General features: G+C 45.4%; 2 protein-coding genes across 6 annotated transcripts in view; both read left to right on the top strand.

Annotated features, from left to right (window-relative positions):
* The window catches only part of LOC135260752 (WW domain-containing adapter protein with coiled-coil-like), a 23,873-nt gene extending 11,272 nt beyond the window's left edge, over positions 1-12,601 (top strand). The window contains exons 7-13 of one of the 3 annotated variants that reach the window (XM_064346274.1): positions 3,609-3,884; positions 6,878-7,000; positions 8,437-8,588; positions 9,170-9,279; positions 9,957-10,191; positions 10,627-10,754; positions 11,148-12,601. In XM_064346274.1, the coding sequence (XP_064202344.1) occupies positions 3,609-3,884; positions 6,878-7,000; positions 8,437-8,588; positions 9,170-9,279; positions 9,957-10,191; positions 10,627-10,754; positions 11,148-11,217 (1,094 nt within the window). In that variant the 3' untranslated portion in view covers positions 11,218-12,601. Of the gene's footprint in view, positions 1-3,608; positions 3,885-6,877; positions 7,001-8,436; positions 8,589-9,169; positions 9,280-9,953; positions 10,192-10,626; positions 10,755-11,147 lie in introns of all 3 variants that reach the window. The other 2 variants (XM_064346273.1, XM_064346275.1) reach the window with 2 other exon arrangements.
* A 4,508-nt stretch (positions 12,602-17,109) lies between these two features.
* On the top strand, positions 17,110-21,957 carry LOC135260753 (BMP and activin membrane-bound inhibitor homolog). 3 transcript variants are annotated; one of them, XM_064346277.1, is made up of 3 exons: positions 17,110-17,609; positions 18,980-19,261; positions 20,988-21,957. In XM_064346277.1, the coding sequence occupies exons 1-3, from the start codon at positions 17,534-17,536 to the stop codon at positions 21,386-21,388; spliced, it is 759 nt and encodes a 252-aa protein (XP_064202347.1). In that variant the 5' UTR covers positions 17,110-17,533; the 3' UTR covers positions 21,389-21,957. The 3 variants fall into 3 exon arrangements, with proteins under 3 accessions (XP_064202347.1, XP_064202346.1, XP_064202348.1); XM_064346276.1 differs by lacking the exon at positions 17,110-17,609 and adding an exon at positions 18,157-18,262; XM_064346278.1 differs by lacking the exon at positions 17,110-17,609 and adding an exon at positions 18,472-18,633.
* The last annotated feature ends 49,517 nt before the right edge of the window (positions 21,958-71,474 follow it).

Raw genomic sequence — 71,474 nt, 5'->3', positions numbered from 1 at the left:
GTGTCCCTGCTCCCCCCCCCCCCCCCAAATTTACTCCTGTGTGTCTGCTCATACCTGCGGTGCTTTCACTGGTAAACTCATCAATGACTGCTGAAGACGGTTCCTGTGTCCCTGTATGAAACGTTTTATCATGGTCTGTTCCCCTGGTGTAGCGCCTTTTTTATGTGTAGCTAATCGGCTAGCTGAGCGAGGGTACTGAAGCTGTCTGCTAGTCACTGAAGTAACGCATCACGCTGTATACCCGTGCTGCAGAAGAATTAAAAATACGTTCCACGTTTTCTGAGCAGCTGAGGCGTGAAAGGGTCGAACAGAGTATTTATAGAGCTAATCAGGGGGAATAACCAGAGAAGCCAAAAACGGATATGGAGAACTGTTGCTAGAACACCAGCCAGCACTTCTCTAAAGCCATGTCTATGGGATGGTGCGCCCCTCCTCCACATGGGCTATCACAGGGGAGTGTGAACGTGTTTACAGAGCGCTGCCGGGCCGTCTGGCCTTCCCCTGCTCTCAGTAGGGCAGTTAAGGCAGTTTGTCGCCGTTACCTCCCCTCACCTGGCTCTGCAGGGCCAGGGCTGGGTGCCTCTGGGATTAAAAACGCCCTTTCTGAGCGTGCTCAGAAGGCTTTCTCCCAGATGAGGCGAGGGGGCAGGGGGTGAGGGGGCGGGGTGGAGACCATGCCCGGCAGGCTTCTGTGTCTCCCTGCTGAGTGAGGGAGGTGAACGGATCTCCAGAGAGCTCCAGCGCTGGTGCCGCCTCTGAAGCTGAGGTCTGCTGACTGGAGTGCGATATTCCTGAGGCTAACACTCACGGTTTCCCTATTTTATAAGCCGGGCTGGATAGCAGAGCCTGCTAAGTGATCGTGAATTAGTGTAATCAATTTAAGCCTCTTGTTTCTGAAGCGTATCTCTCGATTGTAGAATACATCTCCTCAGATAATCCCCTCTGAATCATTTTAAATTGGCTGCAGTTGAATTGAAGTATGTATTTATCGTTTCGGTATTTGCTTGGAGGTCTTGTACAGCATGTAAAAACCAGTAAACATCAGGGCACAGTAAATACCGGCGTGCCCTTGGATTTGCCTGAAGCAGAAAAATCTCTTCTCTCATTAACTTTTAATTGATTTCATCTTTTTGAAGTCAAAAGGACATCAGCAAACGTTGCGTTACGTTTGCCTAACCCGGGCAAGATGACCTGAGCTTCAGGGATCCTCTCCTCTGCTCTGTAAACAGACACCGTTTATTTCTACGTAAGCAGCCGATATGTATGGAAGCACGTCTGAGGTTCGGTGAGGAGTTTTCAGTGTCGTTAAGTAACTCTGTAGGCTGCGGTGCTTAATGGTTGTAGGAACAGTGCTCACTTTGAAGAAAGCGGGCCCTGCGTTTTTTTATGTCTGTGTATTTTCATTCCTTTGCGAGGTGCTTTTGACAGTGTCAGCGGTGGTGTCGGTTTGAAAGCTCACCCTGGGAGGTGAGACAGGAGAGCAGAGCCGTGGGTGGTGATGCCCAGAGAATATAAAAGCGTTCTCTGAGGTGAGGGCGCAGTCGCTGCTATTTCTGCTCTCAGCCTCGCCCACCGCGGCCCTCGCGGTGCTAAGAGAGGGAAACGAAGGTGCCTAAGCAACAAAAGCTAGTGTACCACTGCTGCTGGTGCCGGGGGGTGTCGGGCTCCAGTCCTGGAGGGAGCCTGCAGGTTTTGTGTTTTTCTTTTCAGTCGGGAGCCAGTCAAAGCCAAGGAGTGTGAGCACTTGAGCCTATCAGTGACTTGAAGTGGTTGAGTGCCAAAAGCCACAAAAACCAGTAGATGCTGTTGTCCCCCAGGGCTGGATTTTGATATCTCTAATTTAATTGTCCATACAAGATTGTCTGAAATATGTTTCGCGTGGAGTTTGTTTGAAATTGTTAGCTCAGTTTTATTTTTAGTCAGGTAGGTTTGCTATTCGATTTAAAATGGGTTAGCTGTATGCATGTACTGTTATTTACATTCATTGGTTTGTAAAACTAGTTGTCTTGCAGCTGCATCAGTAGGTTGTGATGTTCATCCTGTCAGGTTATGAAAATTATTGAGACAAACTGCAACATAATTTTTTTTAAATGTCAGGATTAGGCAGGTGGAACTAGTTATATACAGTGTGCATATGATTATATCCCCAGCAAACATTGTGCCAAGACTGTTTTTGAGTGAGTACGTGGAGGTATGCTCCATTGCTGACTGTGACATGTCATGACTTTGAAACAGGTGGCTTTTAGCCAGCTAACGAACCAAAGCCATGCATTACATTTGGGAATATTTAACAGCTATCTTTTAGCTTTGGCACTCAATGTGCTTGATCCAGGTGACAGCTGGGGGTTATGGGAAATGTAGTCTTATGTCCCGACACCAGAATGTAGCTAATGTCATGTAGTAATTCACTAAGGACTCCCACAGCCTGGCTGGGTCATTCAGAGTGTGGATCTGCTCTCTGATGGGAGCTGATCTGTGGGTTGGCAGTAGCCCTCAGGCGCTGAAACGGTGGAATTATAAATGCGACTTAAAGCCCTGGAGCGCTTGGCTTTTGATCTCCCGCTGTAGGGTATAGCTGAGGTCCACACCTGCGCTGTACCTGGGAAAGAAGCATTGAGAAGCATACAGTTAAGGATTCGCATCTTGGGCCCGCTGCCCGTGCCGTTTGTGGGTCTGGCTCAGATTTCGGGGCCTCTGTGCCCGTGAAGGGTACGGGAAAGCTGACCCCGCAGTGTGCGCACTCAGAAAGCGTAATGGCCCGTTCAGGGGGAGAAGACATGCCGCTCTGTTTCCACAGCCTTTCAGAGCGCGGGTCACCTGACATCACGCTGTGCTCACTCTCACTGAGTGCTGCGATGAACAGTTTACCTGTACTGTCCCTTTAAAAAGTGGGCTTGTGTTGAAGCGCGTGTGATGGGTTTACCTGTAAGGGGTTGGCTTTTAGTTTCCCTGAGCTGACCTTCAGAAAACTATTTTATCTATCTATTTCTGTTTATTTCTTGGGTGGAAGATTGCTGTTGGTGTGTCCGTAGACCTCTGATTGCTGTTGGTGTGTCAGTAGACCTTTGATTGCTGTTGGTGTGCTGTTTGTGTGTCAGTAGACCTCTGATTGCTGTTTGTGTCAGTAGACCTCTGATTGCTGTTGGTGTGCTGTTTGTGTGTCAGTAGACCTCTGATTGCTGTTGGTGTGCTGTTTGTGTGTCAGTAGACCTCTGATTGCTGTTGGTGTGTCAGTAGACCTCTGATTGCTGTTGGTGTGCTGTTTGTGTGTCAGTAGACCTCTGATTGCTGTTGGTGTGCTGTTTGTGTGTCAGTAGACCTCTGATTGCTGTTGGTGTGCTGTTGGTGTGTCAGTAGACCTCTGATTGCTGTTTGTGTGTCAGTATACCTCTGATTGCTGTTGGTGTGTCAGTAGACCTCTGATTGCTGTTTAGGTGCTGTTTGTGTACAAGTAGGGGAGGCAGTCTTCTCTGTGTCAGTCCAGTATAATGGCTCTGTGTGTTAATGGCTATTAGAGAACACGTTATTACAAACAGCAGTGCATCAACACATCGATAACACTTACAGATCAGAGTCAACAAAATGTTCTCTCCGTGTTCCTTTCCCAGAATGCACTCCGGCAGACAAGCCAACAGCCCATTCCTGCACCTCCCAGCCGTTGTCGTCCTCATCATCGTCGTCGTCTTCGTCGTCCGCGGCGACGGGGCTGAACCCCTGCGGGACGCCGAGCTCGGCCGCCCCCACCGTGCCCGTGTCCCCCGTGCTCCAGTCGCCGGCCCCGCCCCTCCTGCAGGACCCCACCCTCCTGAGACAGCTCCTCCCGGCGCTGCAGGCCACCCTGCAGCTGAACAACGCCAGCGTGGACATGTCCAAGATCAACGAGCGTGAGTGACGCCTGCCTTTACCCTGCTGGGTCGGGACAAAAGGAAAAAGCTCCTTCGAGTGGAGCGTCCCGGCTTCAAGGGAATCTGCTGGGTAGAAAATAGTTTCACGTCAGCAGTAGGAGGAAAGTGTGCTCCGTGTCACAGGGGTAGCTTTTTCATAGTTGAGCTGAGAAAAAATAAAAATTGAAAAATGATTTAGTCCAGCCAGGCCCCTTGATGGGTGTGGCAACTGTGCAGTTGCCATGGATGCCGGACACTCATTGGACAGTAGCTTGAGGGAGCCTGCAGGTTTCACATATGCCTAAGACTTCAATACCCAGCATGCTGCAGGGCTTGTGCTGACGCCCTGATTGGACTTTGAGGAATAAATTAGGCCGCAGCTCCTCTCCCTGCCTGTGGCCCTGTACCCTGCTCCCCTGTGCAGAGCTGCTCCCTCTGCTCGCTCCTGTCCTCTGTCTGCGGCCTTCCTCCGAAGCCCTGAGCCTCCGTCACTCTCGCTGTTGCGATTTCACCCCCCCCCCCCCGCCCCGCCCCCTTCATCTCCTTCTTCGTGTGTGTCTTCTCTCTCTCACGCTGAGCATGGTGCACAGTTCACCCTGGTGTCAGCTGGAAGGTTCTAGGTTCATTCGGTGCATTGGGCAGCTTATCTTCTGTAGGTGCTCGTGTACACCAGGTTCCCTCAGGTCGTGTCTTCAAAAAAAACCTTCAAAGTGCAAGGTGTTTTAATTTTTCATGTGCAGCAGTGTCAGTGTTGTGGAAAGGTCTTGGATTTTGCCACAGGGTGCTTGTCTTGGCCTCGTTCCATGCACAACCCCCCCGTTCTCCATCACCGCCTGTAGATAAAACAAATATAAGTTTTTTTTTGTTTATGGCAAATCTTCGGAATACACATCAGTGTGAGGGTTTTGGGGGTTTTTTAATAAAAGTTGCATTAGCTACTTTTGGATCGTTTGTTTATAAATGGCATCCGTGAAGCCCTGTGAAGTTGCCCTTGAGGGGCATTGAATGTTGCCCTGGAAACCGTATAGGGGCCCTGTGTGTAGAATGGCAAAGCTGCCTTTGCACGCGGGCAGTTTCTCTGAAAACCCCTGCCGCTTTGACTTTCTCTTTAAACGTATTCACGTTTCTCTTTAAACCCTTATAGAGATTTTTTGCTCAAAGGTGTCTTTGCCTGCAGTTGGCTAAAGTTCAGTGAGAACTGCAGAACTGTCACCACTGCTCATACAAGGCTGAAAGCTTGAGTCGCACTTCAGAAGCAGCCATTCTGGCTCAAGTGCGACAGATAGCCATTAAAATGCACCAGTTACTAGAGAAACTGGAAATGCACTCCCCCTGCCCTGGAGCCTTGTCTCTGCCCTGAGGGCCTTCTGCAGCATAGGGGTGAGGCAGGGATCATAAAATAGTGATGACTAGTCATTTCATGTTACTCTGAGAGGAGCTCTACCAATCACGGAATAGATTGGAAACGACACCAGAACAAAGGCGATGGTGATTGGTGGATACTTTCTGGCTTCTTCCTGGTAATTCTCTAAGGGATCCCATAGCGGCCTTATCCTCGTTTTGTTATCTCTGGGATTACTCCGGCTCGTCTGGTGTCTGCAAGCCTTGCGCCAGTGGACTGGAGTGTGTTAGTATGATTATGGTGCTGACGTATGCGGAGATAGTTTTATTTGGAGAGATGGCTGTCTTCAGGGCCTGGGAGAATGGCTGATGGTGTAGCTCTGATGTTGGCTGCGGGCTCTCTCTAGACCAGGAAAGCTGGGGCTCCTGAGTGTAAATAAGAGGCTTTATGGCAACGCTCTCCGAGAGTTCCTCTCAGTACGTTAGCCGCTCGTTCCAGCCTCCCATAAAAACGCCAGCAGAAAGGATCGGTCGCTCGCAACAGCGGACACTTTTGGTGTCCGTCTGAACATTTCCTGTCAGACTGGCTCAGTCCCACCTGTTTGACTGAGTCCTCCCAAGTTGGACCGTGATAATTACTCTGTCGTCATTTGCAGTCATTCGTTATTAGGTTGGCACGTTTAGCTGGCGTCTGTGTTTTAGGGTAAAATACAGCTACCCTCCGACTCGGAGGTATGTTCATCATGCGTGAGAACATCTGTTAAGTGAATGTAGTGCAGTGGGTTCAGAGCCGTGAGGTTTGACCCTCACCGGGTTTTGTGTGAGCAGCCTGTCCAGAGCCAGTGAATCAAGTATTTAGCAGTGGCTTGGAGCCAACGGCTTTACCTGTAGATTAATGGCGTGAATGGCCTTAGTACAGAGAGACACACACACACACACACACAGAAGCTTGCTTGCTCTCTGGTCAGTGGCTGGGGCAGCCCTGGCAGAAGTGGGGCAGTGTTGAGTCTCCTGCTGATCTCAGACACGGTGGAGCAGATCTGCCAGGGCTGGAGTGCCCTGCCCATCTACCGCCCTCCCACCTGTCAATCATCCCTACACTGAGAAAAGGGGGCACAGGGTTTCAGAATGCAGATGGTATTGTTTGTGCGTGCATCAGAACAAATAACTATGGAACACCTTTAACCAGTTGGATGCTAGTGAATTACTGGGTGGCCATTTTACCCCAGACGTGTCTTCATTAGTATTTGGGGCAAATTCGTGTTTTATATGATTTTACATTTTGTTTCATAACATGTTTATATGAAAATTTGTATGTTCTGCAATTTTGTTAGAATCTAGATCTTGATTTCCTATTTATATTTGCACGAGATTGTGCTTTCGTGCACGTTTGTAAACATCTGCGTGTGTGTGTATCTGTGCGCTTCTGTGTGTGTGTGCATATCTGTGTGTGCGTTCATGTATGTGCACATCTGCATGTGCGTGTTTGTGTGCATGTGCACGTGTGTGTGTGTGCGTGCGTGTGTTTTATGCGTGTATCTGTGTGCTGTATTGTGGCTGTAACTGTCAGACTGCCTCTGACCCTGCAAACTGGAGCCTCCCTCACGTATCTGTTTCTCTCTCTCTCTGTTTTGTCTTTGCCCTCTCTGTAGTTCTCACGGCTGCGGTCACACAAGCTTCACTGCAGTCTATGCTTCATAAGATCCTCACTGCCGGCCCGTCTGCTTTCAACATCACTGCCCTGCTTTCCCAAGCTGCTCAGCTGTCTGCTCCAGGTACGGCCAAGCAGAGCGTCTGCGAAACGTCCCCTTAGTCTCGTATTCAGGCTTCAGCCGAGTTCTCCAGGTACAGCTAAACACCACTCAGCGCGTCTGCAACACATCCCCTTACACTCATATTAGAGCCTCAGCCATGTTCTCCAGGTACAGCCCCAGTCTATTCAAGTGTCTGCAACAACATGCATTCAGTTTTATATTCAAGCCTCAGCCATGTTCTCCAGGTACAGCCCCAGTCTATTCAAGTGTCTGCAACAACATGCATTCAGTTTTATATTCAAGCCTCAGCCATGTTCTCCAGGTACAGCCCCAGTCTATTCAAGTGTCTGCAACAACATGCATTCAGTTTTATATTCAAGCCTCAGCCATGTTCTCCAGGTACAGCCCCAGTCTATTCAAGTGTCTGCAACAACATGCATTCAGTTTTATATTCAAGCTTCAGCCATGTTCTCCAGGTACAGCCGAACACCCCTCAGAGCGTCTGCGAAACTTACCTTCAGCTTCACATGTTAGCTGCTTGTTTGAGTCAACTAAGCAGGTGAATTTTCAGCTTTGCTGGTTTTAATGAGCTGGTACACGCTGCTAACGTGTAAACTGTTATGTACATGTTAGCAGTGTGCATTATGATTCAGGTCATGGGTTGGACTGATTCCTGGCTCCCAGTAACATGGGCTCCAGGGCTTTACTGAACTCACTGGGAGACTTGTCTCCTCGCTGTTCCTGTGATAAGAAGGCAGGAAGGAGAGTTTTAAGTGATCAGTCGCTGCTTTGGATCAGTGGTTTGTTGCAGTCCTCTAAGTTCGTGGTTTTGAATGCGCGTATTATGAGCTGATATTTCTAACTGATCCGTGAACTCGATACTGCAGCTGTTATGAGTCTCGTTCTCGTCAAACCGATTACACCTGCTTACCCTGTTCTGTTAGTTAAGCAAGTCTTTAGTCTAGGCCAGGGCTGCCCAACCCTGTACCTTCCTGTAGGTTTTCACTCCAACCATAATTTGCCACACCTGATTTTACCAATTGGCAGGTCAGAAAGGTCGCTAGCAGTTCAGTAAGGTGTGCTTTTTGTTAGGGTTGGTGTGAAAACCTACAGGACGGTTGATCTCCAGAAACAGGGTTGGGAAACCCTGCTTTTGCTGTTGAATTAGGTGTGCTTCATTTGGGTTGAGTGAAAACCTACAGGACGGGAGATCTCCAGGAACAGGGCTGGGCAGCCGTGGTCTCGGCTGATGGGAGTTCGGGCCATGGAGGAGTAGTTTTGAAGTGTGTCCCTTGCTGGGCCTGGAAAGCTGTGTGGTTAGGGTGTGCTGTCTGTGGCAGTGCTGGTGATCATGTGACCGCCTTGTAGTGTTGGAGTCTTTCTCATTGCCATTTTCTGTTTCCTCCAAATGGAAAAAAAAAAACAAATGACATGAAATGAACCTGAAAACCCCACAGCCCAGCAGTCCAGTCAGTCCCCGATGTCATTAACGTCAGATGCCTCGTCGCCCAGATCCTACGTGTCCCCCAGAATAAGCACGCCGCAGACCAACGCCGCCGCGTCCCAGAAGTCCCTGGTCAACACGCCGCCCGTGTCCTCGCAGCCCAAGGTAAGGGCTCCACTTCCCGTACGTCAGTGTTTCTCCTAACTGTGCGTTGGGAACCACAATGGCTTGCGTGAGGTGTGTCCCGGGTCTGTAGTGCGCTAGGCTAGGCTAGTATGTGCATTTGCTGGGTGACTGAAATGTACGTAATTTAAAAATTTGAAACCGATATTAACAAGTATTCTTAATTTGGATCTCGATAATGAAAAGGTAAAGAAGCTGTGTGTGTGTGTGTGTGAGATACATCGGTTTACTGCTGGGGTCTTAAAGCTCTGGAGGCTTTATGTGTCAGGGCTTGAGCAGTAAATACAAGTCTCTGATTGGCTGAAGTCTCCACACGCCTTGTTTTCTGGGCCTTAATTGGCTGCTGATTTAGAGTGAAGCACAGAAACCTGCAGATACAGTGCCCTCCAGGGCTGGAGTGGGGGAGACCTGCTTTACTGTGTTCCATAGATTTACTGTGCTGTCTGTGACGCTGTCAGTTTAGGCACCTCTGTGCTGAAATAGATTTGGGGGGGTTTCGCGCTGAGTGACCCTGGTTCTGGCAACCCCTCCCATTCCCCCCCCCCCCCCCCCCCCCCCCACAGGGTAGCACACCGGCAGGGAAAGCAGGACCACACCCACAGTCTGTATCCCAGCAACCGGTGGCTGCAGAGAGAGCGCACGAGCACGACTCTCCCCGGCTGCAGAGGCAAAGGTAAGGCGCCGCATCCCTCTTCCTCCTCCTCTCCACCTTTCTGCTCCTCTGGTCGCAGACGGGCCGGTTTTCCCTTGTCCACACGGGCCTCCGCCTGCATCTCCTGATCTGGCGCAGTGTAGTCAGAGTACACCTCTTAAGTCTTCATGAAAACAACATTGATAAAAAAGGATGCTGAAGGTTCTGCTGCGTTCTGTTTGATTTATTGTGTTGTAGAGCCATCTTCTGGCTGTATGAGGAACTGCATGTTGTATACGCGAATACAGGTTAATTCCTGTAGAACAGGGGTTTTGCGGTCCTTGGATTCAGCAGTACCTGTTTATTCTTATTTCATTTCATCACTGAAGTGCATTAGTCAGTAATTAGCAAAAGAGTTTACAAGTCTTGCTTCAAAGGCCAAAATTGGCCGTTCACTTGCAGTTGGCCGTTCACTTGCTGTTTGCAATGTGATTACAATATATTGCACTCACATTGCGAATTGCAGGACTGAGATCCCTGATCCAGTGGTTTCTGGTAATTGAGAGATGCTCATTTTCAGAGGGATTTGCACACCTGGCATTACACATGATCCACTCACAGGCTGGGCGTTTGCTGCAGGTGCAGGAGGTGAGACATTGGGGATAACGTTCCGCGTGGTTCTAATGGGTTCTGCGGGTGACGCCTTCTCCCTCCAGCAGCAGCCAGGGGAGCCCCTCGCCCGGCCCCAACCACAGCGCCGGCAGCAGCGGGAACAGCACCTCCGCGTCTGGCTCGGCCACGCCCGGCGCCTCCTCCCGGCCGGCGTGCGCGTACACGCCCGGGGGGGCCCCCGCCCGGCCGTCCTGCACCCTCACGCCCACGCTCGCCTCCCACTTCAACGAGAACCTCATCAAGCACGTGCAGGGCTGGCCCGCCGAGCACATGGAGAAGCAGGTACCCGCTAGTGCTGTTAGCCTTGCGCCACTTAGCCTAGCGCTGTTAGCCTAGCATCACTTAGCCTAGCATTGCTTAGCCTAGCGTCACTTAGCCTAGCTCTGTTAGCCAAGCCTCGCTTAGCCTAGCGTCATTAGCCGTTAAGTCGTTCTGTAGTAATGTCCTGCCATGTTGCTATGCTAACAGTGCGACCAAATTCGATGTCTCACTGGTTTGCACATTGATTCCACTACAAAATGTCACGGAATACTGAAGGTGAAGAACATTTTAAGTAACATCTCAAAAAACCTCAACAGTCACCAAAGCTTGACCCTGTATTGAACCGCAAAAATGTGAAACTAGTTTTTCGTCCCATGCCTTTTTTTTATTTATGGATTTGTTTTTTATTTAAGTGCGTGCGGGAGCCCTGACCTAACGCTCTGTCGCGCCTCACAGGCCTCCAGGTTACGCGAGGACGCCCACAACATGGGGAGCCTCTACATGTCTGAGATCTGCACCGAGCTGAAGAACCTGCGGTCCTTAGTGCGCGTGTGTGAGATCCAGGCCACGCTGCGGGAGCAGAGGTGAGCAGGCCCCTACCCGCCCTCGTTTTAGGATAGATCACTGAAATTAAGTGTGCAAAATTAAAGTGTGCAAGTTGTAAAATTTTACATTGCATTACAGGCATTTAGCAGACACTCTTATGACGGGAGGTGACTTACACAACTTTTACATAGCATTTTACATTGTATCCATTTATACAGCTGGATATATACTGAAGCAATGCAGGTTAAGTACCTTGCTCAAAGGTACAACGGCAGTGTCCTGTGCAGGAATCGAACCTGCGACCTTTCGGTTACAAGCCCAGTTCCTTACCCACTGTGCTACACTGCCGCCCTAAAAGAGCACAGAAATCAGTTTGAGTACAAAATGGCAGCCCTCAGATTTACGGACCTCCCCTCCCCTCCCCTCCACAGGATACTGTTTCTGAGACAGCAGATTAAAGAGCTGGACCGGCTGAAGAACCAGAACTCCTTCATGGTGTGAGGGGGGGGCGAGGCCGGGGGAGGCTGACTGCACACGGTCGGAACGTGCGGACCGCCGTTCCGTGCCCAGTCTTAACACTTTCGAGCCGCCGTCGGAGCAGGCTTTGGACCGTTGGGCCGGGGCGGACCAGGGCGAGGGCGGAGGGCGAGGGCAGAGGTGGTGACCGAGCCTTGCGTGAATTTCGGTGGGGAGAGAAAAAGAAAGGAAGAAAGGAAGGAGGAGGCCCTCTGAGTGTAGATTTCCTGTAGATGTATCCATGTTGTAAATACCTTTTTGTAGAGCGTCGGAGCCTGTGAGAGCCGCGCCTATCCGAGAGCTCCGACACCCAAACTAATCAGCGCCCGTACCGGTCGAGTACGTTAGCCCCCGTCCACTTTAACTCACCCAGACCTTAGCTTACGCCAGCGGACTGGTGTGTGTGTGTGTGTGTGTGTGTGTGTGTGTGTGTGTGTGTGCGTGTGTGTGTGCGTGCGTGCGTTTCTGTTTGTGTGTGTGTGTGCCTGTGCACGTGTGTGTTTGTGCGCACGCGTGCACACGTGCGTGTGTTTCTGTTTGTGTGTGTGTGTGCGCACGCGTGTGTGTGTGTGTGTGTGCACGACTGCGTGTGTGTGTACGCTCGTGTGCTTGCGTTGGAGCAGCAGGGACATGGGCTGAGGTTTCAGGAACAGCCCGTGATCCTTACCCAGCAGTGGGCTAATTGAGAGGGCTTGGGGGGACCCCCCTTGTGTCCCCCCCCCTCTCCCTGCCTTTCCAACAGTCCCGGGAGTCTGTCTCGGCGATGCTGTGTTTCCATAGAGATGTCTCCAGTGCCTGGGTGGCCCCTGATTGGCCCCCACAGCAGCGTTGGACAGAACGCTTCTCCACCCCCAGCACACACAGCCCCCCATCCTTTAACCCTGTTAAACTGCCTGTTTGTTTATCGTCTTTCTGGCAAAAACTTAATTCCTTCCCTACCAACACAAACACCATTTCACAGCTCAACTTTAAAACAATAAAGAATTTAAATGAAAATCAAACCTGCTTTACTTGGTGGTTTTCAGAACACACTGGGCCCAGCCGAGGACTTCATTCCTGTGTACAGTTGATCAATAAGGTTCAAAAAGAAAAAAATACTAAACTATCTTTTTTAAAGAAAAATTGCAGTGAATACTAGTATATCAGAACTCTGTTGTATTACATGAATTATTGCTACACGGTTTTTTTCCCCTTTCACACCATGTAACGAACAGAAAGGCAAAAAAAAATTAAAAAAAAAAAAAAAAAAATTAATGACGGCGCGACCGGAAACGACGGCGACGGAGCCCAGTCCTCCACCAACCGGACCTGGGGGTCACACAAGGTCTAATGTGAACTGTGTATATTGTAATAAAGATGCTGAACTAAATCTCTAGAGCCCTGCTCATTTTCATTTGCATTCATGCAATCCCTGTTATACACAAACATTGAATAGCGTCAGTGTAGTACATCTAGATTTCATTTTCGCCGTGTAATCGGGGACTGGTTTAAAATCCAGGGCACCAGGCGTGAGGAGTCCGGGCAGTCGGTGACATCGATCATTCAATTTCATGTCGAAAAGAAAACCGTTAGTACTACTGGCCTTGAGGGGTCCAGATTTGAGTGTCTAGGTAAGGGATCCTACTCCTGTCGTGGCGGGCTGCAATCTCTGCTGGTGTTCAGTGTTTTTCGGCTCTTAGTTTGTGTCTGGCGACACGCCTTCTTTCCGCGAAACCCGCAGACCTCCTGGACTGGAGTTTGAGACCACTAATTTAGGACGTAGAATAAATCAGTGGTGCCTATTACTGTGAAATTTTAAAAAAGAGTCGTAATTAAGGACCTGTTGAAAATATCTAAGTGGCTTTGGGTTTGATGTTGCGTCATTTGCTTTCTTGGTGTTTTTTTTTTTTTTTTGTCGTTTTTGCAGGCTCAACTCGTTGCTCTTTCCAAAATCCTGAAAATCCTGCTTGATCTGCAACGTGTCCTCATCCACATTCAAAGGGAAATGCCCTTGACATCTTGGGAAGTAATAAAAACAAACTGAACTCGAACGTAATGGATTTATTTGCATCGTAATTTGCTTAGGAAATGCGATCGTGCGCGGAGGCTCGAATTGTTTTTTCTGTACAGTCTGGAGAAAAAAAAGCCGCTTTAATTTTACTGTGGATTCCGCCGCGGTTTTGATTTTCCTGTGCATTCCGGTGTTACTGATTTGTCTCTAGAACTCTCTCAGTCTCAGTTCTGCTGATAGCGTTTGGTAACAGTCTTTAGTTCTTGTAAATATGTCAAAAGGACACAACTGCTTTTAATAGCATTTCTTAGTTTGTTATTGGTGTCCTGTTAGTAGCCTATATTTAATGCCATTTTCATTCTTTAGTGTAAAAGTTCTGGACAGTGCATGTCCCGTTGGTTTTCAGTGCGTTTCAGCACTTGAGTGCCTAGGCTATAGCGCAAATCAGCAATTCACTCGTCTCTGCACGTCTTTTTCTAAAGTCTGCTGCTGGTTGAAAAGACACCGTTAAAAAAAACTATTCCAGGACAGCTTCAGATCTGATTTGTCCATATGCAATGCATTTATTTTTACTTGAAGCTAAACATTAACATTTAACGAACTTCGGAAATGATCTTCATTAGATTTCTATGCAGTCGGTGCTGGAGAGAAACCCATTAGTAGTTCTTATGGTAAGATATCGCCACCAGGAGGTGGCATTGGACTTCTGGAGTCCAATCGGAGGAATATTCCGACACCTTGGATCTTATACCAAATGATACATGGCAAAACTTTGACTTTAAGATTATCTCGATCTGTAAATTATCTGTTTTGTAACGATGCTTTTTTTCTGCAACCCTCACCCATGTATGAGAGAGAAACCTCCATAAACTCCACCCCTCCCACACAGACCAACAAAAAAGGTAAGAGCTTCTACTTGTTTTGCTGTAAGATACAACAGGCCAGTTGTGATTACTTTTTAATTTAAATGAATCAGACCAAGTATTGGTGCTTAAACAGAGTTGTATCACTGAGGCTGTTTTTGTCTAATCCAGGCCTGAATTACTCATTAAAACCACAGCCTCAGGTCTGTTTTGCCTGGGCTGTGTGAAATGACAGGGTAGCAGGCTTTAATCTAGTGTATGACAGAGTTGACAGAGTCGTATATCTACAGGAAGAAGGTGATCTGTGCTATCAGGTCATTGGGGAGGATTTTGAGAGGGGGTCCATAAAGCTGATGGCAAAGGAATAAAGTTGTACTGAGACCTTTTGTGTGCCCTGATTAACCCTTTGAACTGCAGGTTTTTTTTAATGTTTCTTTTTGTTGTTGTTGTTGTTGTTGTTGTTCTAGAACTCCACTGCTTTCAACTGCAAGTACTGATTGTTACATCAGCATTGGAATGTTCAGTTAAGAACATTCTAATCAAATGTATGTGCCCTTACAGTTCAACGGGTTCATTTCACCCAGTCATTTTTTTTTTAAACCTATAAAGTCCATGGCCTTTATACAGGCAGGGATAAATGATTATCACCAGCAATGTGACCTAAAATTTGTTACCAGCTCGATGGGTGTACTGATCTCAGATGGTGAGAGAGGTGTTCAGGTGGTGACGAGTGGGCGTTGGAATGTTTCTTCCAGGTAGTCAGTCAGGCCGGCTTCTTCCTGAAACTGGGCCTGAGGTCAACGCCTCTCCCCTGCCCTGTCTCAAGTGAGACGCCATCGATTTGCATCCCAAATGACCAGTTGTTCTCACCAGGGGGCCGAGGGGGGGTGGAGGACAGGGTCTGTACTGACAGGCCAGCAGCCTGGGAAAGAGCCTGGAGAAAAAAGGTTGGGTTAGGCAGGGCCTATCCCCCCACCCCCCACCCCCCACCCACATACACACCCACACACCCCCGGCCAGTCTCCCCTGTTCTCACCTCCCTCAAAAGCCTGGACCCAGTTGGGACCCAGGTGCGAATGGGGCCATCAAAAACAACCACGGCTACGCATCACAAAGGAGGAAAGACTGCCCAAAACACACTCGCCGCTAACTGCATAGCCGAAACGGTCTGTCACAGGAACACAGAGGCCTAACGGCAGCATTAAGGACAGGCCCCGGAAAGCACACTGTACTCGCTGCAAACTCTGTAAGGCTGGGAGAAGGCTGCCATAGGTTTATGGTCAATCCAAGTTTTTCTGTGTATGCAAACAACCCATTGCTGCAACGGTACGTGTGTGTGTGTGTTGTAAATAATATCATTACATTACATTATCAAATACGTGAGTACATATGCACACACACCAATATTTTACCATCTTTATTCAACATAGAATTGATTTTATGGTCCATTCTCTGTTCCTGCAAAGAGACCAGACAATCCCGCGAAGGAGGATTGTAATTTCAGCAGGCAAGAATGTCCTGTTTGTGCAATAGGAAACTGGCAAGCAGAGGCCTTCTCGTGTCTGTCCGATTGCCTTTGATAACGGAGAGGGGGCGAGGGAGGGGGTGAGGCAGACAATCTGCGATTCACAATCATGAAGTCATGCGTCTGCAGCAGTGCTGTACCCGCGTCAACTCTGTACAATTCAAATACGTTGAATTATTATCAGTTGTCTAAATATATTGTGGTCAAATGTTAGCTTTGCAGTTATACAGCCTATAAGATACAGGGCCTGTTTTCCGTTAATGTGAAGTGGGTGCCGTGGATGCCCCCCCCCCCCCCAACACTTACCACACACACAAACACACACATACACACACAAACTGTAAAGAGTTGAGATTCCCAGATGAAAAGCACCCTATGGCTACAAAACAGAGAGGCCCGTTCATACATTTCCTAAGGCTATTTCCACGCCTCGAGACAGTGCTTCAGATCTCAGCCTATCAGAGAGTCAATCGGGTTAGGTTTTGATATCGATCAGCCCGCTCTGCGTTTCGCTCGGAATTGTTTTGGGGATAATTGAGCGTCGGCCTGGCGGTGTCGTCTCGGTGGCGCCGTGCGCTCTTCTCCGGACTGCTGAGTTCACAAAACGCCCGTCCTGCACCACCGGGGCAACGTCCATTTGGCATAAACGCGCGAACAGGGGAGAACGAAGATTTTCTACATGCTGTTTTATAATACCGAGGAAACTGTTCACCGTTCGCCACACGTTCTAAAGCCAGTTGGCGAGTAATTTAGGATTAACCAGAAATGTCACAAAGTACACCCACACCCATGAAGAACGAAAGACACGTAGTTCATTATAAATCGAAAACGTGTCGGTATTAATACTAAACATTGCAGTTTAAAATGTAGCATATTTTGTCCATTATAGATGATCACGTCTCTGAAAAAATAAATTACATCGCGAAATGTCAACAATTAGCCTACGCACACAATTACGCAGGCCTGTCATTCTTCTAACACATTTGACTGGAACACATTTACAGGTTTCAATAAAAATAAGCAAAAAGCGCGAGACGTGTGGGGGAAAAAACAATAAAACAAACGCCAGCACAACAAACATGCTGTGGCCTATATGGTATTGTCTTCTTGTGACATTGATAAATAAAACTACTTTTGAACAACAGGAAACATTCGATATAAACAGTAGATATCTGTTTATGTTACTATAATTTTGCTTTTTTCATCCCAATTTCCAAATCCCATTAATGGTTTTCCGCTATCGGATACATGCGCGCAGAACAAGAGCTTTCTTCATTAATTTCACGTTACGCCATTGGCATATACAGCAAATAATATCTTGTATTAGTGTATGCTGAGAAATATGCTTTTTTTATCAGAGCAAGTAGGCGGGATTTATAATTGTTTGACCTTGTGATAAACCAATCCCAAGACTAGTGTATGTAAATTATAGACAGCAGAGGCCAATGTGCTTTTGGAAGGCGGGGACTAGTTAGGCTCCGAAGTGTGTTCCGATATCTTGCCCCCTTGAATTCAGTTCAGAGTACTGCTGGCGCTCGAGGGGTCGCGTGTGCGAATCTACGGGTTTATGGTTTTTGGATTATTCTATTTTTTATTTGGTTTAAAAAATAGATGCCAACGAGAAGTTGAACTGTATTGCTGGTGGATATAATTCTGTGGTATTCCTTCGTCAGTAAAGGAATGTGTTTTTCTTTCTGCTAGCTCCCAATTTCAGCGGCACATCTGACAAGTGTTACGGTGATGTAAAATGCAGAAGAGCACCGATTCTAAACGTCCAGCCAATGCTTTTTGCATCCGCGTTGGAGCGTTCTGCCCGCACACTTAACAGTGTCCCAGTGCAGATCACCCATGCAACAGTGACTACGGATTTTGCGAAACCTAAGCGACGACCAAAGTGGATTTGAAAGATTTTTTTTTTCGTAAATGGATCGCTATTCAAATTCCATTTCCATTTGGCTCCAACTGGAAATTTGCGCTATGGCTGTTCTTCTAACAAAAGGTAGCTAACAAGCTAAAGTATTATAGAATGCAACTGAGTTATGCTGCAGTAACAAATCTTTTATGGACCATTGTGTATGCATTTTGCTATAAGATATTTAATGCCAAAGAGCTAGCTCACGAGAGGGGAGGGAAAGGATGAACGGCTGCAACGTTGAATACGAGGGAAATTGGTTCACATTTTTTCATTCTTACCATATGGATGTCCGTGATCTTTATATGGCGTTTGAACCTCACAAACACAAAAATAGCCTTGCTCATGTTGTCTCAATTTGACTAAAACAGCTAAAAGGCCTTATTTTGACCGTAGTAGAGAAATGAGTGTCCAACGCAAGACTGCATGCGTGCACGTCCAACTTGCATCATTAAAATTTCATTTTTATCTGTGTCTAAATAGATTTGCTAATGCTCCAGAAGGTTTCGGTATTAAACATAGTTGCGTACTGTTGTAAAAGTCGGCTTCCCCTGTCAGAATGTTTCGTTTCGGTCTTCAGCCCTTTGAGTTCACTCCGTCACCCACGTCTGTCTCGTGTATTTGTTTAATGCGCAGAGAAGCATGGTTTATGGAGAAGAGGGAAAAAAAGACGTTTCGTGAGTTTCACGAGAGAAGGCACTTAGGCAAGGCTATACATGTTTCTACGGATTTAGCTGAAGGTGCTGGCTTTGGTTAAATGGCATGTGTTGTTTGTTACGACAACCAGGAGATTTATAGACCTTTTTTTATCGTGTTTTTAAAATAATAATTCATATGAATCATATGCGCAAAGAGCTGCCGTTGTAGGCTACGCATTTTCAGCCACCATAAACCTCCCCTTTCACAAAAAGTCAGTGAGTGGATAGGCTATTTATTTCAGCCACGTGCAGGTTTTTGTTATCGTTTTAGTTTTCCACTGATGCCAAAATGTTGCCTATAGCCTTGTAAGCGATTTCCATAAGTGGATGAGTACTACTTGAGAGCACGCGTTTTTGACATCGTCTTTCAATGTTCTTCCTTAAAAACAATTCTGGAGCATTACTTCCTAAAAGTAGGCTACCCTTCATGTTGGCCACAACTTGCGTGCGGATTTTTGTAACAATGTTGCTAAACCGACTTTGACGAAGTAAACTACTGAATAATTACAGCCTAGTCTAGTTCCTACTACTGAACTGTTCCTGCTTCAAAATTGATACTACTAAGCTACAAAAATTACACCGATCTTAGTTGTTTTCTTGGTTGGTAAGAGACGAGCATTTAGGTGGCATGTAACAAACTTGGATATATAGATTATGCTTATGTATCCACACGTAATCCTTATGCAATCCACATAACTATATTGACTTACAATTTTTTTGTTTCAACAAAATAAAATCATTCTGCGTCTTTTTTTTCAGGAGAAATAAGGTGTTACTGCGATGCCCCTCACTGCGTCGCTACCGGCTACATGTGCAAATCGGAGCTTAACGCCTGCTTCACGAAGGTGTTGGACCCGCAAAATACGAACTCTCCTCTAACTCACGGGTGTATCGACCCTTTCACGACCTCGAGTGCCGTGTGCAGTTCCAAGACCTCAGAAGATAAGAGCGGAGGTTCTTCCGCGCTGGAGTGCTGTCATGACGACATGTGTAATTACAAGGGCCTGTACGATCTGGTCCACGCCAGAGGAGACGCTTCGGGTAAGGAACTATCGCTCGATTGAAGTTGCTGTGTTATTCTTTTAATGGTTGATATGAATTCAGATTTAAGCAGAATATGCTTTTTTTGTGAGGGATGCATTGAAAAAGACGCATTTTTACAGGTTTATATTTAAGCTTGTGGGTAACATCAAAGACCGATAGCGCTTGGGATATACGGTAATAACCCTACTCATTTTAGTAAGACGACCGGGTTTGTGAAACATTTCATTATTCCCCAACTTTGAGTGTCTCCGTTTCACAGGCCACATATGAGGATATTGCATTTTTACAGAATAAGTGCAGCTTGCAGTGGATGCTTATTTCTTTGTTGTACAATGCACGTTAGTCTTTCAAATCTTGAATTTTATATTTAATGAGTTCCAGCAGTAGGCTTAGTTAGACAGTATTGACAGTATTGCATGTCTATCTGAAGCACCTGGAAGCTGAGCAGGTGTTTATGGTGAGAGGTCATTCCCTACAGAGTACCTTTACCCTTTACAGGAGAAATTATTTGCTCATAGGCAAAAGCCATTCTTGCAAATATGGGCTCTTACTTTAAGTCAGTAAGATCAGGAATAAATATTTAGTGATGTAAGTGGAAGCTTTTTAAAAAAAAAAAAACTAAATATTTAGATGTATCATTGTAAACATGCAGCTGTTTGCGTGTTTGATTGTAAGTCAAAGTTAAGGACAAATTGTGATTGAATACAGGCCCTAAACAATAAATAACAAGCCATGATCCATTATAGCAGCTCATTACACAGGTAACTCACCTCACCAGGTGTCATGGTTCCAAGGCTGTTACTGATTTGAATGTGATAACAAACCCAGAGGCTCTCCAGGACTAGGCTTACTGATCCTTGCTCTAGACCAGTGTTTCTTGAACTTGGGTTGGGACCCAAAATGGGTCACAGGGGTGTATGGGGTGGGTCCCGGAATGAGTCTGTGGTCCATTAGGCTATGCTAGTATGTGTATTTGATGGGTTCCTGAAAGGCACAAATTTTCTAATTTAGGCACTAATATTCCTCATTCTGGTCCCACTATTGAAAGGTTTTTCTAATTTGGGTCCCGCTATTAAACAGTTTAAGAAGCAGGGCTTTAGAATCTTTATCAGTGCACAGCATCATTTCTGAAAAGGCTTCTGTGAGTGCGTGTGCCTGTTGGTTCTCCAGTGTCCCTGAAAAGGATTCTGGTGAGTGTGTGCTGTTGGTCTCAGTGTCCTGAAAAGTTCTGGGTGGGCGTGCTGACGGTCTCCAGTGTCCCTGAAAAGGATTCTGGGATTGATGCGTGGCCTGAGTCTGCAGTGTCCTGAGAAGATCTGATAGTGCATGTGCCTGTGCCTCAGTGTCCCTGAAAGGATTGTGGTTGATGGTGTCGTGTTCAGTGTCCTAAGATCGGATTGGGCGTCCTGACATTCCCCGGTGTCCCTGTAAGAGGATGAGTGCGTGGCTGACGTCTCAGTGTCCTGAGAGATGGGTTTGAGTGCTGTGCCTGACGGTCCCCGGTGTCCCTGTAAAGGATTCTGGGATTGAGCGCGTGTGCCTGACGGTCCTCCAGTGTCCCTGAGAAGGATTGTGGGATTGAGTGCGTGTGCCTGACATTCCCCCGGTGTCCCTGTAAAGGATTGTGGGATTGAGTGCGTGTGCCTGACATTCCCCCGGTGTCCCTGTAAAGGATTGTGGGATTGAGTGCGTGTGCCTGACGGTCCTCCGCTGTCCTCCACAGATCAGGCGGGCCGGTACCAGCCCGAGGGGAGCCGGGGCCTGGTGACGCGGGTCCAGGAGCTGGCCTCCACCAAGGAGGTGTGGTTCCGCGCGGCGGTGATCGCGGTGCCCATCGCGGGCGGGCTGATCCTGGTGCTGCTGATCATGCTGGCCCTGCGCATGCTGCGCAGCGAGAACAGGCGCCTGCGCGACCAGCGGCAGCAGATGCTCTCGCGGCTGCACTACAGCTTCCACGGGCACCACGCGGAGAAGGGCCACCTGGCCAAGCTGGACCTGGAGTGCATGGTGCCCGTGACGGGCCACGAGAACTGCTGCCTGACCTGCGACAAGATGCGGCAGGCCGACCTGTCGCTGGTGCACTGGGGGATGTACCGGGGCCACGGGAAGCTGGAGTTCGTATGATGCCCACACCCCCCATCCCCACCCCCGCACCCCCACCCATCTGGGACAGAACCAGGCGTTCTTTCCTCCCGTTGACGTTAAAACACCACTTTCGGTCGATAACTTTCCCAGTTCGATTACTTTTTTTTTTTTCTTGTTTCTTCAGAAAAGAAAAAAAAAACTTGTGTACTGCAATTCGTGTGTTTTTTATTTTTTTTTTGCCAAGCAGCACTTTACTTGAAACGAACGCCGAATCGAAGCGGAGCTGTTAAAAACGAACTGGAGAACGCGGGACGGGCCCCGCTCCGTTTTCGGGCCCCTGGCGCTGCAGGCCCCCGGCGGACCCGCTGAAGGATTCCAAAATTTTTCTCGTATTTGCACATTTGTATAAAGAAAATAGGTCGTTTCGCTTTAAACGGAAGCTCGGTAGAAGACATCCACGCTGACCAGGGTACAAACAGACTTTTGCTGAGGAGGGAGAAAGAAGATTCAGTGTTAACTCTAGGTGTACACACTCCTCTGTGTATGTTTCTCCATCCAGTTTATTGTAAAGATTTTAAAGTATATATAAATATATTTTTGTCGGATGACCTGTTTGGTGTTTTTCTCTGTACTGGTGAGTGGAAATGATTTGTTAGCTTAATTTAATTACAAATTAAAACGCGATAAGATAATGTTCTATTAGATAATATAAGAATCTGTTGCCTTTTAGGCTTACCTGTTGCCGAGTCATTTTGACAAGTACTACACACAGAACTTTCTAGTAATCTTGTCTCGAAAGTACTTAGAAACTTTTGTGGGTCCTGAGTGCCAAAAAACAAGAGACTCTGTGTACAGCTTCCAAGTACAAAGTACGATCTCTGCTTTTCAGGCAGTAAACGATATGTGGGAATCCAAAGGCTTCTATTAAACGTCCAAATCATTTACTTTTTATGTGTAAGGGGTTGTATAAGAGACTAAGAAACACAAGGCTGTTGTAAATTTCAGACGACACATTTCTCACGACTGCATCTTTATTTAGAAATATACGAGTGCGTTTTAATTTTATTGGATCTGTGGTGCGTTAGATTGTGGGAGAAGGGGGCTGGAAGTTATTAAATGCAAAACGCAATTATTTTGAAATACAAAATCATCAAAATGGCCTTTTCAGTTGGATTTTCTTTGTTTGTTGTGCGACCGGATTCAACAGATCAGATCTGAAGACTCGCATTCGTGCTTCCCTATGACCTCATTAACTGCCCTTAAGGGAATATCGAAATCTGCGGAAAGGTGTGATGTCTTGTTTTACAGTTGCGCTACACGTCTGACTCATCTCCAGTGGTGAGATTTCGTGCTTCCAAGTTCCAGCAGTTTTTTTTTGTGCAAGCTGCGTCTGGATTTGTCCTGGAAGCCATTGTGGTGCACAGGCCTATTTAATATTCACCTTGTTCATACTCTGAGTGAACCCAGCCCCATTCAGCACCACAGAATGTGTGCATTAAATGGCCTTTCACTGTTGAATGAGAAGAAAGCTCTGCACTTACCTGTGTGCAGACAGGTGCATTCATGTTTTGTCCACCCCGTTTCCGGGGGGCACGATAGATTTGTTCCACAATGGATTTTGGGATTGGCCCATTTTGTCGCGAGGCATTACCACATTTTGTGTAACGGATGTGGTGCACGGTTTTAAAAAAAGTGGTTGCTGTTTCTTCCCCCCCCCTTGTCCATTGTAGCAGTGTAGTGTAATGGCTCCTGGGCTGTGGGAACTGGGTTTGTAACTCACGTTGGGGGGTCCCTTGGCATTGACCAGCTATGGAATAAACTCCATCTCACTAACAGCATTGGAACTTCCGTAAAACAACAGTTTTTTTTTTTTTTGGAAAAGCTACAGAATGTTCCATGACTTGCACAAAATCCTTCCGTTTTTTTTGGTGTCCTGGATGTTGTATAATGTATGGACTGTGGTCCTGTACAGGCTTCTACGCCTTTTGCGAAACACACAAACGAAGCAGGGCGGGGCACCGACTCGAGCGATGACATCAGTCATCGGACTCGGGCCGAACGGACCGGGTCACGGTCTCCCAGGGACGGCGTGCCCTTCGGTGCTTTTGCGGGTTTCTTCGGGGCATGGTGCGCGCCCGTCGATACCAGGGGTATTCATTTTTTTTTCCCGTCGATGTGTTTTCCTGGAACTTGCATCTTTCGGCAGCCAGGGACTTGAGTTAATGGACTCATGTTTCAGCATTAGCAGGAAAAAAAAATAATCAAACTTCCAGAGAAAGGGCCTTTCAGTTGAGGGCGAAATATTTTTGCCGCTAGTCCTCACTGGCCATGTCTGGAAAAGAAAAACATTAAAAATTAATCACACTTTCGTTGTGTTGTAAGAGGACATGCATCATTTTCCAGTGTAAGCCTTTCTGCGGTATTGTGATGAATTGTGGCAGGCCGAACACAGGCAGGAACACTTCTGTGGATAATCCCTGGGCTATGATTTAGCCAATAGCAGAGGGACTTGTTATAGCAAATTTAGGACTTTTAACTTTGTTAGAATGTAGCTTTGTCTGTCCAAACAGTTGGTATTATTTCACAGCAAAAAAGATTTCCTGTTTATCCCTGTATTGCCTGGAGTTCCGCTGGCTGAACCCAGAGTCAACCAGCTGTTTTGCTAGTACACACATTTTTTGGAAGCCAGTAAAACATTTTAAAGAATCATCCATCACTTCCATTTACAGGCGGTAAAAGCAGGGTTCACTCAATGTTCACCCAACTTTAAAACACTTGTAAGAAGTTTCTTCCCTCTGAGGGTATAGCCTACAGTCAAGGAGAGTGTAGAACATGCTATTGGGGGCAGTGAATTTCAATCTGTCTCCAGTGGCAAGGCTAACGATTCCACATTGTTCTTTAGTAATATCAACAAAATGAAAACCAAGATTCCCACTCTCTTTTGACTGTAGCCTACTCTTAAGGTTAAGAAAACATTTTGAGTAAAATTTGGTGACTATTGGGTGAACTTTCCTTTTAATGACATCCAGCTTTCATTTAATGTGGGAGAATAATGTGGTGACTCCCACATTAAAACAGTTGTTTCCATGCATGGTTTTTAATGTCTGAAGAACGGAATTTATGAAACAAGGGGAACCGTTTGAAGGCTCGCAGTTTGTTTCCTGCGGCCCTGTGTTTGGGTAATTTTAGCGAGTCCCAGGCCAATCTTGACTCCAAAGCCGCTGCTAGCTTCCATTAGGGGGTGTTTAGCCGTCCCTAACTGTCATTAGCAGCCTTCAGCGTTAGCTTGGCGGGTCCCCCTGGGACCATTACCGCTGTAGTAATAACAAAGCTCTCGCGTTGACACGGCTCATGTGTTCTCTGTTTTGTTAGCGAGCTTTTTCTCAGCTCTCTGGATCCCGTTGCCTGTCCCATCGGAGCGAGAAACGTTTCAGCGGCAGGGTGGTTTTTGGGGAGGGGAGAGGGGCTTAAATCAAAACTGACCCACCTGCCAAAAGTCGCGGGGCGAGGCTGTGACCCCTAGTGTAATTACTGATTAACACCCGGCTCTTCTCAAATCCCATGTCAGGCCGAGGGCATTTAAACAACCGATTTATTCCCTACATTTATCGAATCTGTGTAAGGCCATAGGTGGTGTGTGTGTGTGTGTGTGTGTGTGTGTGTGTGTGTGACTATACAAGCAGAAACTGGAATCCCCCATGTTAAACCTTGTAGCACACGTGAAAGTAATAACGTGTCCAGTGGTTGGTGCAAAACGAATGCCGTGACCAATCATATGTCATGCTATTGGTTTTGTGTGTGCGAAAGGGTTTTGAAAGTGCTAAATGTCTCAGTAAATCAGGCCTATCGTGTACAAGAGCTGGCCCATAGTGCTGTCTGTTTTCTCAGGGTATGTAACGGAGGAGTGCTGGCACAATAACCAAATCAATTTAACACCACTCTCCATATTTCTGTCTATTTATCAGATACGTACTGCAGAAAACCAGTAATGAAAAAACAGACTCATTCTACCATCGCCCTCTGTACAAATGCATAAACAGGATCCAGTCCTATATTTGTCGTTTGTTCCAAATACTGGGGTGAAAATAGTTGAACTTGACCACCCTGAAGGACTTTTACATTTTTTTTATTTATGTTGTATATATTTATTTAACCAAAACTTACCAAATGTATTTACTTTAACCCCTCCAGCCAAAAAACATCATGGAAGACATTGGGATGGAATTGAATGTTTTGGTGGTCCCATAAAACCTATAAAACAACATTTTAAGGATCTTTTTCTCTCGTCTGAAAGTTTCCCCGGCGTAAACAAAACAAAGCAGCTTAATCATTCAATAACAGCGCATTGTTACAGCGACGCGAATGAGGAGCCGTCTAGACAGAGACATTAGAGAGGTTCCCTGATGGACATTACTAGTTGAGGTCTTAATGCAAGCCTTTAATGCTGCAGAGCGATATCAGTTCTCTTTTTAATACGTTAAAAAAACGTGAGCTAAACGCTGTTCCCGTTTACTTTTATGCCCGTAAACATTTTTTTTTTTTTTTGCTTGTGCATTGTTAGCATTTAGATATCCATCTCTCCAAAAGCAAAAAAATAATAGAGCTGGGAATGTTTATGAAACTGACTGGGGCACTTCAGCGCTAATGTCATCCTCTGTTTACGGGCTGGGATTTGGAGAGAGAGAGAGAGGGTGGAACTTAATCTCGCTCAGACATGTTGGAACAAATCAAAGTATTTAAAATGAAAGGGCTTCGCGGAGGAACGAGAAAAACGAAGATGCAGAGGGAAGCGGAGAGGAAGGGTTTTAACCTGCTTTTTTTTTTCCACCGCCGTGCAATTAGGGAACAACTGGACTGTCAATCAGGGCTCAGCAGTGTCTGTGATCACAGGCATAGGGTGAGAGCTTGTGGCACACACACGCACACACACACACACTTGCACACATGCACACACACACACACACTCGCACGCATGCACACACACACACGCACACATTCACACGCATGTACACTCACGGACATACACATACACACACACTTACACACACTGACACACAGACATACACACGCACAAACATACACACATGGACATGTACACACATTCACACACACTCACACGCATGCACACACACATATATCTATATACCTTGATTTGTTCATTTATTACTATTTATTAATACTGTGCAACTTGAGAAACAAAACAGAGAGAATGGAGGTGGAGCGATAGAAAATACATACAATCATTAGCGGTATAAAATAAATGAATAAATAAATAAATACTGCGAGCATGTTAGCCACTCTTAATGGCATTCGTTACGCGGCAGCCTGGGCTGCTGCCGTCTCTGAAGGAGACGCAGGTCCACCCTGGGCCGCGCGGCTTCGCCCTGGGCCTGGTCCAGAGGGAAATAATGCGTTAGCATTGTGAGCCGGAGCCGCGGACCGACTGACTGAAACGAGAGATCTCACCGCGCTCCCTGCCCATCTCTGAAATGAAAGGAGTCTGGCATCGATACCCGCGCCCCCCCACGGCCCACCCCCCCACCCCCCCACCCCCCCACCTCCCCCACGGCCTCCATCCGAGAGCTGCAGACTGCTCCGCTCCTGCCTCCCGGCGAATTGAACAGATCCCTCTCTCTCTCCGACCCATCGATTGTGGCCCGGCGCGGACTTCGCCAGCCGCTGAGAGGTTTAATCCGCTCTCGGTGCCCACGGCAGAGGCGCCCTGCCTCGCTTTACCGGAAGATTCTGCTGGTATTTCTGGGGCGGGGTCTGTTGCGAGTTGTGTTGTTTACGTGGGAGGAAAAAGCCACAGCGAAACTTGCGACACAAAGCGTTGGATCGCACTTTAGGGTTCTATGGTTTGTCGCGCATTGTGCTTCTGACAGCGGCGAAGCCGGCAGGAAGTGTTTAACTCGATGTCCGCATTCCTCAGCCCTTTCAGGCCTGCTCGATAATTATGCCCTTCAAACACTCCCAAGGTGCGTAGCCTACTGGGACCCATGACGTTGTGGAGCTCACATGATTTTGTTTTGCCTTTGTTTTGAAAGGACAGTTTTGAAAATATACATAGGGTGACATAGCTCAGGAGGTAAGACCGATTGTCTGGCAGTCGGAGGGTTGCCGGTTCAAACCCCTCCCTGGGCGTGTCAAAGTGTCCTTGAGCAAGACCCCTAACTGCTCTGGCGAATGAGAGGCATCAATTTAAAAGCGCTATATAAATGCAGTCCATTTACTATATACCATTTACCATTGAAAAGGGGATCACAGAACTATCTTCAAATTAAGTTTTATAATATTAAACTAGCGTATAGAAATATAATTCCTGGCCACTGCTGTCTATGACATGGCCTAAATCTCCTCTGATCAAGACTAACGGGTTAAGAGTAGGTCACGTTTTAGCGGGCATACCCTTGACTCAGGGTTAATAGAGTAAGCGAGTCACTGTGTAACAGGTAGTTTTCCCTGCTGGCCCCTCCTCATGTTACACAGACTGTACACAGCTTGGTTAATTGTTACCTGGACCTGCTCTGTACCCACCCCCCAGAATAATTTTGTTGACCGTTTACTTTCACATTTTCATTGTAATGGATTGGAAATATACATTTTCAGTAAAGTTTCAAAAAGGAAAATCTCGATGTGGCAAGTCCACACCTCTAAAACTGTGTTGTAGATTTATAAATGTCCAGCCAATTCATTATCTTGCAGAGTAACAAGGAGGGGTGTCTTCCACCAGAATGTTCCATGAGGGTTCAGCAAAGCATCACTGTGGAGCTGGCAGTGGTTTTCCCTGGGTTGTGGTGTGTGTGTGTGTGTGTGTGTGTGTGCCTGTGTGCGTGGAAGGTCAATGATGGCTGGGCCCTAGTGGAACGTGGCTGATTTTGGTTCTTGGGCACCCCCCCCCCACCCCCCTCACCCCCACCCTCGCCATTGAAATCTTCAGCCGATTGCACCCGTCGACTGGCCTGAACTTTGAACCTGAACGTGTGAGGAATGTGGATCGGCTTAAGCTTTGTAAGAACGTGCGTGCACTTTGTCCTCCATCTCTGTCCAGAACACATCCACCTCTCCCGCCTTTCTGAATCAGGGCCCGTAGTCCTTTAACAGTAGGACCGCTGTTCCAGGATCAGTTTAGCCTTTTAGCTCACCATGGCTGCGAGCAGGATATGGGCGGGGATAACCTGATCCTAGATCAGCGCTCCTACTCTGAGACCTTTTGTGAATATGGGCACATGAAAGTAAAGAGGGGAACTTATTAATCAAAAGAGGGTCCACTTTAAAAAAATAATAAGATGCTGCACTGTAAAATATCCAGTGTTAATTCAGCTCTGAAAGGGACATCCAGTTGGGACCATATGTAAATCAATTCTCTGAACACTGAACATTTTGCTGTGTGAAAATTCACATCTAGGCAAATTCTCCTGTTGGGAACTGTGAAGGATAATTTTGGACTGAAGGGAGATAGGTCTTAATCTTCAGAAGCAGTTACCCCCCTCCAAAAAAAAAAAACAAAAAAAAAAAACTTGTCTATGGTAACAGTAATTCAGCTGATCCGAGCTCTTGTGTCGGCCATTTCCTTGGCCAACTAGATATAGCTCTTTAAAGGGCAATTGACTTCCAAACATAAATACGCTTTAATGTGCCGCAGGGTTTGGGTTCACGGGAGAGGAGGGGTTAAAAAAATAAAAATAAATAAAAATAGACGGCGCTTCCCTCCCGCGGCTCGGAGCGACGTTCCGCTCGCAGACGTTTTTTTTTTTTCCGCGGTGAAAAAAAAAAAAAAAAAAAAAAAAAGCAGGTCCCCCCGGTAACCCGACACCGCTCTAATTAGCGCCCGAGGGCTGGAGAGGATTTACAGTAATCTAAGATCGCACTCCGGTTCTGGGAGGGCCAGAAAAGCAACAGAACAGTTGAGATGGAAGGAGGGGAAAAAAGCAAAAAGAAAAGAGGAAGAAAAGAAAAAAAAAAAAGCTCTTGCCGTGGCTGAGGCCGGTGCTGCGATTTATCATCCGGGGGGAAAAAAAAAGCTGTTTACTGCTGAGGTCAAAGTTCCAGTTGTATGTTTATAGACTCACTCAGAACTTTACCCGCTGCACTGGGCGAATTTAAACAAGGCTCTCTGCGTTCTAGTCTCTCCCTCTTCCCCCATATGTAACTATTTCAGATGAACATCTGAGGGGTTTCATTTTTTTTTCTTGCTGTGGAAACATAAGAGGGAACTGTTATAAACTGACTCATTGATATATTTTTAGTATCAGTAATATTTTTTTATGCTACTGACCTCTGAGTGGCTCTCTCTCTCTCTCTCTACCTCTCTCCCTCGCTCTCTCATTCTCACTCTGTGTGCGTGAGTATGTGTGTATTTATGCATGTGTATCTGTGTGTGTGTGTGTGTGTGTATAGGCAGAGGGGTGGTGTGCAGTATTAAAAAGGAAAGGGACATTCAGTGTGCCTCCTTGACAATAGAGAGCTTTTAAAAGACACCCAGAGTGAACCCACTGCAAGTGAAGAATGATCAGTCAGTTACCTCTGCGTTCTTAGCCTGTAATGTATATCTTAATAATATCTACTTCTATTTTCTTTGGGCCACCTCCAGTTGCTATCAGTAAGAGATACGCACCTCCTTTTCATTTTTGTTTAATTTTCTGACAGCCCAGAGTAACACAAAGTTATCACAAGTTCTGCTCCCGTCTAAGCTAATGACTCATTAGAAGCAACTCTCCTTAGCAGGCCCTGCCACCATCTCCAGCATTTAATAGAAACGAATGCCCTTCAAATCAGTATTTAATCGGCAGTTAAATAAAAATCCAGTTTCCTGAATGCACAGTTAGTCTTCGGGGTCATCGGTAAGAAACAATCTTCAGTCTTCAGAGGAGACGGGGGACTAGAGACAGGGATCGTCTCCCTACCCCCGATGCAGTCTGGAAAGGGAAGTTTTTACTGTGATATTTGTTTTCTGCAATATGATTGGCTACAGTAAGTTTTAGTCTGTGTTATGCTATTGGTCAGTAGATGAGTTGGCTTGAATTGTTTGCTACATCCACTTGGAGCCACATGAACACAGGACAAATATTAGTGGCACATACTGGCATAGAATTTCCATATAATCTTATATTTTACTTTTAAAAAAAATACTGACCTTTTGAATTAGAATGTTCTGTCCATAACCACACCCCTCCAATATGTCCATAGTAAAAGTATTCTTGTTGGGTAAATGTTATAATCTACGGTCTTGAAATGAGTTAGCAAGGAAATATAACTGTGATTTTGACCCTTTTTTCCCCAAATAACTGCTGGAATGTTAAAGATGCTTTGGATTTACTGGGGGGAAAAACAGCATCTAAAGAATCTTAGGATGTCATTTTGACTGGGAACCTTCTTGCTAGTCTCACGCTGACATTCAGCAGGGAAAACAAATCTTTCTACCTGCAACCGTACCCCTTGTTCACTTTCTTGATGAAATAAGAGATATGGCCTTGAAAACACGTGAGTGTGTCACCTTTCATTTCACAGACAAAACAGTTCCACCACGCAATCCGAAAACTATGCTTTTTCTTTTTATTAAAACCTCCAATTCCCTAATCCTGTAGAGTCTCAACACTGAGGCTGTAATTCAATAAACATTTGTTCTGAACTTTGACTTTCCCATGAATGCAAGTGTTACATTTTTTCTTCACAAGCTCAGTTTGGCAAGTTTACGTTATTGTTGAACTCGACAAACTGTTTTCGCAAAGAAAAGAAAATATAGCTTTTTAATTGTTATGAAGAAAGTCATGGACAAATGTTGATTCAATGTTGATTGAATCCAACCCTAAATATGCTGTTCTTTAACCTCAGAGTTTTTTCAGTTTTTGCAGCACAGGACCGTCCTGGACCGTCCTTGTTGACCGCCCTCGGGTCATCCTCGAAACCGCACGCCCAGGGCCCCCAGTGCTGTCCCACTGCACCCAGTCACACAAACATCATATCAGCTTTCAACCGCCCTGTGTCATTACCACAGCTGAAAACGACTGGCACCATGCACTGCTTTAGCACTGGAACAACTACACCTGTGTGCGTGTGTGTGTGTCTGTGTGTGTGTGTGTGTGTGTGTGTGAGTGTGTGTGTGTATGTGTCGTGTGTGTGTGATGATGTGTGGCAAGTGTGGATGGTTGTGGTGGAGTGCTGTGTGTAAGTTGTGTGTGTAGTATGTGTTGTGATTATTACGTGTGTGTGTGAGTGCATGTGTGTGTGCAAGTGTGTGTATTTGTGTGTGTGTTTGTGTGTGTGTGTGTGAGTGCATGTGTGTGTGCAAGTGTGTGTGTGTGTGAGTATGTGTTTGTGTGTATGTGATTACGTGTGTGTGTGAGTGCATGTGTGTGTGCAAGTGTGTGTATTTGTGTGTGTGTATGCATACGTGTGTGTGTGTGTGTGCATGTGCGTGTGTGTATTCGTGTGTGTGTATATGGGGGGGGTGATAAAGACTTAGAGAGAGTACGCAGTGTACCTGCTTGTGGTGAGATCAAACCATTGGTGTGTGTCAGCGCGAAATGTTTCAGGGCATTAATTTTACACATTATACAAGTGCATAAACACACAGCGTCGTGCAGGTTAAGCTGGGCGGAGAGAAATAAACGATCAGGAACACTCAGCCCCTCTCGGACTGCCATTACAAAGAAGCCGTACTTCCGCTGTGTGTTTCCAGCCGCTTGTTAAAAACCAAAGCCCTCCAGTAAAGTTCCCAGGCCTCGCAGTTCCAAGATGTCTTCCCTCCAAACCGACAGGAATTGGGGTTTGCACGGCTAATTCAGACGTAGCCTAATCCTTCGTTGATATTAAGTAGCGATGGACACGCAGGGCCCCTCTCCCAGTGAACGGTCCCTGAGAGTATCCGTTGGAGGAGCTGAATTCAACATGGAGGGCCTGGGAGCTTTCTGCCAGAAGGCGGGTCTAGAATCAGCTAACCTATCCCTTTACCCTGTCCCCTCCCCACCACCCCTCTGCTCCTCAGGGAGTACAGCTAGTGGCAGGAGCTGTGTACACAACAAAAGCAACAAAAAAAAAACCCTAACAAGAACCCATTCTCCTTTCTCATTCTCGCCCAAAGAATCTTTCAAACAAATAAACAAAAAAAAAAAAACAGACAAACCACACAACAGGGTCTCTTAAATGTGCTTGTTTTCCTTTGTGTTAGTGAAGGCCTTCATTCACACACGGGGCTGGTTTCCGCGTCGTCAGGGTTTTTTTTTTCCTTCTTCCTGATAACGCCCTGGTGACCTCCCACGCCTAGATGAACTTCTTCCAGTGCCAGGTGTTCCTTTGGTAAAAAGGACCTGGGTTGGAACAGGTCAATTCCATCAAGCTACAAACACTTCACTCACTCACAGGTTTATATTTATTTAGCACCAGGCTAATGTCCAGTTAGACAACATCTTGATAAACAAAAATATTAAAATATTATGTGTACTGCTTTGCGAGAAGGATAAATAGTTGCTCATTTACAAAATTGAAAAACTCTTCTTACTCGTTAATTACTTGTAAAATTACATCTTTAGCTTCTTCATTTTTCAAAAGTAGATTTAAAAGTCTGCAAGGCATGCAGGTTAGGCTACTTGTGGGGGGGGAGGGTGGGGGTGGAGGGGGATTCACAGGGCATTGCAGTAAAAGAGCATGCATACTCAGTCAACCTACCCTGGATAGATAAAGGTTAATAAACACTCCTTATTTTCCGATCAGATGACTTCCAATCAGATACTGCACAGAAACCCATCATACGTCGCTGGAGAATCGCATTTTAAAATCTGCAGATTTCCTGAGAGATGCGCTGAAATACCTGAGGTAAAAGGGGCAGTGTACCCGCCCACTATTACACCAGGAAACGTCCCAGACTGCTCAATTCAGGTGGGACTGCACTCAAGGCACAAGTCAATACAAATCCTGGAGGCCTGCTCAGGAAAGTGGCTTTTATGTGAATATGGGGTTTTTTGCTGTTTATTCCACCACTTACTGCTCGTGTCCCAGAATGCTTGCTGTTTTTTTTTTTTTTTTTTTAAAAGACACACACGGCACGGAGATTCAGGGCCTGTTACGTAAATCTTGGCCGTTCTTTGCTATGCTGTTTTGTCGCTTCGCCAGACCCTGTGTCTCCAAACACTATCTGCGTGTTTACATCTATGTTGCAAAAGCCCGAAGACTGGGACTGGAAGAATGCGCACATCGCGGGCGGATCCAGAACTTTATCACTCACATCGCTTGAAGAGATTTTTTTATTATTTTTTTTTTAACTTGGACTCCTTTCTCATGCAAGCCTTCTCGCTTGTCCTTCGAAATGACATGTTGCTTTATGAGCAATGGGCTGTTTCATCGACGAAAAGCGTTTTCGTGCTTTCCGCAATAAATAATATCCAAATGTACAATGCATATTGGCAGCTGATGCATAGCAGACAACCTACACTCACTCCAGTGTATGGCTGGGTGGAGATGACATCACAGATCAGCTGATCAGCCTGTTTTTAATAAAGTGCAGAGCACCCTTCTGTGAAAGAGAAGGCGGATGGGGGAGGGTGGGGGGGGGGGCTTGTGGGAAGACAAAACAGCCATTAACCAAAAACCAAGAAGTGCTGATGTTGACATGTGTCTATTGAGTGAGGGGGTGGGGGGTGGGGGGTGAGGCGGGGTGGGGGGGGGGGGGGTATGGCCTAATGAGACCAATCTTCTGCAGGCCACTTCATTTTGCCCCGAAGGCAGATCAGAGGATTTTAAAAAAAGAAAAACAGAGAGGAGGGGGCAGAAGAATTCAAAATGGCCGACACTTAGGAACACAGGTACAGCCGAAAGGCTAAAGGAAGGAACCGGAATGAGGTCCGGCTCATTATACCCTTCGGTTTCTCCCCGAGGGAGGACAGAGCTGAAGTCTGCATGGCCTCTCCTCTTCTCCTCCTCTCCTTCTCTCCTTCTCCTCCTCCTCTCCTCCTACCCTCACTCGCTCCACTCTGCATTTAAAATTTTCCACCCGCGACGATTCTTCCATGTAACGTTTTATTTTAGGTTCCGTGTAAATTCCGCGTTCGCTGTGTTGCGATGGGAGGCGCAGCTTGCTTTCCCCGATGGACGTTCACTTCTGGGCAGGCGACGGAGTCGCGGTGTTATTTCATGGTTGTTATCTCTGTTTCCAGTGCGGTCTGTCTCAGCCTGACACATCACTGGGAATAGATATTTGGGAAATTCCCAAAGCTGTTTTTCATGGACGTGACATGAGCGTAGAGCCTGAAGCTCTGCCAGTCTGCCCTCCAGAATACAGAATGACAAAAGGTAACATAAGAGGGGCAGACTCATTCCAAAAATGCGTATTTAAAAATATATTTATATATATATAATACATGTTGCTAAAAACATCCACTAAGTGATGGAACTGACAATTTAACGCACTAAAAGGCAGCCACAACTAAAATCCCTCATTTTCTGGTGCAATTAAATGCCTTTCATGTCTGCCTTTGTGTTGTGACGATTCCTGCCAAAAAAAAAAACACGTAATTGCTCGTGCAAATGTGTATACCACAGTTTCAAGTAACAAAATCCTCTGGATTTTTTAATATGGAAAACAATTATGAAGTCTTATGAAAGAAATTGCGTCGTAGATGACCCAAGGCCTACTTGAATCGAAGGTAATTCAGTGTTGGGTAAAGGACGATTGCACCACCGCTTATTGCAAGCGGAGTAGGAGAAGCTGGAGGGGGAAAAAAAAAAAATTAAAATGGCGCCAGACGGTGAAGCCACCCAGCTTCGCAATAACAAACCCTATCTCTGTTATGTTTTTTTTTTCTCCTCTCTTCTCCTCCTCCACTGCTAAATAACATGCAGTAGCGCTGGGGCGTAATTGAATGAAATCATTATTTGCTGTTATTATAAATGCCCCCCCCCCCCCCCTTACAGGAGGCACAGACAGTGGGGGCGACGGGCAGGAAGACTCCCTGTGGAATTCTGTCTAATTGTGGAGCCGCTGTGGGGGATCCTTCATTATAAATGAACATCCATCACCCACCCACCCCGCCCCCCCCCCCCACACACACACACACACACCCCTCCCAAGTGATTGAACCTTGAATTCCCTTTAATGAACACCAGCTCTCTGATGGAATTCACGGCTTTTTAATCAACCATCTCTAAAGCATATGAGTCTAGTTCGGCTTCCTGTAATACAGAATAAAGAGCTAGTTTTGAGGACCACCTTGACCTGCTAACTACAGCCTTGCTCGCAGTCAGATATGTCAGGGCTAACCAATGGTAGCGGAATTCAATTATCTTACCTGACGAGTACAGGCTGTGTGAGACCGGCCCTTTGCTAAATGGTGCATGAGTGACAGGTGGATAAGCGAATCAGATATCCAAGTTACAAAAACGCAAGTTGACAGATCAAGTGAACAGAGACAGGACAGAAGGAGGGAATCACAAAGGCTCTATTGAAATAAGTATAATTATTTGACATGAGAGAGACCAGGATGTATTTTAAGCGTATTTTTTTTAAAAAATATGCTTATTTGCATTTTCAAAATTTTCAACAAATGAAAAATTCCTCTTTCTCAAGTATCACAACACAAATTGCATCAACATTTTTTCAAGCTCACAGAATACAACTTACAAAATACTCAGTATGTATTTCAAATACACCTAATTGAAATACTCCACATCCAGAACCACTGGGCATGATTTTTATTTTTCCTCACGGGAAATGACTGTGAGAGCTGCTCGAATGGAATGGCAAACACTCGCTCGCTGCTACCTTCTCCCAGAATGTGCCATTCCTCTATCTGGGAGACACAGGCAGCGAGATATGAGTCACAGCATAAACCTCCTCTCTGTTTGGCTTTTTCACAACCAGATAGCGAGATGGAGAAAGACCGCATACCGTAAACCGTGCCAACGCGTGCCGTATGTTAGCGGGAAAAAATGACTTCAGGAGGAAAACCTACTTATCCTGGCAGGCACAGAAATCCATGCGGTGCTGCATAGCGAGTTCACAAATATGATGATCTGTAAATCACAGTAAAAATGTACATTCTGTGTGTTTTTTTTTTGTGTGTGTGCGTGTTAAATAATAACCGCTCAACTCTTCGACATCAAAAGGGATCTTTCCACAGCATGACATTAAAGTGATGAAGCAGTCAATCGCTGTGAAATTAGTTGGTGCAAAAGTTAGTTTCTGTGTTTCGATGCGTTCGACGCTGTGGGTTTATGAACTGGTTAGAACCAGTCTGAGCCGTGTGTGTGTGTGTGTGTGCGCGCACACATTTGTGTCTTTGTACAGAATAAAACAGAACGGCAAAGCTTAAAATGGCTCCTTTTAAGCATCGCTCTCTGTGCTGAAATGGGAGAGAGACACTGTCATCAGGAGCATAATTATGATTTTCAACATTTTTCTTTTCTTTCCTGGAGGCTGCACACGAACCCTTAGTTAAAATAAACCCTTTCGTGATGATAAAAAACCGGGCCAGAGGTCGCTCCGCTTGCGCTGCCAAACCCCACGTCTCTTGACAAACCTCTGTTTTTCTGCAGAAAAACAATGAGATGTGTGTATAAAACAACTGCGCTCTGGCCACAAACGAATGGATATGACAGAAGAGTAATGCTACCCAAAGAAAGGCCTGAGAGTACGGAAACCCTCTCATTTCGTTTTTCTTTTTCTCCCACCACTCTCATTTTGTGTGCCCTGGTGAATTTGCTGAGAGGCTAATATGGAACAACGGCATAAACTTTAAATCTAGAAACATGGGATTATGGCCAGAGAGCTGGTCCTCTTCACGCACAGACCAGCCGAGCGAAGACCACGTCGTCCCGACAGGCGTTCACAGGGAGAGAGGAAAGATCTCCCACCCGCTCCAGGTAGAGAAGTCAAATGGATTCGATATGCTCTTCTTTTAAAGTGACGGTGAATGCAGGCCCCTCCATTAGAAACAATTATGCGATCTTTGGGAAAATTTTTAAAAAAAAAATATATATATATATTGTTTCATCTGCTAACAGCTGCCTCTGCATTTGTGAGTGGCGTTTCAGAACCAGCTCACTGCTACCGCTGCCGTGTCCCCCCCCCCCCCGTTCCCCCCGCCACTGTTTCGATGTGCACGCTGCCTGTAAGCTGTGTACACATACTGTTTGTCTTTCAGGCCCAGATATGTTGGTCTGAAGATTAAAGCATTAATGCCGACGTATTTGTTCAGATGGAGGTTTTTTTCAGTTTTTTTTTTTTTTTGAATCTACAACGAGGACTGTCATCTCACAAACTAGGGTGAGCAGTTTGTGGGCTAGGCAATGACAAAACATAGAACTCATTCCTATGTGGCCTGTCCGTGAGGCCCAAAAAAGGAAGAACAAAGACGGGATTAAGATCGAGCTGAGCTGCAAACTGTAGGAAAAAAAATGTGTTTATGCGTCGGTTGCAATTCATAAGGAATTATAAGACTATAATGATATAATAAGGATATAATGTAACAGCACTGCAGCTACGGTAATTAGCCTAAGACACCTGGGTTGTTTCCGTGGTGACAGAATGAAACCTAGGGGAAGTGATTTGGTGAATGCAACAAAGTGGAACAAAAAAAATGTTAATCGGTCTTTTTTTAAAAACACTGATGTGGCAATCCTGCCGAACGTCTTTCTGAGCACGTGAGTCGCTGACTCGAGGCGTTCCACGTCACTTTTCCACACAAACACGGACTCAGCCTTAAGCCCTGCTCAGTCCAAAAATTCACCCGCTCGCAAGAAGGTTTCAAAACAATAAAGGGCATGTGTTTCAGAAGAGCCGCTTTGCTGACGCGCACCTTCCTGAACTTACCGAAGACGCTGCAGCAAAGGCACGTGCGTCTGCTGTTGTGATTGCACACGGGATAACCAGGGGGAGAACTATGAAAAAATATGGTCCCTTTTGGACTCTCATGTACTCTGTTAGAGTTGAACCACCACTGGACATATTACTGTGTATAATTGTGTATGGGATGAATAAATCTTGACTTGACTTGATTTTAAGGAATTGATGTATCAATACATTAATCAAGTTCAAAATAAGGCTTGGCAAGGAGGTTTCCTGCATCTATGGTACACATCCCTCATAAACACGACGAGCTTGAGGAATATAGCGAGATTTTATGGGGAATAACACTCCTTACACTCTCAATCTGTTTGCTTTTAAAAGGCCATTAAACAGACTCTTTTGAAAAGCTAAAGTAGAGGAAGCCTTACTGCTGTATTACTACAGAGGCCCCGCTTCACCACGGCAACAAACTCTCGTTTGCTTTCCACATATACTTTTACGATCATGTTCTGCATTCCATTTGCATTGCATTATACAATCTGAAAGCGTATTCACTGAGATTTTCCCCCTGGTCTAATAAGACGAAAGTGTAAACAATTTATTATTCTATTAAGATGTATCCACATGGCTGTGATTCCAGTTATAATGACATAATTTATAAACACAGTCCATAATAGAGAGTGCAAAAACAAGAACAAAAAGTACTGAAATCTTATTATATTAATTTTTACTGAGGCCTCATTTTTAAACATCACGTTAGCTACAGGCTGTCGCTCGGCTTTTTAAAAATAAGGCGATATGTTGAAACGTGCTGAGATTTTTAAAAATGTCAGGGTTCAGTTTGCTTATTTACGTCATTTGCTTTACATAAATTTGACTGACCTGGTAAGAACGGTCGTTATTCAATAGCAATCACTCACGTAAATACGGATTGTGTTTTCCATTCTGCTCGTTACATCTTAGTATGCAGACAGGAGGTCTGAATGAAATACTTTAAAACTTGTAACTAAGAAGTGTAATGCCTCCAATGACCTTAAAGTTAAAGACAAACGCGGATTGAATACAGGCTTCTACTGGACAATGATTAAATACAGGCTTCTTTGTCTTCTACTGGACAATGATTGCTCAAGAGAGAATATGGCTCAGTTTTGAGGATGCAGTATTGATGCTTCGACTGAATGCTACTTTGCTTGGATGTACTGTACAATAATACTGCATTTAATTACTGTAGGGCTGTTTTAAAACGTTTATTATTTGTCTCAAATGCTACACGTGATCAGGTCCCATCAGTCACCTACCACAACATCATAAAAATATTTTTTAAGCATAATTTAAACAAATGGAGTAAGATAATGAGTTAGTAAAAATGTTTCTTTACTGAAGTCATTTTCAGCCACTGAATCTCTTTCCTGTTCATTTAGATTTCTTTTTTTTTCTTTCTTTCTTTCTTTCTTTTCAGACATGAATGTCAGCATAACAAGTATTCGGCATAAATAAAAAGTAAGCCCCATTTGGGCTAGCCTCAGAATTAAAATTAAACTTTGGTTTATAAAAATGCTAAAGCATTTGGTCATTCTTATTGATGTAACTGTACTTCAAACAAAACCAACCTCTCAAATGAAACATTTCGCAAACACATCAGCTAAAATTATGCTTTTAAGTTAATTTTAGCCCTTACCGGATTTCTTTGCTATTTTATATTCTGAAATAACACATTGCAAGATAGCTGCCACCCCAAATAAAGCCCTGGTTTGGCCTTCATTTTACCTTTCCATTCCATAAGGAAGGATTCTCCTTCTTCTTCTTCTTCTTATTATTATTATTATTATTATTGTTATTATAGGAGAAATTCTTAATAAACTCTCCCCTTTTTATAATACAAAATACACATTGTTGCTGTATTTATAATGAAAACAGTAAATATACTGCAACTGCCAGGAAAAGTACTGAAGTGATTAACTGCAGGCTAAATTTATGCTTTTCTAAGTGGCTTATGGGCTTGCGAGCTGCGTTCATGAACAAGCAATGTCTATGTCCACATATTCTCTCTGGCTCAAGATCAAAGCGGCTTGGACAAGCACTGCAGTTCAAAAATGTCCTGTAGGGCTGGAAAAAAAAAGAAAACTGTACTCATCCGAAATCAGTGTTGTATGAATGATAACAATGAAGGTTACCATTAATCCCCCCCCGCCCCCACCCTCCATGAAGCAGACTGACAGGGCAGAGATATGCTTCCTTCTCTTTTTTTTTTAAGGCTTGGAAAGCCGGGGACGTTATCGGCTATGCTCTGAGTCATTCACCTCGTCCTTGGGAAAAAATTAATGAATCACAGAGAAATATGCGGGATTATCAGGCCCGCTGGTGCCCGTTGGCCGGAGCGTGGACGGACCGTCTGACTCTGCGTCTCGTTTCCATGGCCTTCTGAGAGACAGGCTCCAAGCGGCTGTCTGTGAGCAGGCCCTTTCTGATAAGAGAACAACCCCCCCCCTCCCCACCCCCCTCGTTTCTGGGACCCCCACAGATTAACCCTGTAAGTTCCCTCGGTCTCAGACTGTGGGCCTGGACTCAATCAACAAAAAAAAAAAGTTCCCTTCACGGTTTTGACTGAGCACAACACGCACAGGTTTTTCCCCTTAGCGAGGAAATTCTGGAGGCTGCTAACCGACCAAACAGTTGCAGGTTCAGGAGGTAAAAAAAAAAAAACACCAGCACTTGTTTAATTGTGTCAAAGATAAGGCAAATGGTGATTGAATCCATGCCCGTGCGAGTGCAAGGAGACTAATGGCGGGGGCTGGTGAAAATCAGAACACAACAGGACGGCTCTTTCTCCATTTCACTGTGCTTCAGTGGCACTCCACATATGGGAAAGAAACATTCGTCAACACAGCGTAAATATGCTGAGTTGTCGGGAAAATATATTTGAAAAACGGCCTGTCACTGCGTGTGCTGTGTGGTCCCCGTGAAAAAAGTGGCTCCAGTCATTTTTTTTTTTCTACTGACTAAACTGCATGTGTAACTGGTAGCATCTAGGGTGAAAGTTGGAAAAGATTACAGACAGGAACAAAACTAAACAAACAAGAACATTTTCACACGCAAAAAAAAAAAATGTACCGACACGCACGCATAACGAATAATATTACCTGATAAACAAATAAATAAATAAAAACGGGTAGAAATATCCGTGGCAGACAAAGGCGGCGGCGAAGTGAACTCCAGCATGCCCTGCGGGATGCTGCCCTCTGAACCCCATTGAAAGTTTCTGTTTGGAGTGCGGCTAAAGAGGCTGTCATTCCAGGCATTCTTACACATTACCGACATCCATTATGCCGAGCACCTTGTCACCTGCTGCTAGAAGGGTAACAATGAAAGGTAACTGCTGAGGTCAAATTGCATTTCAGTCCTTTACACACTCTCTGCACACCGACTAGCTGAAAAGGAAGGTTGTACATACGTACGCACAAACACACACACACACACACACACACACACACACACACAAAACGCTCCATGCGTGCACTCACCATTAACCACAGCTTTCAAATGAAAATTATTCTGTACTGGTAGGGAGGACAATCGAAAAATTTATTTCCGGAAATTAACATAAGTATTGTGATTAAAATACCAGTTTAGCCTTAAATTAACGTATTGTGAACAGCGATCGTACATATATGGAATATTAATGTGATATATTGGCTGTTTTATGGCCTTTTAGCTCGCACTTTCCCAAAATTCCATCAATGATAAGATCGGGACTCCGACGGCACCGAAAACCGATAGATTTCACTGAACATTCGACTGTTTACATTTATGGGGTTCTGAACCAGTGACATCATAATAACTCTTACTGGTTGATTTTACGCGGTCATTTATGGCAGTTGGTTCTCTCAGAATTCTGACTGAGAGCCAGGTCAGTATTTTCACTGGACACTGGATACATCCAGACTTATAACTTCAAAGTCCCAAGTCATTTGTGAATGGTTTAAATGGATTTTGAAAGTAGACACTTCATGCTACAAGCATGCTAAGGGATTTGAGTGTGCTGTGAAGTTTAGGTAGCAAACAACAAGGCTGAATCCTTCTGACGTAATTTACATAGCGACTATATGCTCAGATCGCCTAGTTTCACTCACTACGGCCAAGCGGAATCGATAAGGTTTCCGAAAATATATAACTTTTAAAGATTTAATTCAATCTTCTACTGGGACTTTTGCCGTTTATCGAGGGTGTGACAGAAAATTTCGGTGCCGCTGACTATAATCGAATGTTTTTCACATTTACCGTTCGATTGACCAAGTACCATTGAAAGTACATTTTTATGGGTTAGTACTGTCAGATTGTGCTAGCTACTTCACATTAACCTTGTACAGCGATCAATAAAGGCTAACAGCACAGTACCACTTAATTCTAGTAACTTCTATCACCACTGTAATGAACTAAAAAAAGGTAACAAACGACCTTTTCTGTGAGAAATGTATTGTCAAGATCACGCGCATACACTGCTGGCGACATTCTAAAGCTTCGTTTTGCCCTCCCTAGTACTGGACAATCTAAGTGGAATTTGCAACCTAAAAATAACAACCTAATTAAGTGTTCTATGGGATTTTGTTTACACAATACCATAAGGACACCAGACAGTAGGGGCCAAATGTCTACAAGTGATTATCCAACTAAACCTGTTTCTCTAGCAGTTAGTTAGGAGCAACATTAATCAAATTAGAAATTATATTAGATATTATAAAGGTATTATTTAGGGGGGGGGGGGACACTAAAACATACAGGATTTGACAAAGAATCACAAATAAATATTTTTTTCCACTTCAACACTTGCTTACAGTGTTGCTAGACGCTTGTGAATCTCCAATGGACCCACGCACACAGGTGTTATAGACGCATTATAAAACCCCACATCCCCCCATGCAAATCCTTTACTTTACATTACATTACAGGCATTTAGCAGACGCTCTTATCCAGAGCGACTTACACAACTTTTACATAGCATTTTACATTGTATCCATTTATACAGCAGGATATATACTGAAGCAATTCCGGTTAAGTACCTTGCTCAAGGGTACAACGGCAGTGTCCTTACCCAGGAATCAAACCTGCGACCTTTCGGATACAAGCCCAGTTCCTTACCCACTGTGCTACACTACTGCCCTTACAGTTTTTTCCCAAAGGATTTTTCAACAAACTTTGAACATTTGAAGGGTGCAATGAGTTTTTTCCAAATGTATGGCAACCTTTCTGACCTCTTTACCTGTTCCCAATATTGAGGTGTGACAGCAAAACGCCGTTTCTTGTTTCATAGCTCCACAAATTAAATTATAATTAAATCAATTTACAAGGTTTGTCAAAGACCCAAAAAGATGAAATAATCTGCACGAAAGATCTGTTTATGACCAAAATAAGACTGCGTGAGCCAGGAGGGATTTTTTTGTCTGGTAAGGTGATACGCTCTGTAGATTGGTTACCGTGACAGATAGTCATTGTGTGCAGGAAACATAAAATACTCCTTCTGCCATCCATACTTACAGCAGGCATGTTGCCACACTGAGACTACAAGGGTACTACTGTTTACAGTTGGGCCATACATACAGTAAGTAATGATTCATGTCATCAGGATAAGATGAGCTTCTGGTGTTCCTTTCTTTCCCCCCCCCACCACAAAAGGCCCAAGGTGTCTTTTGAAGGATAATTACAAGAAGAGGGTGGTAAAAATGTCTTTTTTATTTCCTGAATGTTTGCTCAGGCCGACTGAGAGTTAGTCCTTCTCAGATAATTATTATTTGACTTTGACTTTACGGTCGCCCAAAAATGAAAATATAGTTTTATTTTTACAGCTCTTACACACCATATTTAGTTAAAAATAAAAATAAGGCCACAAAAAAGGCGGTGTTACATATAAACGTGTTAGTCTTGTGAAAAGTGTCGGGTGTATAATCAGAATCCCCATCTTGTCCCACACCTTCAAAGGGCGTTATTTTGGTATCAGAAGGATTTATCTTCTATCTTTCCAAACCACAACCTGTTGGCTGGGATGGCAAAAGCTATCATTTCCTCCCCAATCCCTCACCCCCAAACCCCACCCCACACACCCTGCCACACACACTCCTCATTCATAAAAGAAGCATAGTTGCTTTCATTTTATGTTTTCACACAAAGGTCTCTTTCCCAACTTTTTTCCGTGCTCATTTCATGGAAACTCAATTAGAAACGGCCTGATGTAATTGATGAGTCAGTGTGAACCTGTTTCAAGTGGAGTGCCGCTTTGCTTCTTCCTATGGACTTCCTATGGATTTTTTTAACCAACCTAATAATGTCCCAGTGAACATTTTTCTGGTGAAAAGTCGTCTAGGCACTCAGGGAAAACCCAGGTTGCATTTTGTCAAAACGTTTTCTAGCTGACTAGGACGTAGCCAGGCTATGTCTCTGTAAAACCTGAGGTATATTGGGTTAACCTAGTCCATTTACGAAAGAACGTCTCTAGACATCTAGATCCTGGGTTTTGCTCACTGGGATATGTTTGTCATGCCAAAGTAAATTGAATTGAGAGAAAGACAGAGACACAGACAGAGAGAGAGAGAGGGAAACGGAGTGAGAGGGCGAGACAGAGAGAGAGGGAAACAGAGTGAGAGGGCGAGACAGAGAGAGAGTGTGAGAAAGAAAAGAAAGGAGAAGAAAGAACAGGAGGAGTGAGCGTGTGTAAGAACGTTACCGGCGGCGCGCGGGGCTGTCCCCTGATTGGGCACGTTGGCGGGAGGTGCCGAGCGCGCAGGCAGCTTCAGCGGGAAATCAAAGGCGGGTCGCTCCCGCGCCCGTCCAGATGTTTCCTCTCCTGTCCCGGCACGCTCGCTAATTACACAGCGCTCTCAGGCCCCCCCCCCATCCCATCCCAAACGCACACGCCCCGCCCACGTTACAGCGCTGTGTCTGGTAGGACCCATCGCCCGCTCCTAGGGCCAGGCCGAGGGGTGGGGGGGGGGGCCCACCGCTGTACCGGTGTATTTGTGGGGGGGGGGGGGGCCTGAGACGCCCCCCTGCAGAATTCCAGCCGCTATCTGTCTCTGTCCCCAGCCTCGGAGGGTCGGAGCCTTGGTCATCGGCAGGGAGGCCCGAGAGCCTGAAATTAGGCGGGCGGAGCCGAGGGCTGTAATGACAGGGCAGGGCAGGCGCTGCGGGGCGTCCCACGCCGGGGCTTTTCGGGGTCTGGTGAGACGGGCGCGGAGAGGCCCCGTGAGAGGGTCGGCCGGCTCCAGGGAATTGCCAGTAAAAGACTCTACCTTTATTCTACCTTTATTTAGTGGGATGAGTGAGTGACACGGAACGCTTCTCTTTTTCCGGGGGACAGGAAGTTAGCTTGGCCGCCAGTTGGCTCCACCCATAACCGGCAAGGGTTTTCCTTCCTTTGCGCATCCCATGATGCATCGCTGCCTGTGGGAGGAGCCCTGGCAGGAGAGGATAGCAGATGACATTTTCTCCTTCCAAAGCCACCGCTGTTGTGATGCACATGGGGAAGTACTGTTCAGATCACAGGAAATGTTTACACAGGGACTCACAGTAGAACTGGCCTCCTGGCGGTACCGTCTGATACGGATAGAAGAAGTCACACACTGCAAAAAAAAAAAAAGAAAAAGATCTGTACATCCCCCTGGTTAGTCATACTGTTGCTGCCAGTTTGTTGAGCATTTCTCTTCTGGTTTAAAAAAAAAAAATCTGAATAAAATAAACATAGATCAGATGCATGCCTAAATATTCATTTTCTAACTTTGATGTGTGCTTATGGAAAATAGTTAAATGCGCATCCACATATAAAGTAACAATGAAGCGGCTCTGTTGAATGCTAAGGTACTCGCTTAAAGCTTTGTCTATGCCACTAGCCAACCATGAGTAGGAGGACAAAATGGACTTTTTTCCATCAGGGGTTGGGTGCGTTTAAAGTCAGCCCATGTTATCGCTACATGCTTTCAGTCTAGTGCTGGGTACCCAGAGGTCACCAGTTGCTAGGCACCCAGAGGTCACCAGTTGCTGGGTATCCACAGGTTACCAGTTGCTGGGTATCCACAGGGTACCAGTTGGGAGATACTGCCTTCACAACTGGCATCCCTCCTGTAATACCTCATTACCTTTTGAGATGAAAATACTTGCTTGTGGGATTTTGTCTCAAGCTAACTGGAGCTGCACAGGGAGAGAATAGGTGGGGTGGGGTCAGGTAGGGTAGGGGGTGAAAAGTTGTTAAAAATTTTTTTTATAGGAAACACATAATGACAAAATCACACAGTGGTTGAAGCTATTAAGACCACCCATGGAAAGACTCATTACCAGAGGCCAAAAGTCCCTTCGCAAAATTTGGTGGCAAATCAGGGCTGAAGCCCATACCACCATACCTTTGTCATACCCTACCGGAAATTTCCGGGTGGGTCTGGAAAAGGCACTAGCTCTGTGTAAGGTTGTTTATTGCCCGCAAACCGTGGCGTTTAAGCTGCGTAGTCTTGATGTTTTCAGCGTTGCATAAGGCGCACTTGGGTTGCCTGGAGTCTAAGTTTCCAACCACATACCTTGTTAAACTTCTAAAAGCCGTCGTAAACCGCTTTGTGCAATTCGGTGAACGAAAAACTCTGAGTTTAACCCTTTCACTCCTCTGCTCCTTGGGAGATTTGATACAGATGTGACCCCACCCTCCCCACCCCCCTTCACTTGGCTTCCCTTGGGACAAAGGGTCCTATACTCAGCCACTTGGTCAAGGGGATAAATATACAGTAGGTCAGAAGAGTAACAAAGCACACAAGTTTCCTCCTTAATTGAATGGTCGTGACAGGGCTCTTTGCCCCACAGAAAATTACAGCCACTCATGTGAAAGTCTGTTGAGTTTCCAGGCCACTGATTGGGCAGTTTTTGCCTGTCGGTCTCTGATTGGCCTCTGGCATTCTCTGAGGTCTGTAAAGCTCATCAGTTGAAGATAGTAGTAGGGCGGGCACTAAATATCCCTTTCTTTCTTTAAAAAAAGAAAATAAAAAGAACAGAAACCTTTTCTCCGCAGGACGGTGGAAACATAAAGCGATGGCAGTGACCCATCAAAACGGATGATTCAGCAGAACTGGCCGGCAGAGTTATAATTAAGCCCTTTTTTTTTCTGGAGCGGACCTCTTGTAGCTTCTCCTCCGCGTTGTTAAAGAGAGCCAAAACCGCCTCCGGAGTGACTGCAGAGCTCTCGGGCTGGGGCGGCTAATTATGGGGCAGGAAGATTGCAGGGTTCGGGCATATCCCCAAAAGGCAGCCAAGATTACAGTCTTCCATCTGGGCTGAGGTGGAGCCGGAGAAACAGAGGGAAAATGACATGGTGCAAACTTCATCTTTGTTTTTTGTTTTTTTTGTTTTTTTCATTTCTTCTCGGCTATGTCTTTAAGATCTCTCTCCCTGTCCATTTATCCTTCCAACACCCCCGAGAATTGGTGCATTCACACCTCCTGTGTAGGAACAAGTGTGGAGGGGACACACTGGCGATAGCTGCCATTAAATAACTGCAGATATGAAGGCGCTAACTTCAGCTGAACACGATCCTAAAACCAAGCACCAAGATGTACATCTGGCCAAATGATTGATGCTTGGAGTTGAAGTTCATTTGTCAGAGCTGGGTTTATAAAAGAATGCATTGACTGGTCCCACGGGCTCCGTCCCTCCACGAAGATAAAATAAGATAAAATAAAATTTAAAAGGAATAAAACACTTTCAAAAGCATGGTCTAAAATGGTGGAATTCCAGCACTGTAACTGACTGACTCCATTTCCCATGAGTCACATAACCGAAATTGCTTTCTGTGTGGCCTTGCTACTGTTTGACTTAACAACCTTTCCACAAAGAAACTGGACTCCCCAGCATTTGGAACATCCATAAGTGGCTTTTTAAGTTCTGCACAAACGTGTGTGCTCTCTCTATTTGTTATTATTGTTTATTTACCTGAAGACCTGTCTTATCCCAGCTTCAGGGGAGAGAGTGCCTGGGGAGAAAGGGGGGTGGGGGGGGTGGTTTTAAAAAAGAAAAGTTGCAAACGTGTCAATAAAAATGTTAGGAATAGGGGTATATCATGGCGGCGCTTAAAATTCATACATATAAAACACATCTTTATGTTAGTATAAGAGATGGGTGTAGAACTGTACTGTTTCCCAGTATCACCCAGTGCAGCTGTAATGTTGCGTTCTGTTCTTCTTTGTCTTTCATACAGACAGGGTGCTCATTACGGGACAAACGTTGAACGTCATTTGGAGGCCTGGAGCGCCTGGGGCTCCTTTAGGACAGACACACTGGCGGGAGAATCGGGGCGGGGCGCCGCGAAAGGTCGACGCCCTCGGGGCCTCTGACGGTTTGACGCCCGCTTGTCTGTGGTGTGACGGCCCTTTTTTTGTTTCTAGGCAACACAATGGCGCAGACATTCCTGAAGGCCGAGCCTGAGTCAGGTCGGACCTGGGAAAGGTGCGCTTCGCACACCTGGTCCGCCGGCGCGCTCCGCCTTCAGACAGACCCGCTCCCGTCCTTTAAGAGCACATCGCAACGGCCTTTTAAATCGGGGGCTCAAATTCACCACAAACAGCTACAGCTGAGATCTTCATTAAACACTCTTTTTGCACTGAGAGAAAAACGTTGAAGCATCACTAACTTTTAATTTTCTCTTTGAATGGAATTTAGAACTTAAAGGACTATTCAAGACCTATTCTAGACCTATTCACTGGCCCTTATATCTGGAATATATATATTCCCTTTTTCCCCCCAATTTGGAATTCCTAATCATGATCACATTGCACTGCTCATTTTAATCCCTGTTGCTGACTGGAAGAGCTCACACAAGCATGTGCTTTCCTCCAAAGCATGTGATGTCAGCCGTCTCTTCCCATCGCACCACAGAGTGCATGCGGGGCTTGCCCATACGTGAGTCAGAGGAAGACAGCTCATGTGCAGCTGAACCGCTGGACTTGTGGGTGCCCATTTGACCAGCAGGGGTCGCTGGCGTGCGACGAGGCCCTGTAGCCTGGCCGAGCGAAACTCTCCCTGGGTGATGCCAGAACCAGAACACGGCCTTAATGGGATGAGCAGCCCAGCAGCCCATTTAAGGACACTTCAGCGAAGCATCGGCTGGTGACATGAGAGACGTGAGGCTCTGGGGATCTTATTTTGAGGAGCTTTGTGCAGAGCTTTGTGCAGTCAATCACCTTTTTAACTGATGTAAACCAAGTTAACTGTAAAACCATGGCAACCAATCAACACAATGTCCCATTCACAGCAAAACACACCAGTCGGCGAAACAAGCGGTCTCCGAACGCACTCTCAGTTTGACTTACGGTCCTCTTGACTCTTCTCCATGCTGCTTCCTGCGCTGTTGCTCTGTTTTATTTACTGCGGCTTTTCCAATAATTCCTGTTTTTTTTACGGCCTTCCTGCCTCACATTGTCACCATTTATCTCTGACAGCAAAAGCGAAGGGGCCACTACATTCAGGACGTGATGTTTCCTGGCATGATGTAATGTGTGTCATTCTCTGGCGCGTACAGCTTACGATGGTTAGCTTCCTGTTAGTGTCCTCCGGTGCCCTGTAAACACTTCCTGTTTTTAACTTTGTCATCAATCAACGTTTTTTTTTCTTTTTTTTAAGGAGTCTGGAGAAATCACAGCTGTTCATCGTTGCCTTGTTTCAACCGACAGAAAGATTTTGCTCTCGATTTGTGCTCGATTTGTTCAATTTCAGCGCATCAACAATATCATATATTGATCCGACCAATTTTGGTTTCAGGAAACCTTGTTCTCCCATCACTTGTTGGAAGTGAGGTTTCCTGTTGCTGTACCTCCTAACAGGTCTCACCTGAGCAAAACTGTCAGAGAAGGGAAATCCTGCTGGAATCTGCTCTCCTGCAGGGCCTCTGGCCCTTCCCTGTGATCTGTGGGAGACCCCCACTTATCCTGCTGCACCCCACTTCACTGCTGAACCTTACCACCATGCATGCTATACTTCATGCGGTACATTTGCACAAAAATATAAAGAGAAAAACTATTTTTCTTTCTGTGGTTTTGTTGGCGCTAAAGCTTTCTTGCAGGGAGGGAGGTGGGGTCATTGCAAAACAAAGGAAAACATAGGCTTTTTCCCTCCATGCAAAACTGAAGTAAATAACTGTAAAATATTGCAAATAACCAACCACACAGTGGTTGAGGGGTGAGGGGGGAGGGGAGAGTTAGGTCGATTCCAAGGGCCCTGACTGACAGGGGCCCTCAAAAAATATTAGAACATAGGAGTATCTGGGGTGGTGGGTCCCTATATGAGGTCTTTTCATGGGGCCCAGAATCCCTGGTGGTACCCCTGGCTGGTGGCGGTCTGTACAGCTGCCCAGTCCTTATCACACAGAGAAAAGCTTGCTGTTAATCAACACTGACACAGTTCATATGGGGCCAATTGGGGCTAAATATGCCCTTATTAGAGTTAAACGTATTCTATCAGAGTTAATTTTACATCCGTTCATTTTGCAGTGAAGACTTTTCTCTACATGGCTTTCATGCTTTCCCATGCAATGCACATTAATGCTGCTGCATTTGCACTGACGCAAGTTTGTGTCCTTCTCATGTTCCAGAAAATGACATTTTTAAGCAGTCTGGATTTTTGGTCCGCTTATCACATAGGTTTATATTCCGTAAAGTGGACATAAGTGTCTCGTAAAAAGCTTCTGTTTGGGACTGTAAAGCGTATTTCTCAACGAACAGGTCTTGGTCATTACACTGCTGTTTAACAGGGGTCCGTAAGTGCTTTTTAAAGATCATTGTGTCGGTTTAACGTCAAATAAAAAGGCAGCGTTGTGAAACAACTTAAGAACAATTGTACGTGCACTTTTGGCCCCAGAATTATAGTCTGTTTATAAGGCGAAGTCAGCAATTATGGGGAGGGGGGGGGTCAATAGGTCCCCAAACAATCGCTCAGACAGAAACAAACACGCTGTGATTTGTATAGTCAACCGCTCTCTGACACACTGGCAGGAAACGGGAGGGAAGAGCCCCTCAGCTGCAGTCAGTGACCGTCTCTGGAATGTTCTGTCTGCATAATGGGCCCTTAAAACCCCCTCTGTGACTCCGGTTTTGCTTCGAGATTATCGTCTTAGGCGCGGGATTTCTGGGAGACAGGTTTAATCTCCTGAGACGATGGCAAGTCACTTTTTTGCGGGTTGTCGAGAGGTGGTATCCGGGGAAGACGTGACTCTGGGCCTGAGGAGAGAGGCGAAGCGATAGGGGACAGAGGCACGTTCTGGCCTCTCCCAAACCACAGGATGACAACGATGAGACTGTACAGGAGGTAAAATGGCTGGTGGTTTGGGGTGCCTGCTGGATGAAAACATAAAACCAAGCACATGCAAATCGAAATGTGTGTGGGACCGGGAAGAGTAAACATGATAAATTAGCCCATCATTTCCCAAACTTTTTTCCTTCCGTGGCACAATTTACAAATCTCATGGCACACCAGTGATGTACTGACGTTAGAGTGACGTCTCTATGGTAGGCCTAAATGTTTTTTTTTGTTTTTTTTTGGGTTTGAATTAAGCACTGTGCATTTTTTTTATTTACATTTATTGTGGCTTTTGTGAATGGGATTTGTTAATTAGAGTTTTTTTTAGTTAATTTGAACTGTTACATTTTTTAAAAAGGGCACACCTGACCTTGCTTGACAGTGCACTGGAGTGCCGTGACTCACTGGTCGGGAAACGGTGACCAGGACAAATCTGAAGGAGGGCAAGGGAAGTCGATCACAAATATATGACTTTCATATGACTTGGCTGAAAGCATTTATTTTGTTTACCTATCTAGACATAAACACGGCTGATTACTGACTGGATAAAGCAACTGGGTGAATATTTTTTCCGCACTTATCCTGATGTGAACAGTAAATGTGGTGTCAGTTTCATTGGAGGAGACAACAAAACAGCCACAGGCTGTTCACAGACAAAATAAATAATCTCACCTTCAATGATACTCTTTCAAAAAAACAAAAAAAAAAAGTATAGGAAACATTCTGTAGGCATATTTGAGAATGACAAAAGGATCCCTCTTAATTGGTGCCATGTTGATACTGAAAAACCCAGAAACTCAGAAAATCCCCTTTGGCCATGTCAGTAATGCTCTGGCTATCTCTGTGCGGAAGAAAACGATGTGTTTATGTGTCAGGAATGTTGAGGGAACCGTCCAATGGAAACCTGAGAACCCGGGATGTGGGGTAAGCAGATGGCGCTGTGCCAGCGGTGTGATGAGGCGACAGAGACAGAACGTGGAGAGGTTGACGGATTTCTCCTCTTTCTGCAGCGCTGGAGAAGGGCGAGGCCGAGAGACAAGGAGGAGGCCGGGGTACCAAAAAATAGGGGAATGTCAAATTCCCGTAAAATCTAATCAAATCCGTTTTTGTTTGTGTAGAACTTTTTTTTTGCAGAGAACTGTCACAAAGACACTTCACAGAGAAATGAAAAGGAAATTGGGCAAAAGCCAGGCTTGGACCCCTAAAAAGCAAACAAGTGAGGTAAAAAAAAGATACTCCCCAGAGGGACGAGAAACACTGAAGCAGGGGCGAGAAAAAAAACTCCCCAATAGGAAGAAACCTTGCCAGGAAACTAGCTAGAGTGGGAGAGCCAATCCTCTACTGGCCAGCCAGGTGTAAAGTAGAGGTACCATGGACAGACCATTTTTGGCTGAAATATTCTGGGAGATGCAGGACCATCGGTAACCTTGGTAAATGGACTGCATTTATATAGGGCTTTTATCCAAGGCGCTTTACAATTGATGCCTCTCATTTGCCAGAGCAGTTAGGGGTTAGGTGTCTTGCTCAAGGACACTTCGACACGCCCAGGCCGGGGTTTGAACCGGCAACCCTCCGACTGCCAGCCAATCGGTCTTACCTCCTGAGCTGTGTCGCCCCTAACCTTAAATCTCCAAACGCCTGCTTTTCACGTCATTACGTTTAGCGGATTCCCAGGAGGCCAGCGAGCAGGGAGCCTGAATGAGAGTGCGCACCGAAGATCGCAACTACCACTGTGATCCTTAACAACCAGCAGATTTACCGCCTCTTTACAGCGGTGCCAGAATATCAGAACGTAAGAACCCCGCCCCCACCCCCACCCCCCTTCCAGCTTGGCTGAGGCAGCTGTGGGGAGTTCAGAGGGGATGAAAAAAATTTACAATCAAAGTTATAGTTACTGTTTCTAGTAGGAATAAGTTTATGACATCAAGGCCTCAGCATTCCTCTGTAGATTTAGAGTTTTTTTTATTCTGATTTTTAGATCTCTCCGGAAGCCATGTACCTTCACTGAGGTTCGGCAGTGAGAATTCTCATGTTGCTGAACGGATTCCTGCTTCCTTGCATGGATGCATTCAAGTCACCTCCATTTAAGATCTAATAAAATAATAAAATAGGATAAAACGATTAAGAGACAAAAGAAAAACCCAACAAAATGTGGTATTAACAAGTCAGACGAAGGCCTGGAGGTTGGAGTTTCTAATTGGTTCCTGGGGTCGGTTTACTGTGACAAGGGAGCTCTGATAAATCTTGGACCCTTCAACTGAATCTTTCACTGTGCATGTTTTTATTTGATTCAACAGTGCTTTCACTTAGGAAGTCCAGAGAAACCTTTTTTCCAGAGCTCACAGGCTTCTAATCGTACAGGGAGGCGGGGTCACGGGGTCACCACCCAATCAGATAACAGGAGCATTTTCCCTTCTGGTTGCTAGGAGCCCCTGCCAAAGCCTCCCAGCCTGAAACCAGAAACGGGTGCCGCTTGGGGCTCCCAGCCCAACAGCAGAGGGGCTCGGCCCTTGGATATACCAACTCCCCCCCCCCTCCCCTGACCCCCCCGCCCCCCCACGCTCTGCTTCTGATCACAACCCCACACAATGAGACTCAAAAAGCTGGAGCACATTTACTACAGCTCCCACTGTAACCTGAGACCAAAGTCACTTCTGAGCGCTCTGTAACGGTGGACACACACACACACACATACACGCACACACACACACATTCTGAAACACACACAAGCACACCGATATACACTCAATGACACAAATAAAGAAGCTGAGACAAACCATTGACCGGACTGGGATGAAAGACAAATATCGGTTGATCATGTTCAAAGTGAAAAGATCAGCATGTAGAAAATTGGATAAAGATGCATTATACATGCACAGATATGAAAGCGATGGCATTGTTATGATGTTGTGATGAAATTGTGACGTGAAGACATTCTGATGCCATTGTGATGAAGCTGTGATGACGTTCTGATGGCATTGTGATGATACTGTGATGACGTTCTGATGGCATTGTGATGTTACTGTGATGATGTTCTGATGGCATTGTGATGATGCTGTGATGACGTTCTGATGGCATTGTGATGATACCGTGATGATGTTCTGATGGCATTGTGATGATACTGTGATGATGTTCTGATGGCATTATGATGGCATTGTGATGTTACTGTGATGATGTTCTGATGGCATTGTGATGATGCTGTGATGACGTTCTGATGGCATTGTGATGATGCTGTGATGACGTTCTGATGGCATTGTGATGAAGCTGTGATGACGTTCTGATGGCATTGTGATGATGCTGTGATGACGTTCTGATGGCATTGTGATGATGCTGTGATGACGTTCTGATGGCATTGTGATGATGCTGTGATGACGTTCTGATGGCATTGTGATGAAGCTGTGATGATGTTCTGATGGCATTGTGATGATACTGTGATGATGTTCTGATGGCATTGTGATGAAGCTGTGATGACGTTCTGATGGCATTATGATGGCATTGTGATGTTACTGTGATGATGTTCTGATGGCATTGTGATGATGCTGTGATGACGTTCTGATGGCATTGTGATGATGCTGTGATGATGTTCTGATGGCATTGTGATGATGCTGTGATGATGTTCTGATGGCATTGTGATGATGCTGTGATGACGTTCTGATGGCATTGTGATGATGCTGTGATGACGTTCTGATGGCATTGTGATGAAGCTGTGATGACGTTCTGATGGCATTGTGATGATGGTGTGATGATGTTCTGATGGCATTGTGATGGAGCTGTGATGACGTTCTGATGGCATTATGATGGCATTGTGATGACGCTGTGATGACGTTGTTGTGACGTGATGACATTCTGATGGCATTGTGATCTCATAAGGGCAACATGCCACTCAGGCACCCAGCACCATTACAGGGGCCGAGACAAGTAACAAAAAACAGACAAGCTGAATTACGCTATAAAGAGGGCTATTACCTGTCTGCAAACAGAAAGGCCGGTGAACGATCGCTCATATTAACCAAAAACATCCGCGTGTGAGCAAATACGGCCCATCTGAAGTGCTTTTAAACTACAACATGAGGGCTTGAGATTTGGTTTTAAATGGTTGCCATGTCTGCCGTGTTGTTTTACCTCTGAGGCTGCTCTCATTTGGCACTTTTCCAATAGTGAGGGAGTGCAGTCTACAGCACTGCCACTTCCCTTAGCATAGGGGGAGCTTTACCAATACAGAGAACCCCAAAATGGCAGGCACCCCAGCAGCAGGGTCACTGGAAAGTTGGCAGAACACAGCAAAAACTTCAGAGTTAAACCTGAGAGTCGATATTGCTCTGATAGAGTACATTTAATCTCATTTGCACTCACAGCAAAAAGGTTATAGGTTCAAATCCAGCCTGGGCCTTCCTGTGTGGAGTTTGCATGTTCTCCTTGTGTCCAGTCCAGTTTCTTACCACAGTTCATAGACATGCAGGTAGGCTAATTGGAGACTCTGAATTACCCATAGGTAGGAGTGTGTGAGTGAATGGTGAGTGAATAGCGTGTGTGCTCAGCGATAGATTGGAGGCCTGTCCAGGGTGTATTCCTGCCTCTCACCCAATGCATGCTGGGATAGGCTTCAGCACCCCCCGCGACCCAGCCCAGGATAAGTGGGTATAGATAATGGATGGATGCCACTCTCACATTGTTTATGAGCCCAGATTAAGTTCAGTTACGTATATTGTCCACATCTGAAATGGGTTCATCTAACTAGCTTTATACTGGTTAACAGCAATTTACTTTTTTAAATTACAGCAATTATTGTGCAAAAGTACTGTTTCTGTAAAAATAAATAAGAATTTAAAAAATCTAAGGAGAAATTAATAAATTATTGCTGTTTTATGAAACATGAAAGGACTGTACATATAGGTTTTTATATCCTTGATGATAGTAAATGTGCTGCATAAAGCTTTTTCGAGTTTTCTGACTGTACACTGAGCAAAAGGGACTGGTTTATGATAAAACTGCCAGGACTCCCGGCCCGTTGTTTATTGTATGGTGGCCTCCACTGGCAGGATCTGACTGGAGGGAAACCAGCAGGCGATCTGGAAGGCGACTTTGCCAGGGTTTTGACTTCTGTGTGGTGGACAAAAACGGGGGTGTTTGTTAGCAGGCGTGAGAGACTCGTTTCGTGCCAGAGGACTCTTGATTACCGGCAAAACTCATGCCCGAGTTTTTAATTGACTCGTTAGTGCCAAGCTGCTGTGCTGGAGGTGACGGTGAGAAAGAGCTCATTGGAGCTACATTTAGCACTAAAAAAAGTTTTCCACTTAAATAGCGCTGTTTAATCTACCTCGTACGCCTCTAACTTTGCACGAGGTTCATACCAGTCATCTTCATTCCTGGCAGGCCACAGGGCTTGCTGGATTTTGTTGCCACTCTTATACTTAATGGATCAATTAAAGCAGTCGATTACACAGTCAACACCTGGTTTCTTGGGTCTGAATTGGCTGCTGATATTGAGGCAAAAACAAAAACTCACCAGGACCAGGAATGAAGATGACTGGTTCATGCAATGACGGTGCACTGTTGGTGTCTGTGACACAGATAAACTTGGCACCATCTCTGCTCTTTGTCTGTCCTTTTCAGACACGTTTCTAAAGTCCCTCTGGGCAAGACCATCTGCTAAACGCCTAGATGTAATGTAAAGACGGCAGAAGATGGCTCAGCAAACTCGGGGCTAGGGTGTGGATTTATGTCTAATCCCACATCCCTATTATCTGTGGGATAACTTGTCTCCCAGGAAGATAAAGCCAAAAGAACACAACAAAAGTGGTTACCCCGAGAGACGGGTCTGGTTCTTGCAGTAGTTTCACAAGGGGATTATGTAATAGGTTAATACAGTACATGTAATTACATACTGCCGGCCCCCCAGCCCCCCAACTGGCCCTGCCATCGTCTCCCAAATGGTAGGGGGAGGTAGGAGGTGGGAGGGTGTGTCCCCCCCAAAAAAAAGCCCCCACCCTGTCTAACTGTCATCTCTGTCTTTTATAATAAGCAGGGCAGCTGTGGGCCTGGTGTGGGGGGGGGGGCGGTAATCTGGTGGGGGCCTGCAGGCGTGTGTTAACTGCACTGCTTCCCTTTATTCTCGGCCTCTGCTCCTCCCTGTTTGCTTTTCTCCCCCCCCTCCCCCCCGCCCTCGCCGCCTGTATTAGCCTAGTGGATCTGTCAGTTAGCATTAATTAATGCTCCTGTTCTACGCAGGGCTGGCGGCCGCTCTCGTTAACCCTTCCCTTTCCTGTCTCCTGAACAGCGAGGAATTAGGATGCCCTGATGCAAGACCCGCTTCCACAAACACACATGCGCAAACATGCGCGCATACTAGTGTGCACGTGAGTGTAGACGCCTGTGTGCTCACACACACAGGACTACAGCGTGCCCACAGGTGAATGCACACGTTGACAGACAGATAGACCGGCAGGCATGTATGTACACACACACACACACAATAAACACCACCACCAGCACCGCCTCCTCTTCCTGACCTTTCTCTCAACACCCCCCAAGGTTCAGAGAAGGATCCAGCTCCGGCTCTCTCCAGGTTCAATCCCACCCATGCGCTGATGAAACATGGAGGTCTACATGCATTGCCTCAGCACCCTGATCTGCAAATCAATACACATTCCTTTTTCTTGAGCTTTCTGTTTTACCTGCTATGCTAAACTTCACTGCCTGACCACTGTTTTTTTGCTCCTATAGATTCCCCATTACCCGTATATTACCATTCAGCTTATCCAACCGGGGAGTTTTTTTTTTTTCTCACCACTGTTTGAATGTTTTGTCTTCCCTCTGGGGAGTTTTTTGTTTTTATTTTTATTTTTACCTCATCCATAGGATATTGGGAGTTCAGGCTCAGTCTTACGTAATTTTTCCAATTTCCCGCTTCTGTATAAAACGTCTTTGTGAGATTGTCTCTATAAAAATTGCTACACAAATAAAACTGAATTCAACTGAATTCCGTAAGAACTCACGGGGGACATATGAACCCTCTGGGAAAAGCCCAGTACACTTTTCATCGGCCAAAACAGTTTTCAACTTTCTGCACTTAGGAAACGTTAAAACATTTATCTAACGGGCGGTGTGGAGAAGTTTCTATTCTCAGCTCTCTTTCCGTGAATGTGTGGGGCTGGCCTGTCAAACTGCCTTTTCTGTGTACTAAATTAGGAGGTGACGGAGCGCTATTGACTGCCATGCTGGCGAGCGCGGCTCTCTCCACCGCAATTACTCACACCGAGCAGAGAAAATGTTATTTAACGGATGTTGCTGCTTCCCATTACTTAAATCTGTGGTTAATTTCCTGTTTGGTGGAAAGCGGCTCCGAGATTTTTAGCAGATATCCTGGCGTTTGGCACTTTATGTGGTGCAGCTGTTTGAAAGGTAAGCTTATTGAGAGAAGTCTTGCATTAAATCTGTGCGAAAGCGGACAGTTGGTCGGATGGATTTAAAGGACTGTGTATTTATTAATCCAGTTTATGCGAGCCAGAACATGACAAAGACACACTTGGACGACTGAGGAAGAGGTGCCGAGAATTTTTACCAATTACTGAATTAGACCAAGTCATTCAAACTGTTCATTGTATTGGTCGACGCAAAGTAATACGTGTTGACCACACGTGTCTTTAGAAAGAAGGGCATTTAGAAAATCTGGAACTCATTATCAAGGGATGTGTTCATTCAATGACAGTGCACAGTTCAGCGAAACCCAGCTAATGTTATTCCCTCACACTTTGCTCAGTATTATGATTGTGACGATTGGCGATGCGAAGGAAAAATCTTGCGTGCTGTTTTTACAGTGTACGGTGCCCAAAATATTTTTGATAACAGCGCTAGGCAGAGAGCAGAGGCTAGGCCTATATTGAATTATCAGTGTCACGACGGATAGGATTAGTCATCGTGCTAACGCACAACATAAACGTTAAGTGCCATAACAGAACATTAAGTGCCGTACTCTGCAGACGTTTGTGTTTCAAATTATCCTCATCTGCTGCGTCTGAGTTGGGTCAGGTTGTGACTTCACTTTCCATGTTTTCTGCTCGGTCTGGCCTTGACAAAAGTGCAAGAGTGCATACGAGTCATAGCGCAGAAACTACGTAGGCCAGGGCTCCACTTCGACAGATAGAATGTTCCAGATAACGGCATAAACTCTGTTCAGGGCAGATTGAACCCTTTAATGGGGCCCCATTTTTATTTGGTTCGAACAGCAGGTTTGGGTTAGCGCTGTTACCAACTGTACACAAGGGGTTTGGAGCCCCTACCCCACCGTGGCCTATTATGGACATGGATCTGATTGTTTTGAGGGAACAACTCATTAAAAAACATATATTTAATTTCATTTATTAGGCCAAAAAAGCAATTTATCTTAAAACGATTCCCAAGAATAATATTAATGTTTCAGCACAACATAAAACAGTTTGGCTGTTCTTCATATCAGTTAGATCTTTACATCTTGTTCTTTCCTTCTGTCCGTCAGTCATAACTTCCCGAATTTCCATTGTCAATGGAGCAATGGAACAGAAGAGATTCGGGCCATTTTGGCTCATTGTTTGGCTGTATCCGAAATGAGGAAGATGTACCGGAATACTGAGGGGTGTTCCAGATGCCGAAGGGGCACGTTGGGATTTCCATTGCCTCTCCTACATGCCCACACACCTGAATGGATATAAGATTCTTATATCCTTTGCCTCTGATGGGGCGTACAGTCCTTGCCCCGGTACTTCGGTGCCCCAGCTAAAAACAAACTCCATCACCTCTACCCCTTCCTGTTTTGACCCCGCCCCCTCCAGCACCCACATTCCGGTATTTCACAGCCATAAACGACTATTAAGTTAATGGTTGAGAAATCATTAAGGAGCGAACATCTGTGGATCCCAAGCAGCCAGTGAGGGACGAGAGCCCGGCAATGGAAGGCTCTGATTGGCCAGGTCCCCAGCCTCAACTCGTTAAGCCCCTCCCCCAAAATACATGTATCACTTTATGGTCTGCTTGGCTATGGGAAGGAGCAGCGGGGGACATGTGGGGGGTGGGGGGCGGGGGGGTGGGCAGGGTTATGGGGGGGGGGGACAACCGTAAAAAAAACAGCCGAGACACACAAACAGATGGAATCGCTCAGCCTCTCAGTGGTAGATGCAATTTTTTTTCCCCCCTATTTTGCTCCTTCTTTCATTCCCCTACACCTAAATAAGGACCAGATTTTTCTTTACGCTCTTTCATTAGAGTGCTTTACAGTCAGGGATGTCCTTGGAAACTGAGGTGGGTTAAATTGTCGAGAGAGAGAGAGAAAAAAGAGGAGAACAGAAAAAAGAGGCATAAATCACTTAATTACAGGCACAAAGTGAACACGGGCTTTCTTTAATTAAACCTTCTCTCCCCGAGAGCTTCCATTTTAATAATCTACTTAGGGGGCCCGGGGTAGTCACGTGAACCGCGCGTTTACTCTGCGGCTAACGGCCACCGCCAAACTGTCAGAGCGGATTAAACTGGATTTCACTTATTTTTCGGTCGGAGAAAACTGGACGAAACATTAAAGTCCTTTGGGGAGCTCCAATCCAAAGTATCAGCCTGTACTTCAGTTTAAATTGCAGGAATGGGGAGTGGGAGGAGCTACATTAAATTACATGACACAGACAGGCACATACCCTCATGAAATGGAAATATAATGGCATATATTGAAAAATATACTGGAATGTACTGGAAAATGCGTTTGAATATATGGTGCAATCAGAGTCGACCGCTGGCGTAAGCTGTCTATGTCATTTAGGGCCACAACCATCCCTGTCCCACACTATTCAAGTTTTTTTTCTCTTTTTCCTTCTTTTTTTTTTCGGAACACACTTTAAGATCGATCATCCCATGCACAGGAACATATATTTGTTTAGGGCCACCAAAACCATATGGCTGGCTTTGGGCAGGACTGAATATATTTTCCTATAATTGCTTATACATTTTTCCATTTTGTTGTTTACATTTAAATATGTCTTTCAGGCACTAATAATTTGGCATGTTTTCCAGCTGAGATGAATATCTTTTTGCTGTACCGTAACACATTATTTTGCATATGCATTTCAATTAATTTAGCTTTGGCCAAAAAAGAAAGCCACAATCTGTATTATCTTTACTCAGGGACAAGTCTTTAATGCCTTGAGACAACTGAATTTTTGTCTTGTTTTCTGCTTTTCCAAAAAAAAAAAAAATAAATAAATAAATAAAAAAACATCAGAGGGAATAGTTTTTTTTTGCCCCATGAAATGTTCTTTAAGCGTTCGCATTAGCCTGTGCGGTGCAGTAAAGCCTTAGACAGCGCTAACCACAGGGACCGAGACTGTAATGCAGGGGTTTTTACGACTGGTGCTCTATGCGAAATCAGAGAGAGGAAGAGAGGGACAGTAAACACACGCGAGCGAAACGTATCATTACCGGTTCTGGGGACCGAACCGGGACCGCGGTCACAGACGGGTCACTCGGGGAGGTTCGTGAAGATGGATCGACTGGACCCGGACCGCAGCCTCGATAAAACAGAGCTCTGCCAAAAAAAAACCAGCCACAAGTTAAATCATTGATGAGGACTCACTGTGGGAAAAGCGCCTGGGCTTGGTAATCATTTACAAGCGCAGATCTGCGATAGACTTTGTTTTAGACAGACAAACTCCCCGCTCCCCACCACCCAAAAAAAACAAAAAACGAATGAAGTTTATAAAGTGAAATAAATAATGAAATAAAGTTTGCGTGTCTCTGTGTGTGTATGTGTGCGTTGTGCATGTGTGTGTGTGTGTGTGTGTGTGTGTGCACACATTTGTGAGGCTGTCTGTCTGTTCGTCTGCCTGTATATGTGTGAGCCTTTGTGTTCTTTCATGCTGCAATGATGAAGCACAAACATTAAATATAGAATTTTTGAAATGGCATTAGACTGCAGTGTGAGAGGTTCCTAAAATGGGATTGCCTTGCCGACTCAAGCCCTCCTTCTCTGCCTAACACCGTATCTCACTGCGTACAGTTCCCAGCCAAAATTACATCACTGCACTCATAAACTGGGCTTGCAACTCAGAGGTTGCAGGTTTGATTCCCAGGTGGGGCACTGCTGTTACAATGGCGCGGGTGCTTGACCACATTGCATAAATATAAAAATAAGTATCAAGTTGTCTAACTGGATTGCATATAAACTCTGTCCTGGTGCCTGTGGTTATCCTGATTAGTTTACTTAGTTTATTTGCTTTAACCTCTAGTGGTGGTTTTCTGACCATGTTAACTGCACCTTTTAGAAGTCGCTTTGGATAAAAACATCTTCTAAATGCCTGAATTGTAAATCATGCTAATGGCTAAGTGCTTTAGCCAAATATCCCAACGAGGAAATAAAGACAGCACAATATGTATGTCACTGTACAATATAAAGACCATAAATCTAAGTAATGCAATGTTCCTGTCATGTATCCACCATTTACATATCCTTAGCAAGCATGGCTGGGAAGGACACGTTGCAAAATAAAAATAGTCCAGTGGTCAGTGCTCGGAGATTATTGCCTTTCTGCATAGTCGGCAACTTATGTTGTTTTAGTCGATAAAATCTGCTGAATCCAATCAGAAAACATCCTGCTACAAGGAGAAATAACATGTCTGTGGGATTATATGCATTATATACTGTCGTTACAGTGTGATTTAGTTGCTCAGTTTCGGCCACTGAAAAGCCCCAAGCCGCGAGGCTTGGCACACAAAAGCATACAGTTCATATATCTGGGTTATGTCAACAGTGAATAGGAGATATTGCAGTCACAACACGCTGTTCAGCGTGGAGCAGTGTCTGGGAGATCAGCAGTATTCATTCTTTCCACAAAGAAACATGGATTTTTCTATCTGTGAACACCGATTAGCTACTAATCCCGTTGCTGTTTGTGTCCTCTTTGAGAATACACTTTTTTAAAAAGGAGTTTGGTAGAGCACGCAATATTTCGAAAAAGCGCTTCATGTATGTGTGCGAACATCGCGTCCCAAAATCAACAACTTCTGATAAAAACTCTGTGTTGCAGTGAGGGGAGACCAAAGCCATGTGAATGCCTAGAGCCTTAGCAACCAGTTAAGGCTACTCTGAGGGAAGATTAGCTTTCTCTCTGATCTTAAACAAAGTAGGCCTACTGTGTTATTGTGAGACTTAGAATCACAATGTGATATCAAAACACTTTCGCTAAAACGCCGTTCATTCGAAGTAAAGCCCTGCGGTTGTCAATGAATCGGCCTGGAAGTCTGTGTGTGAACCGGTAACCATGGATACCCAAAATTACACGCCACACTTATACAAGAAAACAGTGCGTTGTAGGCCAGAATTTAATCTACCAGGCCTAAAATTATTGACAGGGATTCTGTGGGCCCCCTTTGCTACAGGCACAAAAAATACCTCCGCAAATGTCCAATAGACTGTCGGGAAAAATATCAACATTAATCACTTTCACTGACAAATGGATACCTTGGTTGTATTTCCTACAGTTTGGGAAATTACCCATTGCACGTAGTCAAAGCTCAAAGTTCATCAAATGGTGATTGATAACAGGCATTAGTGAACTAGTCTGAACAGTCATAATTTACTTGAAAAAAGAATAATAATAACCATGCTCAATCTGTTTCAATAAATTGGTCGATTTCACTGTACATCATAATAATGTATCTTGATTTTATGCTATTAACCACATGGCCTTTTTAATGATGTTATGCCACATTAAATAATATTTAATTAATTTGCTAAATGCTCTCATCTAAAGTGACTGACAGTGCTTGTATTACGCACACGTGATTGAGCAGTCCTATCAGTGAAATTTGGGGTTTTCCTCTCGCAAGCTCCAGTAAGGATTTGCCTACCATGTGCAATGGACCTTTTTTTATAAATGACTTAGGTTACAAGCGTCTGCCAAACGTCTGAACTGCGAATCGTAATTTGTAAATTCCCGCAGTTCTGGCCTTTTATGAAACCCAGTGACCAAATCCAGGGACTGATCCAAATGAAAGGATAGCATACACTGTCTGCAGAGAGGCATGAAATTGTACAATTTTCTTCCTCATGGGCTATATTTGAACACTGCATTTAGTTTACCCTAGTTAGTTTAAATTTAGAGCCTTGATTCCCAAGCAGCATTTTCCCAGACAGGGGCTTTTATTCTGACCAGTCGGGAATGAACGGTAGTAGCTCTTACACATTTCACAGTGTACGGTTCCAGTGTGACACGTCACACGTGTGCTGCATTAGCCTGCATGAATGCTGTACCCAACTCGCTACACATGTTACAAGAGGATTGATTTACAGAATTTTTTCCCCCCCCCCTGTAAAGTGTGGAAGTATTTCACCACACCGGGGGTCCCGGGTTCGAGTGTTCTCAGATGTACGTGTCGATCTGGAGTGTCCTGCATTGAACCCGTAGCTTCCCCGTGCCTGCATACCCCTGCCTCCTTCCCTGTCCTCTTCAGGACAGTTGGCCCTTTTGGCACTTCCCCAATGTGTTTTTTTTTTGGGGGGTTTTTTTCTCCATCTGGTTTTTAATACGTGGTAAAATGTCTAGCATAAAATCAACTCTTCCAGAGGACCTATGGTCCCTATTGGACTAGTATGTCCTCTGTTAGAATTGAACAGGACATTCTACTGTGTACCCACACTCAACAGGGTTTGGTCGGCAAAGAAAACAATGGACACTCCACTATTAGCTAATATTCTGCATTTAAATTTAGGCAATTAGCAGATGTACAGTATTTATTAATGACATCATCATTTATTCTGAAATTGTCATGTGACTTGTGCCATGCCACCTTGCCTTCTCCATAGACCACAACAGAAATGAGCCCTTGTGTCTGGCTTCTAATGGGCCTCAGTCAGATTAGAAGGTTTTCTGAACGAGGTGAGAATTCACACCTTGGCGTTTCGCTTCAGAACCCGAACACCACAAGCTTTTTACGCGAGCGAACGTGACACTAATTGCAGCAGTCCTGTCGCGCGTAGGTGAAAAAAGCCTTTTTGAGGAAATGGCGTTGCCATTAGGGTCTAATGAAGGGGCCTGGTGTTTAAGGAGTGACAAGCGTCCTGATGTGTGCCTGTGGGTCATTCAGGCCCACCACAGTTCAGGGTGGCATCATAATAAACTACAGCAGATAACTGTTGTATAAGAAAAAAATACATATATCTTAATGGTGTGTTATAATGGGGAATCAACCTGAAGTTTCTTTTATGGTGTGGGGTGTATTTTTCTGGTGTGGTTGGGTGTGCCCATATGCTTAGAATTCAAGTTCAGTGTCAGTGTTGTTACTTGAGCAAGGTACTTAACTTGTACTTAACCTACTTAACATCGCTTCAGTACATATCCAGCTGTATATATGGATGCAATGTAAATGTAAAAAAGTTGTATGTAAAAAGCTGTGTAAGTTGCTCTGGATAAGAGCGTCTGCTAAATGCCTGTGATGTAATGTATTGTCACAGTCTTGTACAGATGTCAGTGCCCCTCATCCATAGGGCACGAGTGGTCACCAAAGTAGTTTAAGGAACATGACGATGACGTTATATAAATATAGCCGTTCAACAGCGATATCCAGCCAAGTCCTAACAAATAAATGCAGCACTTTCGATTCCACTGTCAGCTTTCCTTTGAAGAAAAATATTCGGAAGCAGTGGAATTTCACAGCTGCTGTGCACTGTGCCAGGAAAACTTGACCATGAAAATAGCTAGATATGCCCTATGATGTATTGCACATTCGCAGGAAAGAATTTAAACAAAGAACCAAAATTCTAACGGTGCATGGGACATATTTTTAAAGGAAATTTGATCCCCATTTGATTTGATTTGGAATTAGATTTTCTTTTTTTTACAATACATTTTCTTCGAACATGAAACCGAAACAAAAGACATCTTTGTTTTAAATTGTTTCCGGGCGACATTATAATTTCCTTTAAAATGGATCATTTTGAAAACGAAGGTTAAAAAAACTAAAATTAAAAAACTGGATGAATAAAGTGCCTGTGGATGCAGCTGCAGACCGCTGAGATAAGGCCTGGCGGTCCTAATACATGCGTAAGAATCGCTGTTATCTGGAGCACGTGGGCCTCTGTGCTCCACGATGTCTGTGGGAAGCATCCATCTTTATTGAGGGAAAGCGTTCAGTTTTTGACAGAAGGCAGAGCGTCCGTCCGTCCGTCCACGGCGCATGATCTCCGGGGCAAAGTTCAGCCTGGTTTAGACGCTCCTCTCGTATCGAACCAGCGACAGGAATAATTTTAGAGACCTCATAATCGCGTCGGATAAATTGGGCTGATACCGCCAAGGAACAAATCGACCGGTAAACAAGAGAGAGAGAAAAACAGCCAGGAGAAAAATGCAGGCGTGCTGAATCATCTCTGAAACGCTTTGCTGTTCATAAAGCTGCATTAGCCTATCCCCACCTTCTGGGATACATGCACCAATTATGGATGACATTGTTCTATTCGTTGCTAACAATGTGCATGACGCAACACTCCTTGTACCCGTCGCTATCCCTTCTGTGCCAGTGAGGGGTGAAGCTGTTATAAAATAAAATATGGGCCAGAAGCGGCCTTCCCTCACTCATTAAACCTCACGAGCTCCGGCCTGCTCTCTCTCCCTCTCCCAGCCGTGCTGGAGGAAGGAGGTGTCCGAGCTCATTAGATCCCGAGCGCTTCCAATGGTGTCTTAAACTGGACTGCTTGTTCTGTAAACAAAGACCAAATTCGGCACCCCCCAGCACCCCCAGCACCCCAGGACCTCAAAGTGAGTCTCATTTAACTCTCATTCCCCCTCTTTTTTTTCTCGTTCTTTCACCCTCTGTCTATGTTCCTTTCTCTCTCACTCTATTTGTCTCTCTCTCTCCTTTTCTTGCTCTCTCTCTCTCTCTCTCTCTCTCTCTCTCCTGTTATTGTGTCCAGGCCAGTGGATGGGGTTTGAAGCCGGGGCACTGAAAGAGGATAATTAGAGGGAAAGTGGCTGCCCCCCCCGCCCCCCCCGCCCCCCCCGTCTGCCCAATCTACTCACACAACAATCGGCGGATTGTTCCGGAGGACCCGGTGACACCGCCGCCCCTTCGCTGCAGATCTGGGCCCGTAATTAGCAAGCAGTTACTGTCATGTGTGTCAGAGGCTGTTATGTGCGCAGCTGAACAGCGATCGCATTTGAAGCCCCCTCCTCCCTGCTCGTACCTCCCACCCCCCCCACCACACGCCCCCCTCCCCCCAACTCTAGAGTGCTCCCTTTCCTTTCCTTCCACTTGTTTTTTTTTTAATTAAAAAAACATTTAACATTTTTATTCTTTGATGGGGTATAAGAACCAAAGTGAGGACCTTTGAATTTGATGTATAGTAGAGTAACGGGAAACCCTCCCCCCCCCAAAAAAGAAAGAGAAAAGCAGGGGGATGTTGCCTCTCGCTTGGTGGGAGGAGCCTGTGTGGCCTTTCACCGCTGCTCCATTTGTACCTGACCCGCTGCTGGTCAACCACCTAATGAGGTGGATTTTTTTTGGGGGGGGGGGTCGGAGGGGGAAGGAGCGAGGGTAGGGTGACGAGCAGAGAGTTCAAACAATGTCCCGTTTCAACCCCCCCCACCCCCCTTCCGCCCACCTCAGTGTATGGTACTTACTGTACGGTACTGTATCTACCCGACTGCCTGCTGAGATAACAGCACTGTGGAGCTCCATGTTCTCTGCGGTTGCCATTTTTCCCCCACATGTGTCTCGTGAGGGTGAATATCCATGTGTTTAGTGTCATTAACTGTACCCCCGAACCCCCCTCACCCTCACCCAAAAAAATAAAACTTTATTATCCTTCTGCTGTTCGTGCATATTTTAATATTATTTTGCTTGAGCAAACACAAATATTTCACAATTTTTTTTTTTTCCGTGAGGAAAGTTCAGTGGAAAGTATTTGTCTTTGTATGCATGGCTGGTTTCTCTTGTTTACTTTGGTGCTTTTTAATGCTTTTGAAGTGCCTTGGACAATGAGGATACTTTCTATAGTACTGTTTACAAAAGAGCCACTCAGTGGTTCATTCATCTGAGACATTCTGACTATGAAACAAGAAAAATATCAAGATCTTGTGGGAGGAAACCATTTTTTCCCCTTCCTTGTTCATTATAGATGTCCTTGTGAGTCTTTGATATGTTTGACTGTATATGAGTTTGGCATGATCATGGTCACAAAGTGAAAGACATATATAGGCACGTTCAATTTTCATACTTGAAAACAGTTAGAGTCGTTTGTACTGCTTGTTAAGAGTAGGAGAGCTGATCTAGGATCAGTTTTCCTCTGTTCTTGTTCTAACTTCGTCCATTATGAGTTAAATGGGCCAAACTGATCCTAGATCAGGGCCCACATTGACAAAACATTTTAAAGAAAGAGGGCTGATCTAACATATATATTTCTGTGTGTGTGTGTGTGTGTGTGTGCGTGTGCGCATGTGTGCGCATGTGTGTGTGTGTGTGTGTGTGCATGTGTGCGTGCATAGCACGGAACAGTATAGTTACTTAAGTGTGGAAGGTGTTGGGGGGGCATATCAAAGCTTTAAAAGCGGTCATTATGAAAACTGGGCGTCTACAGTGGGAATAAAACTTCCCGTTAAATGAAATTGTCTGGAGCGGCGGAATGGAACAGTGAGGCAGTGTGCCTCGAACCCTGGGCTGGGAAAACGGAAAAACCGCCGCCCCTCCCCTAACAGAACGCTTCCGCGATGGGAACGTCGGCAGCAACAGACCCAGCCATTCATCGGCAACGGTGTCACCGGCCGGTCACAGGCTGGCCTTCTATTAGATCGCCCCCCCCCGCCCAAATCCCCCCCCCCCGATCCCTTCCTACACCTCCTCAGCCACACGGCAGCCCAGAGGGGGGGGTGGCCCCTCCGAGCCGTACCCCTGTCCCCACGGCCAAATCACGGGGGGGGGGCAGGGGGGGGTAGGGGGTGGAGTGGGTCCAAAGAATCAAGGGTCAATTTCACATCTGACTGGTGTTCTTCGTGTTTAATGAGAGCGGCTGTCACTTCGGCTCAAGCCACTGGAAGGGAAGGAGCGTTGAATAAGAGTGTAAACCTGTACCCACCCCAAGAGTGGGAGAAAGACAAAAAGTAAAGCAGTAGGCTATAGATTTCTGCTTGCTGTTCAGCTCCTGGAAGTTTGCTGTATAAATAACCAATCGTTTCGACATTAAATGGACAATTTTATGTTTTTGTAGAATTATTATTGTTCCTCATCAGCTTCAATAGTAGAAATAACCATTAGGCCATGTATTCTTGTGTGCTGAGTCACTGAGAAGGCTCATCTTAATAAAACATTTCTCTGCACATAAAACATACATCCGGTAAACATCAGTCGGAGAACTACAGACAATTTGTAGAAGCAATAAATCGGTTTGAATTCAAATTTTAAATTCAAACTGACATTCTAAACCAGGGAGTCATACACTGCTGGAGGAGAAGCGTACAAAAAACGAAAATTATCTTTCCAACTTCAATCATGTGAAGAGACGCATAACATATTTTAGGACGAAACGGCCCTCTGGAAGGGGATCCCTCGTCCCCCGGCCAGCGTCCAGGGGGGACAGAAGACCCCGTTGGTTGGGGGGCGCCCCGCTGCGTCCCCTCATTAGGTCATGTTTGCTCCGGCCTTGCGCTCCCCGGCCCCTTAATTCTGTTTGCCGCGGGACAAAGTGGGGACGGAGCGCGGTGTAACTGAGCGCCCGGGGGGAGCCCGCCGCCCCACCGCTGGCGGATTACCGTCGCCATGGAGACCGCCTTTAACCGATCCGCCCGCGGCAAGCAGGGCCTGAATGGCGGGGTCAACGGGAGCGCATCAAAGGAGAGGCGCCGGCTATGAACGAGGGGCCAGCGCAAGACGCGCGATTAGTAAAGTAAATAAAACATGCACAACAAACACAACACCCCCCACCCCCCCCCGGTCTGTTGGGTTTACACTGTGACTCTCGTGTGTGTGCTGTAACCTCTCACCTCACTCCTGCAACAGGTGAAGCGTGTCACTGTTACCACGGTGGCTAGGGAACAGTAGCATTTATTTCATGCCAGTGCAGCGTTTATCAGTATCCATAAACCTTCTTTGTTGAATGGTGTGCATGCTATCAGAACCCTTCTCCAAGAAACCATAGTCAAATCCATTAATTTGCTATGTTTTTCTTTCTGAACATAGATAGATATAAGGTTGTTTTACGATGCACCAAAAAGAAACAAAAATCAGTCGGTACTACTTGTACAATCAAAATTTAAAAAAATGTATAATATGAAATGTTATATAACCAATTGCATATTTTGTAGCAATCTCTGCTTTCTGAGTTCTATTTTAAGGCAGTGAGATAAGCACTGCTTTGGGGAAAGTACCCAGTATTGCTTTGTTCAACATTTCATCCATCATATTGAAATAGCTGATGAGTTTGTGCAAGTTCTCATATCAGATTATGGGCTGGCTCCATGGTCATTTTTTTGTTGCAAGTGAAGGGTTTTTTCTCAAAGCAGAACCAGAGTTCAGTTCTGGATGAAGGACTATACGACTAATATAAATATTTCCATAGGAATGTACTCATATTTTCTGCTTTTGTAGGATGTTTGAAATGGCTCATAAAATTCTAATCCCATGGGAATTAGTATTATGAAACTGCACATGAGCAAATGTAAATGGATAAATGTACAATTAATTCACTTAGACTAAACACTGTAATTTCGCAAAGGAAACCGATCAGTCTGTTCGTATACCCTTCTTTATATTTGTATACACATGACTGCAATATATTGTTGCATAAATTGTATTATTCGGAATATTATGGCAATTATTTAGAATTGCATTACAGTAAGTCAGCAGATGGCAAAACCTGTGTTTGATGGCACACATCCTGCATGGTTTAGAACGACCATTCAGTTAAAAGCATATACACGCAGACCATCACGCAGACCTTCCCATACATATAATTATATCATTTAAACAATGAAAGACTGAGGTAGAATTTAAATCAGCACTAACTCACACACACTCTGACTCACACACACTCAC

The sequence above is a fragment of the Anguilla rostrata genome, chromosome 8, assembly GCF_018555375.3.
Source record: "Anguilla rostrata isolate EN2019 chromosome 8, ASM1855537v3, whole genome shotgun sequence".
In the NCBI taxonomy this organism is placed as follows: Eukaryota; Metazoa; Chordata; class Actinopteri; order Anguilliformes; family Anguillidae; genus Anguilla; species Anguilla rostrata.
Note: the sequence above shows the minus strand (reverse complement) of the source record. Positions and strands in the feature narration are given on the sequence as shown.

What these genes read in the sequence shown, in the direction of transcription:
- LOC135260753 (XM_064346276.1), top strand. Translation starts at nt 18,172, where the DNA reads ATGGAGAAGAGGGAAAAAAAGACGTTTCGTGAGTTTCACGAGAGAAGG. An exon ending in TTCTACGGATTTAGCTGAAG is followed by an intron (nt 18,263 to 18,979) that starts GTGCTGGCTTTG and finishes CTTTTTTTTCAG; the next exon opens with GAGAAATAAGGTGTTACTGC. An exon ending in CGCCAGAGGAGACGCTTCGG is followed by an intron (nt 19,262 to 20,987) that starts GTAAGGAACTAT and finishes TGTCCTCCACAG; the next exon opens with ATCAGGCGGGCCGGTACCAG.